At 35.2% G+C, this 71,272-nt stretch overlaps 7 protein-coding genes across 9 annotated transcripts; 4 read left to right on the top strand and 3 right to left on the bottom strand.

The window, feature by feature from the left end:
* Window positions 1–24,998: 24,998 nt before the first annotated feature.
* On the bottom strand, window positions 24,999–27,370 carry LOC136805423 (uncharacterized). Its single transcript, XM_067062009.1, has 3 exons — window positions 26,998–27,370; window positions 26,347–26,649; window positions 24,999–26,061 (listed from the first exon to the last, which is right to left on the bottom strand). Exons 1-3 carry the CDS (start codon window positions 27,233–27,235, stop codon window positions 25,070–25,072), a joined length of 1,533 nt encoding a protein of 510 aa, XP_066918110.1. The 5' UTR covers window positions 27,236–27,370; the 3' UTR covers window positions 24,999–25,069.
* Window positions 27,371–28,191: 821 nt separating this feature from the next.
* LOC136805417 (centrosomal protein of 57 kDa-like) lies at window positions 28,192–37,129 on the bottom strand. The gene is made up of 10 exons (XM_067062001.1): window positions 37,072–37,129; window positions 36,604–36,850; window positions 36,062–36,259; window positions 32,596–32,824; window positions 30,939–31,053; window positions 30,290–30,367; window positions 30,064–30,174; window positions 29,433–29,573; window positions 28,884–29,107; window positions 28,192–28,561 (listed from the first exon to the last, which is right to left on the bottom strand). Exons 1-10 carry the CDS (start codon window positions 37,087–37,089, stop codon window positions 28,192–28,194), a joined length of 1,731 nt encoding a protein of 576 aa, XP_066918102.1. The 5' UTR covers window positions 37,090–37,129.
* A 298-nt stretch (window positions 37,130–37,427) lies between these two features.
* On the bottom strand, window positions 37,428–45,416 carry LOC136805421 (anaphase-promoting complex subunit 10-like). Of its 3 annotated transcripts, none has more exons than XM_067062005.1 (2): window positions 45,309–45,416; window positions 37,428–38,140 (listed from the first exon to the last, which is right to left on the bottom strand). In XM_067062005.1, the coding sequence occupies exon 2, from the start codon at window positions 38,092–38,094 to the stop codon at window positions 37,525–37,527; it is 570 nt and encodes a 189-aa protein (XP_066918106.1). In that variant the 5' UTR covers window positions 38,095–38,140; window positions 45,309–45,416; the 3' UTR covers window positions 37,428–37,524. The 3 variants fall into 3 exon arrangements, with proteins under 3 accessions (XP_066918106.1, XP_066918107.1, XP_066918108.1); XM_067062006.1 differs by having other exon boundaries at window positions 37,428–38,143; window positions 45,309–45,413; XM_067062007.1 differs by having other exon boundaries at window positions 37,428–38,116; window positions 45,309–45,403.
* Window positions 45,417–52,378: 6,962 nt separating this feature from the next.
* LOC136805420 (ELAV-like protein 3) lies at window positions 52,379–54,318 on the top strand. Its single transcript, XM_067062004.1, has 2 exons — window positions 52,379–52,925; window positions 53,393–54,318. Exons 1-2 carry the CDS (start codon window positions 52,422–52,424, stop codon window positions 53,942–53,944), a joined length of 1,056 nt encoding a protein of 351 aa, XP_066918105.1. The 5' UTR covers window positions 52,379–52,421; the 3' UTR covers window positions 53,945–54,318.
* On the top strand, window positions 53,945–56,376 carry LOC136805418 (glycoprotein endo-alpha-1,2-mannosidase-like). The gene is given in 4 exon segments (XM_067062002.1): window positions 53,945–54,033; window positions 54,465–55,061; window positions 55,063–55,706; window positions 55,708–56,376. Coding segments are annotated over 3 exon segments (1,464 nt in total). The 5' UTR covers window positions 53,945–54,033; window positions 54,465–54,485; the 3' UTR covers window positions 55,952–56,376.
* Window positions 56,377–56,941: 565 nt separating this feature from the next.
* LOC136805446 (LYR motif-containing protein 2-like) lies at window positions 56,942–58,409 on the top strand. Its single transcript, XM_067062028.1, has 3 exons — window positions 56,942–57,020; window positions 57,262–57,399; window positions 58,082–58,409. The coding sequence occupies exons 1-3, from the start codon at window positions 56,982–56,984 to the stop codon at window positions 58,157–58,159; spliced, it is 255 nt and encodes an 84-aa protein (XP_066918129.1). The 5' UTR covers window positions 56,942–56,981; the 3' UTR covers window positions 58,160–58,409.
* Window positions 58,410–59,450: 1,041 nt separating this feature from the next.
* Window positions 59,451–60,796, top strand: LOC136805414 (uncharacterized). The gene is made up of 2 exons (XM_067061996.1): window positions 59,451–59,649; window positions 59,912–60,796. The coding sequence occupies exons 1-2, from the start codon at window positions 59,491–59,493 to the stop codon at window positions 60,002–60,004; spliced, it is 252 nt and encodes an 83-aa protein (XP_066918097.1). The 5' UTR covers window positions 59,451–59,490; the 3' UTR covers window positions 60,005–60,796.
* Window positions 60,797–71,272: the final 10,476 nt, after the last annotated feature.

The raw sequence follows: 71,272 nt of genomic DNA, 5'->3' as shown, positions 1-71,272 counted from the left end.
AAAAGGTTGCACTTTTTTTTACAAAAAATCATTATTTAAAGGATAATGGATACTATAACCACAAAAAAGTTGCCACTAGACTGACTAGAGGTGGAGCTGTTTCTGACCCCATGTCACCACGTTACTGTTTGGGAGCTAAAGTGGTATATACATACTGTGTCAAAAGTGATCGTTTTAGAAAACATGGTGTAGTCTCTTTATGAAAAAACAGTTCGGAAAGATTTTAAAGTTATCGAAATACCGAAGTTTTACGAGTAAATACCGCAATACCAAAGTATTTTTAGGCAATTTAACGTCACCGGCAGTATTTCAAATTCTGGAATACCGTACTTTCCGAAATACTGGACAGAAAAAAGCCCGATACCGTGTCACCGTAAACCTTGACCCCCCCCCCCGATAGATTTGTTGAAAATAACAAGTAAGGCGTGGTTTATGTAAACTCTTTCTAAATGAGCCATAACGACTTTGAAACGTGTGAGAGGTTTCTACCGCATTCAAAGACCACTAATTTCTTCCTTATTCCAGACATTGATGTAAGTAGCCAGTGGAAGAGATCAACTCCAAAAAAGAATCTCCCGAAAACTTTTCATTTTTAAGGGTTATATTTCCTAGGTGCTTTTCATGTTTCATTTAACACCCCTCAAAAGCATGTAAAATTAAGATCTAAAGGAAATTCGTAAGAACACATTATTACAGGAAAGGAATATACTCTAAACCTTCAATATCAATAAAAACGTTATTTTTGAATCATTTCTTGTTAATTTAGGGTCTTCCTAAGCTGTTCCCTTTCACAAGGTTCAATCTACTCCTGGGACAAGCAAAGACAAGGGTAAGTGGAGAAACTGACTCCTGGGGCGGGGGTACTAGGTTTACAGAATGACGAGGGGACTGTGCCCGGAAGGCTTTCGATCCTCGGACCCTTTGTGGTACTAAAAAGGAAAAATTGGGAATTCCCTATTTGGAAAAATGTGACCAAATTTCCATCTCTTTCGACTTTAGACGCAAAAAAATTAAAACTTTCTTGATTTTGCAAACCCTTACAGGAACTGCCACGATCCACCCTTAAGGGTGGCACCTACCCTTATTTTCATTTGTACCCACTCACCCCTTCCCCTCCAAGAACTGACTCAACTGCGTTAGCAAACTTACTAATAAAAGAGTAGATGAGAAAATAAAGGCTCAAATAAATTTGAGGCAAAAATATGAAAATAATCTTAATCCGCTTCTAATAATGATTTGCAATATCCTGCTGCAATCATTTTAAGCCCACATTATCGACATTGATGAAGAGCGTATCTCCTACCATCTGCTTACTCAGTGTTTTCAAACAAAAGAAAATATCACGCGAGCACAAATTTGTATTTTTTTTTTATATATTGCTTTGTCAGGATAGGATAGGCGTACCTGATTTGTTTATCATTAAAAAATAATATTTTTGATAACTTTCAATTTCTAATTATCTTTGGAACTGAGATCACACCTCAGAATTTAGGGGTAGTTTAATCATTAATCGCACGATGAGTTATTTTTTCTTATTTGGCGCTCCTTCAAAGAGAGCAATTAATCGTTTTTTGCATCCTGTAGAGAGCAATTAATCGTTACTCACATTTTTCAACGAGGCGCCAATGTATAAAAAATTGACTTTTTTCTTATATTTTTTTCATCGAACGTTTTAATTGCATTCGAGATTCATTTTGAGAGAAAGAAACTCTTTGAGCAAACAATAAAAGAGTAGCAAAGAGAGAAGAGAAAAATACTTTTCAGTGGAATTTACTTTTCCCAACGGGAAAAAAGTAGTGCGATTAGCTCGTAATCACATAATAACTCGTACAATTCGAAAATTACACTTGTGATCGTTTTGTTGCAAATTTCCCTCGTCCTTTCGGACTCGGAAAAATTAATAACAAAAAAATCATCCTGCAATTATTCTCGAATTGCACTCGTTATCATGTGATTCCATATACGCATTTTCATTTGAAAATAAAATCAACATCCGACCGTTGTTAGGCCAATATTTGTGACGAGTGACGAAAAAAAGATTAATACCCATTTCCGTTACAAATGTTCAACCGCAATAAAATAGATTAAAATGGAAATAAACAGAGCGATGTGGGCTACAGTATTGAGTTTTTATGTAACGTTTATGTAATTTTCAGGCGCTAATTTCTTAGATTTCCTTTTATTTTGATAAACAAACATATAATAAACTCCTGCGCACGTATTAACGTTGAAAGTGCAAATCCCACCACCTATCGTTCGGTGGTCTTTATTGATATTCGAAAGCTGTTGAATCATGTTTTAATAGCGGGAAATAGACACTCCCTAAAACATACAATTGTACAATCTAATTGTAAGAATTTCGATTATGACATTGAGGAATTCTGCAAGGTAATGGGCATGGTTAGTAAAAGTTTGAAAATCACGCTTAACCCTTTAAGTGCCACGGTCATTTTTTTCTTAAGTTTATTTAAGGCTTTTAGAAGGAGTTAGAAGCTCCTTTATAGTCCGTTGAATAGCTTAGAGTCTCCTTTCTCTTTTTGGCGCCTTTGGCGCCGCCCGATTAAGGAAGGGCGGGGTGGCTGGCGGCTAAGGGGGGTAGGTAAGGGAAATTAAGGCAGACCTGCCTGAATGATAGAAAGGTGCCCAGTGGTAAAACTTAAAATTAATTCGCTAGAAGATAGAATCAAATAAGGCAGTGCCAAATTTGGAGGTTCTTCGCTCGCACTCGTTGACCAAAAATGGTCAAAAAACTGTCAAAATCTTAAAAAAGTGGATTTTTGTCAAATTTTTGCATTTTTTTTACTTTTTAGCTTAAAATATCGCTGAAAAGACTCACTTTTGATTTTTTTTGCTTGACCAGGAAGCCCAATCCAATCCCTACGAGTTAGACCAAAAATGGCGAGTTCTCACTCAAACTGGGCATTACATGAGGGCTTCACCCTCCTACATAGCCTATGTTTGATATATACGACATTGACACTTAAAGAGTTAAAGAAAAACTTTCATTTTTTAAAATTTCAAATACACCTTTTCACAGACCCGGTGGGATTTCATCGGCCAGTGGGATAAAAATAACGAGGACAAAGGCTCCATGGGGATTGATATTACCATGTTTTTATGGCTGGGAATTTCAATTCTATTGTTTTCAAGCCAGAAAATTCAATGGGGATGGAAAAAATAGCACAATATTTTGCAATGAGAATTTGCTTACATAATTATTTTCAGTGGGGACAAAAATTAGTATATAATTTTCCAATGGGGATATTTTGGCCATTTTTTCAGTGGGAAGGGCTCCCAGTGGGGTCTGGTCTGTTAGAAGGGGATGTTTAATTCAAAGATTCAACAAATATGTATATTTATATCATTTATAAATGATATAGTAACAAATTGCATTTTTTACCGAGCAAAATTTAAAACATGGTAAAATCTTGTATGTACCATTGTGATTTAATGAACCCCTACTTAGAAAATGATAGCTTTTTCAACATGAAGAAATATGGTTCAGATATTTCATAGGTTTGAGCAAAATAGCGTTACTCATAATTCGACCACAAAACTCAGCCTTATCGCTCGATCAGCCAAACCAAATAGTTCTGTTCACGACAGACAGAAACAATGGGCTTTCATAAAACCTTTCCAGTTTTTACATGGAATTTTCATAATCCTTTCAATAATCGCCATAGATACATACTTACAGACTTTTAGCAGAGTGGACAGCAGCCTAATGAGGCCATTAGTGTTTGCGTATTGCAAACGAATAATGGTTAATTACTACCTCTTCGCCCACTCATTTTTGGCTGCTCAATCTGAATGCATAAATCAAGAAGATGGACATTAAAGGGCCGGTTTTGTCAAAAATAAACACATTTCAGACAGAGCTTGAATGTACGGATTGCAAAATTAAAGTATGAAGCTAATCACACTTTTACTCGAGATTTTCATGTGCTTTTTACATAATCTGATTGGTTGAAATTTACTGACACTAAAAATGTTTACCGTGAAAAGCACAGGTCAAAATCATATATTGACGCTGTGCCGACGAATCGAGATTCTATTCATCGCGCAATCAATGAAGACAAAAGTAACCATGACGACCATCCAAGATCTTGGATGAAGTTCAAAGCTGATATTTTTATTCCCGTCGTTGAAAACACAAGTAAAAAATATCATCAATGCTTTTTAAAAAAAGTCAGTGATAGAGAATCATAACATAAAGTCTGTCTATTATTTCGATTCAATTAAAAGTGACATTTCCATAATTTATAGTTTAGTAATTACTGTTATACATTTGGGGATCATGTAAAAGATTTCTTTCGAAAAAAACTCACTTCGATTACACTTGGAGGTTTCTGGGGAATTCGTAAATAGTAAACTGCATACTGATACAGTCTGCTAGACATTAATAAGGTACATAATATTTGCTCTTCATCTTTGATTCTTTCTACAGTGATTAGATTGACACATTCGCGATAAAATTTCTATTATTGGTCTTCAGAGGTTAATATATTCTTTGAAAACTTAATCTCTGATACTCAGGGTAAAAAATGTTAGTAACAGTAACAAGTAACATGGGAATAAAATCAAGTGAGCTTTTTCGAGTAATCGCATGTTTTGACTACACTTCTATAATCTTGCAGCCCGTGTATTTCAATATTTCTGTAGCCTTTGTGAATACGTACAAAAAAGTCCCTGAACAAAAACACACCTACCTGTTTAAAGTCCGTCCACTAACATCTGGAAGATGTTATTTACAAGTACCGTGTGTATTTTCATTGTTTCGGAGAGTGGAATGAAAGGTTCTCGCTTCAAAACCGTTTTCAATCTAGCCTTTTTCATAGGATTCTTGCATCTGTTACATGCTATTTTCTCAGATCTGTTTATTTCCCTTCGAGAAAGACGTTGAAACAATTGATTTTCTGTCATTATTCAATAGACTTGGGAATTCAAGACTTTTCCATTGTTTTTGCTTTTGTAAAACTTGATAATCTCTATTTCGTAAAGAGTGCTCAACCAGAAAAAATTGATTACTGCAATGACGTAGAAAGATACCAAAATATGTACTAAAAACACGAATCCTGTGAGTTTTAGAGCGTAAAACTGTTCTTAAAATGTTCTTATTTTCACCATTTTGTGAGTATTTTCGGTCATTTTCCTAAGAAATCGAGTTTTATAGAGCACGCAAAGCCTTAAAATGTTCTTAACTTGTTCTAAATATTTTGGCCTTCAAAGCCTTTTATGCTCTTATATACTTTGTTCTTATAAAAAAAACATGTAATTATCTAATTATCCGGACGGAATTGAAACGCTGTTTCAATGTGTATTAAAAGTAACTTTTTATTGAAGCTTTAAAGAGCCCCCCCCCCTAATGGTTTGTGTGATGACGTGGGCCCTTTTTGGCGCGGAAATTTGTGATCTTGGATTTCAAAATGCGTGATGCGCGATTGATCAAATCCATCTTGGTGGGATGGCGAGTCGAGAGAATTTTTTCGGCGTGGTGATGTGATCAGGGACTCCAGAAGGGATTTCTGATTAGATTAGGATTAGAAAATAGGACGAGGAAAAACCTGAATTAAGGGAGATAACTGTACAATATACATCAACATAACACAATGTATCATTGTGATAGAAATTAAATTCAATATCCATCAACCACCCATGCCATCTCTAGCAGCATGACACGTTTCAACAATCAATTTCTCAATACAGGACGATAATTCATAATTATCAAAAATTAAATGACCGGAAAAAGGGGGTAAGAAAGTTGACCAATTCGCAATCAATATTTTTTACGATTAATTGCTGATAATTTTAACGACAATTAAATATAATGCGAACAGTAAAACGCATGAGGAAATCTTTTAAAGCATTAATATCACGAATATTTCATGATGAGATTAAATCAGAATTTCCGACAAACCAAACGATGATACCCAAGTTGTTTGCACGTGATGGCATGATACGTGATATAGCCAAAGTTTGAGGCGTAGCCGGTGATTAACCATTTTGGGAATTTTCGTGATCGTGATTGGGCAAAGAACTTAGCGTGATTAAGGCCTTGCTAAGGCCTTGGCTTTAGAAAATCTGTCCAGGTTAGCGCATCGCTTTGAACTTTTTCATCCAGATTTGGGATGAATAATATCAAATGAGCTTTTGAGCGCACTGATTCGCTAAAGAAAAACAACTGCACATAACCAACTGTCAATCATACACATCTAACAATACATAAAAATTAAAACCCAGTCTCTTTCGCTTTCATTTTCAAGCAAAAAGGAATTCTGTTTTGAATACTTTGGTTGAACAACCAGGTCAGATCGTCATTCAGCAGAGCGTGGTAGCGCAGAATGTACGATCTGTGATGAGAATAAGGAGCCGCTGGAAACGCCTTTGAAATCCCTTATGGTGAAGAGAAAGGAGCATTTTTGGAGACAAATTGTTCGTCTGATGTTGAAGAAGAATTCATGAATTCTAGGCCAGACTAGATTTAGACAGGAGATCCGTCCTGTCTTTTTATAATCTGATATATACAGGACGGGTACGGGCTGCGAGGCAGATTTCTGCCTCAAAAATTTACAGTAGGAAATTCGAATTTAGCGCTGTCCTCACTTACTAAAATAAAAACCAAATTTCGGAACTTGCGCTTTCTCTAAGAAAATGTGACCAGTAAAAGAATTAAAAAATTTGATTGGCTATATTTTCAACCGTTATAAGGACCTGGGAAGTTCAAACTCCCAGCCCAAACCATGCTTTATATTTCGCCATCAGTATATAAAATAAGAAATCATAGCATTGATCTCCAGGCTAGACTATATTGAGTCTGAAAGATAGAGCAAGTAAAGACGAAATGAACAGGTCAATAAACACTTAAAAGAAACAGAACAAAACAATGGATGAGATGACATAAAGAATCCAACAGAGGGGCCACATTGAGAAAGGCCATAACATCACAAAATACCATAAATTCAAACCCATTGAAAAATCAAATGTCCAGGTTTTGATTTTGGAATCAGATAGCTTAGCTAAAAAATCTACATTAACGCAAATACACCCCTGTCTCACTCCCCCGGCGGAACTCTTTTCTCAGTGGAGATCAAAATTCCTATTGAAATCCCGATGGGGATAGAAATTATTCCTTTGTTCCACGGTTAAAAAATTCAGTGGCAATAGTTTTGAAGTGCAATTTTTAAACATTGAATTTCGAATGGGGATGAAATAAAAGTTAATTTCCAAGTGGAGCTAAAATTCTAAGGTATTTTCTCACCGGGGAGGAAATTTTTGTCAATCTTTCCTGTAGCCAGTCTGTGACACAGGGGTATGTAAATAGAAAATCTTTTAAATTCTCATCGAAGCACTGGGACAGGGGTGTCCATGAGGCCTTGAAATCTGAATATCAATTTACCCTATACTTATCCATCATACTCTCGTAGGATCTAGTAGGAGAGAAAGCTCAAAACTGAATGAACTATTGATAGCAATCACAATTTTAAGCTATTGATTGCTAAATTGTATGCTGACGTCAATAAAAGTAAAAAAGATTCGCAAAAAAACGTAAAAATCGTTTCATTACTCATTTAAGTGGGTAGGATTAAAATAATCAATTATCTTTTGTTTTCACCAGACAAGTTCAAATTTTGAGATTAGAACCCTTAAAACATACAATATTTTCACAAAGCCAGACAATCCAAGCTATGAATTATATTTATCTATATAGTAGAGTCTCTTTAACTTCTACAACTCGAATACCTCCTTAACTCGAACAAGTTTGCTGATCCTTTCATTAACAATGCCTAATAAACCAATCTCTGTAACTCGAAATTTCCTTAATAACTCGAACAGAATCAGGTTCTCCCCGCGGGTTCGAGTTATGAAAACTCCACTATTACGTTTGGTTTACTACTTTTCACATTTAAGTTTTAGGATATACGAGCTTTTTTTATAAGAATAGTCTGTTTTGGTTGACGGTGAGCATTATTTTTATTTTTCTATTGTTCTAAACAATAGGCCCATTGTTCTAACTCCGAAACCTCACCCTGATATACTTAATTTATTCTCACAAAAAATCATGTAGTGCATGCGTACCTTATCAATTCAATCATGGTGCATCAAGAAATAAAGTTTGTCGACCTAGCATACTTGGCCTATTACCGACCCATATGTTCTAACCTTCTAGATAGTCAGCTGGAAGAATCACTTACTCTTATGTCTAGGTACCAATGACCAAAGCTGAAAATAAAGAATAGGTATTTCAAGCTCGGCTGGTGATAAGTAAAATCTATTTTGGTTGTGAAGCAGTGCAGATATTGGAACACGGCGAGAGCTGAAAGCGGTATTAGGTCTTTAAAGCATTTAAAATTAATGAGAGGTTTAATAGGGTTTAATGACGACGGTTTTAAGAATAATTTCTAGAGTTAAGGAAGTTTTAAAAAAAAAAAAATAGAAAGAAGAAAAGAAACAAAAAAGGTAGAGAAAAACAAATAAAAAAGTCATTAAGAATTATTGTTTTCAAATTTAATGAAAGATGACTGACTGACAACCTCCATTAAACTGTAATTATAGTTAAGTAATAATGACTAAATGGGTTGTGTTGAGTCTATTGTTCTCTAGGTTTTTGTTAATGAGAAATGAAGCAATAAATAGAGGGTTAGTACAACGGATACGATCACATTCGATTGCGACCACTATCTAGAAAAGAACGAACGTGTCAACATACTATTATTTTAGTGATAAATTTTGATCAAAATAAAGCGATATTTTTGCGGAGAATATGACTTCCTTGACATCAGTATTGGTTATTTTGATGATTTTGACTGCTGCTGTTTTAAAGATGACAATGGCTCGATCTTGTCATGACGAGAGAGGAAAACCATTTTGCAATCGATCAAAATGTCCAAAATTATCTTGCAAAGGTAAGCTTCTATAGATTTTTATGCGTTTTATTTGGGTGAGTTGAATTTAATCATTTCTTGCGAATGAGTCTTTCCAAAGTCTGCAAAAAGTATACAATAAACAAAGTAGACAAGACTAATTTTGATTATACAATTGACTATTACTGCTGTGACTAAATACAACATCGATGACTGGAGCTGTTTCTTCCAAAAAAAAGGTTGAGTCGGTGATAAAAAATCGGTGATATCAAATGAAACACTTATTTCAAATGAACCTTAACCTTTCATGTAAACCTTTGGTATCTATGTCATTAGACTTGTCCGGAAATTTCTTTTTCCTCCAAGAACATATCAATCATTTAGTGACAAAAGTCAGTGTGTTTCTGTGTGTTAAAATCGGAATAAGACCATCATCCATCCATCCATCCATCCAATCTCCAAAATCAAATATCCTTCAAAAGGATGTGGTGGTGGACTTCCTTCCTTTCGTAATATTATTGTGGCAGGAAATTTCTTCTTCCAATAAATTATAGAAAAAGAAAATACCAGACATCATTAATTTCAATAAGTCCTGTAGGTTACATTTCAGACGGGAGGATTCCCCAAGAACCTTTATATTGATTCTCAACTTGACAAAATTGGAAACAAAATTCGTAATATTGTTTATTATTGAGATTGAAGCTGATCTAAGTGGCGAGTGGTTTTCATCTGATTTCATATTCCATTACCAAACTTGCGAATAAAATTGATCGCTACAAATAATCACTATTTTTAAAGATTCAATTTTCTGGTGGTCGCAAATAAACTACTTGTGGTTACTTTGAAGTTTTAGTCAATCGAAAATAGAAATCAAAAAACAACAATATGAAATTAAGTAGGTAAAACAACCAAATTAAGTATAATTGGCGGGTCGAACAAATAGACCAGTTTGTTTTCATATAATTGGCAGACAAATTAGAGATGTTCCGTGTTCCATCCACTCTTTTCACTATAAATAATAAAACAAAAGGTCGCACTGTTTCTTCACTTTTTGACATCGCCAATTTCCAAAACGTTTTACTTGTGGTTGTAATAATTTGCTTTTTGCGTCATTCAGTACACAAGGTCACCGCCCTTTTTATGACCAAATCATAAAGAGGTGCATTTATTTTATTAAAAGTATTTTATTACTAAGCTCGTTAAATTACCTCTCATCATTTTCATCAAATCATAATTTTGTCTTTTCTTCACTTGTCTTTATTCGGACAATAGTAATCATTTTGCGAAAAGAGATTGTATCTTTCTTCTATCAGCGCCGCGTGTTAAATGCCGTTTTCCTCTTCACGTTCACAAGAATAAAGCGCGCGACTACAACTTTTTTCCTTTTATGGTAAGAAATATGCGAAGAAAATACAAATTTATCAACTCTCACATTCAACCCGTACTGTACTGTCTTTTGCTCTAGTTCGAAATCATTTGTAATCGGAGCAAATTAGATTTCCCGTGCATGTTTAGATTAGTGAAAGACCCTGCGATTTGCCGAAGATATTCTGAATTACTTCGTGACAAACTATCAACCCCATAAATAGCGGAAGCCATAAGAAAATGAAATGTACAAACCTTTTTGAGTTAATCACCCATTTTTTTCGGAAAATTGAAAATCATTAATGGTAGCGACCTGTTTGTTTTTTCGAATTTTTAATAATTACTTTTCATGAGACATCGTTAAGAAAACAAAATCGAGACTGACAGGGTCATCTCATAACCAAGCATCTCACCGTATATAATTATATAAAACTAAATTATTTTGAAACCTCAAAAGTCGGGCATACTGGAGAAGTGGGACGTGGGACGGTGGGACGCTCAGGTGGGACGCTCGAGTGGGACGCTCAGGTGGGACGCTCAGGTGGGACGGTAGTGGGAACGTAGGGGACGGGTGGGACGCTAAGGTGGGACGGTAGTGGGACGCTAAGGTGGGACGTAGTGGGACGCTAAGGTGGGACGGTAGTGGGACGCTAAGGTGGGACGGTAGTGGGACGGTAGTGGGACGCTAAGGTGGGACGGTAGTGGGACGCTAAGGTGGGACGGTAGTGGGACGCTAAAGTGTGGGACGGTAGTGGGACGCTTTAGGTGGGACGGTAGTGGGACGCTAAGGTGGGACGGTAGTGGGACGCTAAAGTGGGACGGTAGTGGGACGCTAAGGTGGGACGGTAGTGGGACGCTAAGGTGGGACGGTAGTGGGACGCTAAAGTGGGACGGTAGTGGGACGCTAAGGTGGGACGGTAGTGGGACGCTAAGGTGGGACGGTAGTGGGACGTAAGGGGGACGGTAGTGGGACGCTAAGGTGGGACGTAGTGGGACGCTAAGGTGGGACGGTAGTGGGACGCTCAGGTGGGACTGTAGTGGGACGCTAAGGTGGGACGGTAGTGGGACGCTCTCTCGTAAGGCTTTTGTATTTTTGCTTCTCTGATAATTATTTACGAGTAAAAAAGAACTCAATATGAGTAAATGAATACTTTCAGTATTAGTTGTTATTCTGATCGGAATACTCTCAAATGATTACGCCAGTATCGACAAAATAACAATGAAAATCCTGCCTATTGTTTGTATGCGCGAATGAAAATGTTTTACGCAATTACATTACGTCATTTTTTATTACTTTTTATGGTAATATAAAGACATTTGCTCTCACCGAAGAAGCATGACTAGATAGCTCAGTCGGTAGAGCATCAGATTCAAGGTCAGGTGGTCCAGGGTTCGATTCCCTCTCACGTATTTTTTTTTCTTTTCTAAACTAATCTATCCACAGGGATCAAAAATATTTCAGACCTAATCAAAAATATTGATTTTTCAAGCACGGAGGACGAGAAATTTATGTTTTTAAATAGCAGATCTTGTTGTTGTCCTTTAATCTTTTGATACTTTTGATACAATTTTCATCCAAAATCTGTCTTTGAATCATACAAAGTTCCAATACACTTTCCTCGAGATATACATGGGGGGGATATTGGCAAAAAGGGGTACGGATGCTCCGGGGGGGGTACTAGGTTTGCGAGGTGACAGGTATGTCCGAGGCAAAAATCGAAAATCGCCCCTTTGAGAGACAAAATTTTGATGATTTTGGGACCCTTTGAGAGATTTTTTCCCTAAATTTAGTTTAAAAGTCTGTACTAGAAGTGTTAAAAATTGGTTGGCTAGTCAGACAGGCTAATAACGTTTTTTCTGAAACAAATATTCTTTTGACACTTTTTGCCGGACAAAATCGGTTCGGAAAAACTGGAGCAACCTTCGATTGCCTTATCGGACTTTTTAGCTGTTGGACTAGATGATGTCGGATGCATGACTTTTGAAGACTCCTCCCCCAGTTTGTGAAATCATCATTATGAGCAGTTTTCCAAGAGAAAAATAAATAAAATCTGTATTTCCAATTAAATAAGACAGGCTATGAATTTTCGCATAGGAAATTGATTTTCTGTGGTTTCTCAAGGGAATAATAATCTTCTTCTTCAAAAAGAAAAATTCAACTAATGATTGCTCAAGGAATTTCAGTTATTTTGTATTTTTTGCAAGGGAAATACCTTTTCTTTCAAAAGAAAATCAATAAAGTGCTGTGATTTTCCTTGGAAAATACGCAACAACTAATTTTCCTCAGAAAATACGGACCAGTGATTTTCCTTGGAAAATACGCAACAACTAATTTTCCTTGGAAAATACGCAACAACTAATTTTCCTTGGAAAATACGCAACAACTATTTTCCTCAGAAAAGACGGACCAGTAATTTTCCTTGGAAAATACGGTCTAGTGATCTTCCTTGGAAAATACGCAATAACTAAATTTCTTTGGAAAATACGCAACAACTAATTTTCCTTGGAAAATACGCAACAACTATTTTCCTCAGAAAATACGGACCAGTGATTTTCCTTGGAAAAATACGGTCTAGTGATCTTCCTTGGAAAATACGCAATAACTAAATTTCTTTGGAAAATACGCAACAACTAATTTTCCTTGGAAAATACGCAACAACTATTTTCCTCAGAAAATACGGACCAGTGATTTTCCTTGGAAAATACGGTCTAGTGATCTTCCTTGGAAAATACGCAATAACTAAATTTCCTTGGAAAATACGCAACAACTAATTTTCCTTGGAAAATACGCAACAACTAATTTTCCTTGGAAAATACGCAACAACTATTTTCCTCAGAAAATACGGACCAGTGATTTTCCTTGGAAAATATGGTCTAGTGATCTTCCTTGGACAATACGCAATAACTAAATTTCTTTGGAAAATACGCAACAACTAATTTTCCTTGGAAAATACGCAACAACTATTTTCCTCAGAAAATACGGACCAGTGATTTTCCTTGGAAAATACGGTCTAGTGATCTTCCTTGGAAAATACGCAATAACTAAATTTCCTTGGAAAATACGCAATAACTAAATTTCCTTGGAAAATACGCGATAACTAATTTTCCTTGGAAAATAAGGGACAACTAGTTTTCCTTGAATTAATTATTTTAATCTTCTTATCTTCTAATCTTTCTTATCCTTTCGGGCTGACCTTCCAGCACAGCTGGTTTATTTCCTTTAATCCTAGGAAGCGTTTCTCTTTATAAAAATAATTTTACATAAAAATATAGCATAAAAAGATAATAAAGATAAGTTTTCGAGTGTTATATATATTTAGTGCAATCGGCTCTTGCATGTTGGAAATAATCTAAAATCATTTCTTTAAGAAGTCAATACCTTGACAGGGTAAAATTATACAAGTCATGGCAAAATAAAGGTCTCATGATAATCATTGTTCACTTCTCTTGCACATCAGCTGCGTGGCCGAGTGGATAAGTCGATGAAACGGCAACTTAAGGGTAATGATTATAGAGAGTTTGAATCCTATACGGGTGCGACGAAAATTGTGTTATTTTGTCTGTTTTGTCAACATTGATCAAACTTTTTCTGGTTTTATGAGCTCTTATTGATATTTTTGAAAATTTCCGTTAAAATTTTAAGAAACAAAAATTGGGGGGGGGGGCAGTCAGGCAAATTGACCGACGCCGCGACGGGTATCTGCAGCGGTTTAGGCTATCTGATATTCCGATGGCGTATTGGCGGCCGCCCACGCTAAAGCATACTGTCAATTGGTAACCTTAGTAATGCTCTACCATGGGCATGCCCGGTGCAAACCCTTTAGTCTGTGGCTTTCGACCGGTCATGAAAACGCCATATTCTATGTCAAGTGAGGTTAACTCTCAAGCAAAGCTATCCATTTGGTCATTGAAAGATCCTCTATTGAATTTCACAAAAAGAAACGTGTCTGTGTGGTCCTGGAATTTTTGCTGACGTCAGCAATTATGTCATTTTTGGTCATTTTTCAAACAACCTTCCCCAATAACTTTTATTGGCTTCATTTTCAGATATGGGTTGTAATGTTTTTCTGAACGGGTATGAAAAATGCTTTCCAACGGTATGTAACATGACATACTTTGGAGAAAAGAATTTTCATTTTAGTCTGGAAACCTATTCTGGTCTGTAAAATACACAAACAGGTGTCAATTTTTTGGGTCTGAGATTTAAATCCATTTTTGACCCCTAAACTACCATTGTGCAAAGTTTCATGCTTTTACGCCTTTGTGCACAATATTTGCACAACTAGACCGTACTATTAGCGGGTGGAGAGTCAAGAGTCAAGAGTTATGACTTTCCCTTGTCTTGAAAATCTAATGTTCCAAAACTTTCAACTAAAAAAATGCTAAAAAATCGGCTTTCGTCTTTTTTTATTATATCTTATAAACACTTTTTTCAGAACCACAATGAAAAGAAAAGCAAAACTGACTGAATATGCTGCCAAAAAAGTGATTGACAGGTCTAGAAAATGATTGACAGGCCCGGGTTAGATATTTCCGTGAGCAATCTCGTTATATTTATCAAAAAGTAATATACTTGTGGAAAGCCCAATTATTCTACTTTTTCGAATGCTGTGTCATGGAATTTTTTTAACAATTAAATAGAACGGGGTTTCCTCTGATGTAAACAAACCTCGAGTCCTATCCTGAAAATTGACATTGAGCGTAGAAAAAAAGACAAATGAAAGTATTTTCCTTTTTAATTCATATTTCCAATAATTAAAGACTAACTTGAAAACACCAAGAGTGAAATGTAGCTAAATGATTAGAACGCCTTGCGACTTAGAATTTTTTTTCAAAACTGAAAATTTGACCCTGGCTCGAACTACCAAAGTCTCTTGTCAATGATTCTGAGTCCGGCACGTTAGCAATGTACTATCGAACCGATACGATACTACGCAATTCAAAAATCCTTATAAAAAACACTACTGCATATACGGGTGAACTGACCTTGGACCTCATGGGCTAGGTCTTTGTAGCTTCGATCAAATTGATTATGTTATTATTTTATAATCCATTCACTATGAAAAAAGTCAAAAACATTTCGATCGATCTGTGTATTGTTTATAAGTACTTGACCTGTCCCTCTTCACTGTATTATAAAAAGAAAAAGACAAAATACATATAAAAGAGCGTCCCACTTGAGCGTCCCACTACCGTCCCACTTGAGCGTCCCACTACCGTCCCACCTTAGCGTCCCACTACCGTCCCACCTTAGCGTCCCCACTACCGTCCCACCTTAGCGTCCCACTACCGTCCCACCTTAGCGTCCCACGTACCGTCCCACTTAGCGTCCCACTACCGTCCCACCTTAGCGTCCCCACTACCGTCCCACCTTAGCGTCCCACTACCGTCCCACCTTAGCGTCCCACTACCGTCCCACTTTAGCGTCCCACTACCGTCCCACCTTAGCGTCCCACTACCGTCCCACTTGAGCGTCCCACCTGAGCGTCCCACTCGAGCGTCCCACCTGAGCGTCCCACCGTCCCACGTCCCACTTCTCCAGTATGCCAAAAGTCGACAGGTGAATAGGTCACAAGGAGGTTGCTAGACTTCAGTTTCCGTTTTACAAAAGGCGCTGTCGTCTGTGTTAGTTCATTACTTATGTTTTTTTCGGCCACAGTTTGTATTCTTTTTAGCGTCAACCACAAATTTATGAAAACCAAAACACTCATTACTTAACCGCTCGCTTCCGAATGCATCAACCACAGAAATCGGGAAAAAGATTATTGATTATTTTTGAGTCAAATTCGTGTTTCATAAAACAGAGAGCGGGTCAATCATTTTGGCTGCGAGTTGGCAACTAGCCTAATACTAAAATGATTTTGTAAACGGTCTTCCATTACAAGGCTATCTAACTGCGTGCGGTAAAACATTATCAAGAATAGATAAGTATTGTAAATTGCCATAAGGCATATAGTGAGTGAAATTACAGATGATATTGTATGTTTTCAAAAAGAGAAAAGCCGCCCGTTGATCATTTTAATTGTTTTTAATCCGCCACTAATTGGGTGGTTTCCGTAAAACGGGGACCATCAAAACGTCTAACTGGACAAATACAATCATTTGTGATGGACACCAAAGTTGATTCAGCTCTCCTTTCCTTCTTCCATCTTAGAAATTAATACTCCCCCTTTGATCCCTTATAATCGTTTTAATTTCCTCTCTGTGGCATTTGTTGCTAAGAAAGATTAAGAAAGTTTCCACTAAAACGATCCACTACCATATTTTGACGTGTGCACAATATTTCATGACTCATAATTCTGGATATAGAATCTACGCAAGTCATTTATTTTCTCTATATATCTGCATTTTTTTCAACAGAGTGTAGATTGTTACTCTAACCAGACAAATTTCCGGCGAGCAATTGATGAGCTTTTGAGCGGTCTACTAAAAATAACCTTTTTTTTAACGTGCAATCTAAAGCAAGTATTTCGTAATGACATCAGAAAGAACTGTCAAACGATACGATTTTAACACGTTGATCTGAACTTGACACGGATGGTTCCCAAAATAGATGAATCAGTAGTCTGCATGTCAAAAAGTGAAAGACGCATAACTAGGGACGAAGAAAAATATACCTACGCTTTCGATCTTACGATCCCGGGAGGCGGCACTCAAGGTAAACGACGTGCGATCCTTAAGGGTCCTTTTCCAAGCTTCCCAAAATGCACCGAAGGGTCAAAATGAACAAAGATGGGAAAAATTGCCAATTTTGAGCCGCACGTATGGTTCTTTTAGAACGACCTTCAAACGACCCCAAGTCTTAAGAAATTGGACCATGGGTTATATTTCAAACATCTTTTAAAGTTTTCCCATTAAACATGAGAACTGGCAACCAGTTATGTATACAATCAAGAACTCTAGATTCTGTGACATATCAAGCATCTTTTCTAATTAAAATCTTTTTCATTATAGGAAACGTTGGTATAGACATGTGTGGATGTTGTGATGTATGTCTGAAACAAGAAGGGGAAGTTTGCGGTGGCGAGAATTCCCACTTTGGTGCATGTGAACATAAAGTGTCGCATTGTATCCAATTGGAAGGTGAAAAACAAATGCATTGCCGATCATTGAAGACTGGTGAGTAATTTCATTGATTGATTATTTCTCGGTCCATTGTCCAAAGTTCTTGGGTTGGTTATAGTACTGAAAACAGATTTACATAATGTTGGTCCCGATTTACTAACAGTGAGCACATATTTAACTTCGATGACATGCTACATCTTTGCTAAACGTTGAAAAAGCTAACTCTTCGCAAATTAAAAACTTGAACAGCAGTACAAAAATGAATCTTTATTGTCTAATTTCTTTCTGCAGCAGTGGAAAATGGTGTACGAGAAGTTTTGAACCAACTGGAATATTGCAACGCTACGAAGAGTACGAAGAGTACAAATAATGATGATACATCATTATTCATCAAACATATGGAATGCGTGACTCAAAAGAAAGGCCCGGGAATTTACTGCAAACGAGAAGCACATACTGAATGGAATCATTATGAGTAAGTACTTCATTATCAACGACTTTCATGCCGACAAACAATATCTAAGGTCAAGTAGATTCAAGTATAGCTCTATAATTTCACGGTAAATCAAGTTACCGCCGTATTCTGGTGTTTATTATCCCCGAAAGAAATTACATTACAGCCAGTACAATAAAAAATCTTAAATTTATCAAGCATAACCCCAGTATAACACCAGTAATGATAAACAAACTTGTATTTCTTTGTTTTAGCTGTTGTATCCACATCAATGGCTGCAGTAATCCAAACGAAGAAATATATGAACCTGTCCACTCTGAACTCAACCTTGCATCTATGGTGTCTACATATCGTGAACAGAAACGATTCAGCAAGCAACTAGCCAGGAAGTTCATCAAAGCATCTCTGCAAAACAAGAAATTCAGGATGAAGTTGCAACTTTGGAGACAAAAACGACAAAATTATTAGATAGATTCATTTGGATTAGAGTCGCATGAATGTACGTGGATCTGAGTGTGAATACCTTAAAATACGAATGCCATTAAGAATGTTATAAGTGTTCATTCGTTTTATAAACAAGTACTCCGATATGGTGGAGATTGTTTCGAAGGCAATCTTGAAAAGTTGTGATACGAGTCCAGACGTTTTACAAGCACTCCTGTAAGACTCATGGCGAGTCTTTCCAAAATAGTTTACGATTATGTTTTGGGAGCTTTGAATCGAATGTTGGTACTCAACAAAACTTACTGAATAATATATTCTGAAATCTTGGGGAGACTTGAGGGTTAAATCAACATTTTTCTTTCTTTAAGTTACATAAAGGAGAAAATTTCTTTTTGACATAGCATGACTTCGTTGCAGAAGTAAGCTTAGGTTTTATATATTATCAATTCTAGGGTAGATTTTTGACTTGTAAATAATTTTACCAACAAAAGAATATTAAGAGAGGAAATAATTATATTGTAAATAAAAATGAAGAAGGAAAATAAAGAAAATATTGTGCATAAGAAGTAGAAAAAATATTATTCTCGATATCTTTCCTTTGGTAAATATAACCTGTCTTTCCCAAGCTATTAGTAAAGTAATAAGTGCTAGCTGTTTAATAAAGACGAATTTTACTACATTGTGTTTTTTTTTAAGTCACCCCTTAATCACTTCTCACTTGGGACGAACAAATTTTTCCAGTGGGAGGGGGTCCCGCAAATTTTTTTTTCGTGAACGGACGGAAGTATCTTCGACGGTCAGAAGTATCATCTTTTGACGGTCGAAAGTATCATTTTTAATTTTTCCTATCCGTCATTCCGTGGTTCAGGGGGTATTGGGAATATAAACCCAAGCTAATTTGAACTGTTTTTGGAATTTTTCTATAATTCAAACGAATTCTCAGTTGTTATATAGATTTGTAAAGGAGGCACAGCAGACAAAGCAGAATCAACAAAAGAATTTTCCAAAATTTGTACTCGCTAGGAGCAAGGGAGGGAGAAAGTCGTTATATCTTTTGCTAACAAATGGAAAATGGAAAATAGCAGGAGATACTTTAAGTCATGGAATTGTGTAGTTTTTTAAGCGGACTAGTCAAACAGAGCCTGTCAAATTTCTGTGTCGATTTATTGACTAGGGTGTAACCAGGGAACCTGTAAAATGTTCTTTTTTTCTGAAGTCTATTAGATTTTTTTATTGAAGGGTCTAGATGATGTTATCGTCCGTTACAGTTATAGTAAAGGTGGGAAAATATAACCCGCCCGGAATTTACAGCACCGTTTATGGGGGGGGTTTCATGGTTGGCGGAGGAGCGGAATATCGGCCCTTTTTTCGGACGGAGTGGCGGAATTTGACGAAAATTTTGACGGAATTACGGAAATTGGGTTCTCTGACGGAGACGGAAAATTAGACAATTTTAGTGCGGAAAAACGGAATTTAGCAAAAAAATTTGCGGAATTTCGGAATTGGTAAAAGATATTCAAAATTTGCGTAATTTCCGACAAAAATATTGAATTTCAAAGGAATTTTCGGTGACGGAATTTTGGTTCAATTTAAGACGGTTTGACGGAAATTGGAGAAAAAATTGACGGAATTGCAGAATCGGGTACCCCCTGAGTAGAGTGTTGAAAACTGGCAATCTCCATCGGCTGTAAACTTCTTTCGGCAAAAAAACCCGTTTGCGAATTTTCTACGGCTTTGGGCATATTTTTTAGATGGTGATTTGTCTTAGACTATAGCATAGACTATGAAGAGTCCTTAAAAACCGCTCCTAAAACCCCGTCCTAAAATCTTGTAGTTTGTGTCAATTAAACTTGGAACGTCAAAACTTTGGAAAATCTTTATAAAAACTTACAGTGAATAATTTCTATCCACTCATTTCTTTCGTGGCTTTTTTCGGAATTCATACATGAAAAATCAAATTTGATGAAAAATTAGTCAAAACCAGGAAAAATACCTAAAAAATCGGTATCGGAATTGCAAGTATTTTTTTACGGAATTGTGGAAATTTTGGTAAAACTATTTGGTATCTCGGAAATCACAAATCCTATACGCACCCCCCCTATAAGGGTCGATTTTCAGCCAAATTTTTCCTGCACTGTAAGGGTTCGATTTTAGAGACCTGATTTTTGGCTGAACGTACGGTCGTTTCCCCCCCCGGATCTCTCCTCATTTTTGTAAACGATGAAAAAAACAACAATGCTATGTGACCTATAAATGAGAAATAATCTAATAGATAATTTGGAGATGCACTAAACAGAAAATAAAGTAGACTTTAGGCAATTAATCAATCAAATTGCAATTCTTTATTTAGAGTAATAAGGCGCAATTGGCGCAATTTGGTAAATTAATTTGCTACGATTACAACCTGCATTAGTTCTGTTTTCATTTTTCATGATTTTGATAATGAGAGCGTATTTACATCACACCACATTTACAATGTTTCGGAAAAACAACTTTTTGGGTGGTCATATCTAGCTTCTTACATAAGCCCGTTCATCAATACTCTAAAATAATTTTGGATTTCACTCAAAGAAGTCAAGGATTTCCAAATAAGAAATGTAATCTATTTTGAGATAATGTAACGACTAGTAATTATCTAGTATCTAGGTAGAGAAGAAAAACTATTTGTTGTTACCTTTTACATTATTTGATATTTAGCCTAAAAAGGGCTAAAAAAGAGCTCTCTCCATAGGATTTTGTCTGAGACCGTCCACACCGCCAAATTTATCCCTGTCAACTTTGATACATATCTCGTTTAAAAATACGACTTTGAGTAAATCATTTCCTTTGGCACAATCCTCGTTTGTAGATTGCGAGGTTACATTGGGAAGAATTTGAAGTACCAAAGTTTTTCTTTTGTTCGATCAATAACCTTTCACCTCCTACAAAAAATATTGAATTGAAATTAGATTAATCATCGGTCGCTTGATCGTAGGTCAATATTCTTTGTCATGTGAGCAAAATCGTTAATTTTTAGCAAAACCTAAATAAATTTAAAGCTTTTGAAATCGAAGATCAATCAGTTGGGCAAGTTCGGTACAAACTCAGACAATAGATGTACGTAATAAACGTGTATACAAACAGAAAATGATAAATGTGAAACAACCTGAAGAAGAAGTAGAGGAAGATGAAGCATCGGTCAAGTTGTTTTTCTTCATCTGAACTTACATCCCCTTCTCACAGACCCAGTTCGATTTTCTCAGCCAGTGGGGGTAAAAGTAACAGGCTAAAACTCGGTGGGGATTAATATTCTCTTATTTTTCATGGCTGGGGATTTAAACTTCATTCATCCAAGTCAGAAATTTCAGTGGGGATGGAAAGAATAGCATGATATCTTGCAGTGAGGATTGGTTTATTTGATTTTTTTTCAGTGGGGACAAAAATTGGATTGTGAGAAGGGGGTGTGAACTTGTCGCTGTTGTCGTGATCAGCTCATTAGTATGATTTGATATAGCTTTAATATCAGGCTTCCCACGTCAATTTTCAATTTATTTTCCTATGCCGAAAAAAAAGATAAACAAAACAAATCATGAATTTACGAATCAAATCTGCAATATGCACTTTGCTACTTTGTTAAAAAGCAACGAGAACAAGCTAGATGCTGAATGGACCAACGATGACGAAAGCGTTACATAGAAATAAGGAGAAAAATGAAAAACATCAGTCAGAAAATATATGTTTAGCAAAAATGCATAACGTATCAAATTTCATCATTGATTATTGATGGGGGAGGGAGAGAGAGAAGGGGAGTAGGGAAAAAAAGGAAATAGAAAGTTCCGGTTGCAAAAATCAGTTTTACTGAAAATTGAATCACACTTGATAGTGAGCATTGTCATTAATGTATTTGTTTGGAAAAAGCAAAGAAATATTAGGAAGAGGTCTAATGAAAAGCCGTAAAAAAAACGGCGATTTCAGGCATTTCCGTCCAGAAAGTTTTTTTTTCTCAAAATTCGGACTCGGCTAAGTTTTGGGTATTGCTAGTACACACTTAGTGCAAAATATCAGAAAAAAATAATAGTGAAATCCCGAGAAAATACCAAAAAAACCGATTTCTTCTTTCGAATCAAAATTGGGCATCACCATTTTGCATCACTGTGCAAAACATCGAACGAACGAACGATAAATGACACGACCTGAAATCACAAAACATATATAAACTGACTTTTATCCTTATATGGTATCGCTATATTATTTCATTAGCTGATTGCCAACACCTTTCATGCCAAGAAAAATCTACATATTGTTCCCTTGCCGTTTTTTGGGTTGCATTCAAAATCTTGGAATATGCGATTTGCGAAGATTAAATTTCCGTAAAATATAAATGGCTACTACCGGTTTGTCATTTATAAATTCGATAACATTGAATTGTATATATCTTCCCTCCTAGCTTTCCCCTACCTTGTTTAAGTAACGTTCTATAAATAAATACGAAGACGACCATGATTGATCCTTGTCTCTTTCTGACAGTTATCTTATTTCGTGGTGGTTTCTAAAAGAAATAAATTGCATTCAATCAATTTTCTTGGTTAGTATTAAGACATAGACTTCACCCGGAAAAATATGACACCTATAAAATAGAAAATTGAGATATATTGCAATTTTTCTGTCGCCATCATGATGATTTTGTGGACAGTTAGATTTCAAACATGTCCGTCATTAAGTGATTGAAGGTTAGAAAGGCGTCTTGTTTTTCTGAAACATCTAAAAGTTTCGCGTGGTTTGACTAAGAAGAAAAACAAAAAGAAGTTAGCATGCAGGGTTAAGACAGAAATAAATTAACGATTTCCCTAATTTTTCTTATTACATTGCCCATGAGCATGAGATGCCTTGGAGTTTTTATAAGATGCTTAACTGATTGGTTATTTTTAAACAATAGGGATGACGCGTTCTTTAGAAAAAGTAATAAAATCGTTTATCTCAACATTTAACGACCAACAGAGTCATCAAAGAACTTGTAAAAACTCCAGCTTGACCCGAGCTAAAGGCCGATTTTGATGTTTTTGCTCTACGAGCTTATTGGAGATACTATAAAATTTCCAAATTTTATGTAGTATAAAAATTTGCATGTTACCAAGTTCATAAAGTATGCAATTGGCCAATTTTTGGCCCAATCATCCCTAATTACATTGCAAGTCGAATTTTGAAAGTCTGAGAAAGGAATATTTGTTTTCATCAGATTTATCTCGTTCAGTCGAAAAAATATGGGGCCGTTTGTTAGGTTTTGGACCTAAGTTATGGCCCGTTTTGACCCTAAAAATACTCATTCAAGCATTTTTGTGCTAAAATATTTAAATAATTTTAGCGATCTAGAAATAAGTACAAACGTGTAGGTCTGTAACCCTTGATACCTTGAATAATTTAGGATATTTGGGCCCAGGGTTGACCAATGCCATACGATCTGACCTTGCTAACATAGAACGGTGTTCAGATTTCAAGGCTTTCAAGTAAAATTAGTTTTCTTTATAGAGATGAAATAACCAAAAAGAAGGCCTGGACAGCTTTATTGTAAACAAAATAGTTAGGTTGGGAGGTCGTCAGTAGTCCAACACTTTCTAGTCCGACAGTAAAAATGCCCGACGTTGGATTTGACGAGTGCGTCAGTATTCCGACGACAATTTTGTCCGACAACGAGTCAAACAACCACGTGCTTACAAAAATCCAAAGTGGCGACTTTGAGGTTGGGCCCATAAACCCGACTTTTCTTAAACTTTGGGACGCTTATTAGGATTAGGCATTCAAGAGTCAAGAAATAGGATTTAGCTATTTTACGACCCTTTTTTTGTTGGGGGGGGGGGCTGGAATTAAAGTTTGTGGTCCTTTATTTCTAATTATATCAAAAAATGCCGCCAAATTGAACTTTAATTAATATTATCTCAGTGAAAATCTTTCGTTTTCGGACAAAAGTGATGTCGGAAAAAAAGACTTCTAAATTGTGAATTTATTTTATAGATTCGGACTATTTTACTGTGGGACTAGAAAAATGTTGGACTAGTGACATGCACCAGTTAGGTTGTTCCAAATAGTATGGTCAATAATTTAAATAGTCATATAATTTTCTTTACCTTGCCAAAAAGGAAAAATGTATTTTATGAACAGGAAAAAAGTCTGCCAACGTTAGGGTCACGGTGTCATGGTAATTAAGGAGATGTTTTTTCCGCTAAAACAACAAAACTTTTGTTATATATATTGCATGATTATCAATGATCATTGTTGGGTGGTCAAAATGAAAGGGAACGAGCACGAACTATGCTGTTAGACTGAGTGACGTTTATTGAACACGCTCGCAAACTAAACAGTATTTTAAAAAGATAACTTTAGAATCTACCTTATTACACGAATATTACTAGTCATTTTATTCTCACGAATTGAAAAATTTCGTTTTAATGAAAACCCCCTTAATTAAAACCAGCCATGGTGTCCTTGAAAAAGCAAATAAAATTCGTGTTAATTTTGTGCGTGTTAATTTCAAGGCCGTTGAACACTTGCCTAGTAATATTTGTGTAATAAGGTAGTCCGTAAACTGATGGTCAATTTTGGCTCAACAACCTTTTAAAGTTGACGACTCAATTAGGGCTAACAGGGAAAAACACGTGTCGAAACTTCCAGGGGTAGATATTTGAAAAATAACATAACTTCCACTCTCAATGAACGAACTATTTTCTGGAAATAGCCCAATGATCCCCGAATTATTCAATTTGTATGTCTGCAGACCCTGAAAAAAGCATAGCGATCGATGTAGATTGGAAGTTGATTTGTTACAAGGAAAATAGTTAGAATTTAGGTAATCTTTTGAGTCATTTTGCTGAAAGATATTTTACTAAAATGTTGGTTACTGTTGTTTTCAATGTACAAATCCTCCGTTACTACGGTGCAGATCCAAAGCACGTTCGGGACTTCGTTGATGTTTCGATGCAAAATTACCGAATTCGCCATCATTTGAAGGCGAATAACAACGAAAAACGCGTTTGAAATTCGTGTGTAAACGTTCCGAAGAAATCTGTCCCGTTTTTAAACTTTTCCAATATTCTTTTGCAGTGTCTTCTTTTTCTTTAATGAGGTCATCGTGATAAGCTTCACGTGTCTTTTTGACGCGTTGTCGAATCTTATCCAAATCTTTGACGACCAGTTTCTTTTCCTTTTTAGAATACGTAAATTTTGGAAGCTTCACTTTAGTCATTGGAAGTCGATGTCGTGGTGTCCAACCGTCGCGTTTTTCTAATGTCGGTGATAGGGTGCCACCACTTCGGGTGGAGCTTGTCGATCGCACAGAGCACGGACTAGGCGATTTAGATGGACTCCCAGGACACGGAGATACAGAGCGAGGAGAACATTCTATATTGAGTTCTGACTTTTCACTTGCAGCAGCATCTATGGCAGTATTTGTGCAATGTACAGGCTGTGGTGAGGTGGGTTTAGAAGTTTTCTTCAATTTGAAGACGAACTTCTTATGAGAATCATCATTCGCCACAGAAGTTTTCAACTCTGTTTTTTTATCACGCGGCATGGCACGAACGACTGTTTTCTTCATCTTCTTTTTTCCGTTATTGTTATCATCGACTATAAAGTTCAAAGGCTGAGCGTAAGGGGAGTCTTTCCCTTTACTGGCGTGTGAGAATTCTTTCCATGTTTTACGTAATTCTTTATCAGTAAGGCCAAAGACACGAGCACCAGCTATGTAATGTCCGACAACGTGTGGAGAACGTTTAGCTTTGCTCGCGTAGTAATGCTCGATTTCTTTCAAGGAATGTTTCATAGCAAATTTTGTAATGACAGAAAAGAAGATGCTTTGACGACGTTTGCCTTGTTTAACCAATACGTTATCTTCTTGAGCCTCTGAAAATAAAAAGGATATCGATTGAAGTTGATATGAATGAAAAGTTTGTACTGAGTAGTCCAAATAACAAGCCAAAGGTCTAGAAGTGATGATAAACCAAGGGTCTAAAAGTAATGCTAAATACCCATCGATAATGCAATCAACGTCTTAAAGATTCAAATGCTTGTTTGAAGGGATATCATGGATTTGGTAAATATTGCCTCCATACTATGTTAAAATGAGATTTAGGTATAAAGGATGTCATTTGAAGAATACTAGAGGCAAGACTATTTATTACAACTCACCTTTGATTTGTAGGCTCATGCTGGTCATCATGTAAAGAAATTCTTCGAAATCAATTTCACCGTTCCCATCACGATCAAGCTCTTCCAAAATCTCTTTGATCTCATCCAATATTAATCCAGATTCTAAATCTCTCATGCTGTAATACAGTTCGTTGGCATCTATACTTCCACCACCATCTCTGTCAACCATGTCAAAGACTTGACGAAAAGCAGCAATTTGCGTGGCCGTCAACTCTTGGTATGGATCGAATTGATTGATACCCGCAATGAAGGTTGAATAACGGCTTCGGCATCTTTGTCTCCCTGAATTTTGAAAATAAGAATAAAAGATATCGTTGGCGAGAATAAATGTGTTTTTTTATTCCTCTCCCGGCCCATGCTGCATCAACGAAGAAAATCTGTAACACTTTTTGCCGAAAGTTTTAATCATATTATCTACACGATGATTGAAATCTCAGAAAATTAAATTGTTTACTTTCTGGAAGTCATATATCTCAAACTAAAATTTTAGAAAAGATCTGCATGTTTTGAAAATCTCAAACCTTTCAAGTGACGAGAAAAGCCCATTTTGAATAGAATCTTCGATATGCTGAGAAGAAAATAAAGCAAAAAATATACATAAACTTAGATACTTAAGATCGGATTACAAACCTTCGCCGGAATACCCAGGAGGATATTGGGGATGATTGACAGGCATATCAGCAATCGTCACACGTCGCTGCTTCGGAGCCTCATGATCGTTCCCCGATCTTGGTTTAAAATTCGCTGGCTCGTGAAAAATCTCAATATCATAATCCCTTCCAACGAGATTTTCCTCCTGTGTTTCCTCATCTCCGTAGCATTGTAACATTTGCAAATGTTCTGGTGAGCTCAATATATCAAGAACCATGGTGGCTGAAGCTGCTAAACTATGTATCAAGTGTGAAATGAAAACACATGTAAACAAAAACACGAAAACATTTTCTTTTTGGTCATTTTTGACCAGCGACGACCAACAGTCGCAAAACGAAACGAAACTAAAAACAAAAAAGGAGAACGTTAGAATATTTTTCTTGGAAAACTCTTATAGAACTTTGCAACGTCTTCACTTTGAATTGACGTCAAAAACGTCAAAAGATAGAAAAGTACCTCAAACATTTATTTTGTTGCATTGGTTGCATTACAATAATAGTCTACTAGACGTCACTCTCGTTTTTGTTCGCGGCCTAAATAGTAGACAGATTTTCTTTTATTGTTTAAGACCAAGAGAAAGTTTAATTCGGGGTTAAAAAAGCATTGTGACAGTGTTTTAGAGGAAATATGACTTCCAGCTTTTAGCCATAACTTTCAAGTGGGCAACTAACTGGGCATGGGGAGAGTCGAGCTTGCTATTGTGGCCCTTCTGTATTTCAAGACCATAAGCTAAAAGGAAAGAAATTTTGCATAGTCAAGTAGATTTGTAGTTATTTACACATTTATTGGTATTGACTATACAATTAATAAATAATACTTTGTTCCATTTTAAAACAATATTGAAAAATAACAAATTTGAATTTATTAAAAACACGTTGCCTATTGATAAGCAACATTAACATTGCTGCAGCGCCAAAAACGAATTAAATTCAGGAAATTCGATTTTCACAAAAAACGAATAAAGTAAAAGCAAATGAAAGTTAAAAACTTAAAAGCTGGAGACAGTAGATACTGGAAAACAACTAGTGAATGATGTATGTATGAGTGTATTTATTGGTCAAAACAACCAGTAGGTCTAATGAACTTTGAAAACAGCCTTGCTCAAAGACGATCAACTATGAGTAGCATAAGCAAATTTCTCCCTAATGTCTTGATCAACCAACAAAAAAGATTTTAATCCCATTTCAAATCTTCTTTTTGTAAGGTATATTGTAATTTGCGGACTTTTTTCAGCAGGTCCAAGTTCGTGTTACCTTTCGTTTCCGATCTTGCAGTAGATGTTTTCGTTGGCGCTCGTATAGTGGTCACAACTTCAATTTCTTGTGGCCCCAATCTTAATTTACCACCGCTCGTATGTTGTTTGGACGCTCCGGTGGGTGCAACCTTACTTTGGGGTGAAGACTTGAGCACTTCACGAATCATGGATATTTGCTTACCCTTCGATTCTAATTTATCATAAATCAGAGAAAGTTCTTTTTCGTCACTTTGTCGTAAAAGTTCGTTTTCTTCAACTTCGATCCGTTCTGAAAGTTGACGATGTTCCCTAAAATTAACGAATGACTGACTGAGTAAAAAATGCATTAAAAATTGAATGAATTAGTGAGTTAGCGGAATGAAAAGATGAATGAATAAATTTAAGAGGGTGTTAGCGGAAACTAAATTTTCCATCAACTTTTAAAATTCACATTTGGATGCGGAGGTTTAGTTTTCCTTTTTGTGTAGAAATGTCCATCAAAAAATGGAGATCAAAATAAAATCGAATTTTCCTGAAAGCATTTGTAGACCTTCTACATGATTAATGGAAAAAATTAAATTGTCTAGCAGTTAACATGCATTGGATAGAATTTTGGGGAAGTTGTTCTTACTCGACAAGTTTTTCAAACTCTTCGCTGAGAGTACGTAATAAGAATTCCAGTTCAGACGTGCTTTTTGGTGATCTGGGCGTTCGAGGTGTCGGCCTTTTGCTTCTTGCAGACGAAGTGTTCGGTTTCTTGGCGTGATTAGCGCTCTCACAAAGTCTACTGTGTGATTTCATCATCGAAAGAACGTTCTGAACGTTTGCACCGACCGAGTGAGAACGAGACGTAGACTAAAAGAGAAGCATGATAGATAATAACTGGAAAATATGTGATTAAGGTTGTTAGTTTGTACTTTTTTCGTTTTTTTTATTATCTGCGATTGATTAAAAGTAGAGCATTGAATCCTTAATTCTTACATGACGTCTAATGACATGAACCACTAGCGAAAAGTACTTTTTTTAGTTAAATTTGATGTTTTGACTACAATATCATTAGAGGCCAAGCAGCTCTTTATGTTTCTGTCTTCATATTATATAACCAAAGCCAATTAAGAAATAAAAATGCATAACGAAAAGAAGTGAGGGCTCGCTACCGGTGAACAAAAACTTTCGATACCTGGCCAACGACGAAAGGGATATTGTTAAGGTCGAGTAGGTAATGGTTATTAGGACTAGTAGAAGGACCCGTTGATTGGCACCGTGGTGAACGCGGAGTCGTCGAGGACGAAGAACTTGTGGTCGGTGCTTTTGTGATGATCTGAAAGAAAAAGTAACATGTTGGAAAAAGTAGAAACTTTTGCTCAGGTACTAAAAGGAGGATGAAAGGGTTTTTGCTGTTTTTTTCAATGAATATTTTGCACAAAGGGGTCACTTTTGGGACAACTAAAACACGACTTTGACACGCCATCTTACATCGCTATGGCTATGTCGATTGCTCAAAATCATGGTTGCAAGCGTTTTAAGATCTGGATCTGAACCCTGTTTTGTTCGATTAATCCAATAAAAAGTTCAATACACAGGTTGCAAAATTAAAGTCAAATCACGCTTTTACTCGAAATTTTTATGTGCTTGTTACATGACATTTATTTCTTCTTGGTTTGAATTTATTGACATATATAAAGTTATCAGCTGTAAGTTGCAAAGCAAGTAATATGGAAATAAAATCACGTGAACTTTTTCGAGTAATCACATGTTTTCACTGCATTGATATAATTTTGTAACCCGTGTATTGGCAGAAGATTTCACACCTTTTTCTTCCGTTTCTTTTTTACAGTCTTCGTTGGTTTCAAGCCGGTGTTCGTTATCGGCGTTGGATCTTTGTGGTCGATGAGATTTGCCTGCGCCACAACTTGTTCTAGCTAGAAAGTAAATATAATAAACAACTTGGATGACACTTTCAAAAAGGTCCACAGCAATAAGAAATGACACGCTATTCTTTTTAAGAAAAAAAGTATTAACGATTTAAATTTTTACCTCATAAGCCTTATCTTCCAACAATTTTCGACAGTGGCTTTCCTCTCGAATCTTCTCTTCTAATTGACGAATTTTGTTCTGTATGAAAAAAGAAGCCAATGCTCGACAGAATGTGCAGGTTACTGAAAAAACCTTTTCGAAATCGACCAAGTTGGTAAAGAGCTAAAACGTGCTTTCGCAGAGCCGTGACTGATTTAAAATTGTTTCATGCTTTTTACTAATATTTTCGAAAAGCGATGGCAACATCTAAAAAAACCTAAGGGGAACAGAAATTGTCAGAAAGGGGTAGTAAGAAAAAAGAGCCATTCGGGAAGGTATGGGATTGACACGAACCATTCCCTTTCTTGTCAGAGGTAGTCAAAATATTAAAATAATTGTCCGTACTTTTTTCACTTTCAAAGAAGTAATCTGTCCTAATTACGATGTATTTCCTATTGTAAGGAAATTTAAAATATTGTTTGAGTGGAAGGCTGTCAAAAGGCACAGTACTTTTTAGGGTTGAAAAGCTAGAATCCTTGATGAGGTTCCAAGGTTTGGGGATTCCAAGGTTTGGAGAAAGAACCTCCTCCTGCACTATGATCTAGACGAGCAATTTTATCAGAAACCAATTGAATTTCCACAATACATTGAATGAAAAAAATATGTTTACCTCAGCTTGTGACTGGGAAGCTGTCAATTTCAAATGTTCTTTTTCAAGACCGTTCAGTTTCTCAAGTGCTGGTGACTCCTGGACAGCACTCAATTGGATCCTTCTTGTTGGTGACCTGAATAGTAGAAAGATCAATGTCATTTCAGATGAAAATGTTTATATGTATGTTGTGAAATGTGGCAATATGCCGAGCCCCTGGATTCTTGGAGAAACAAGTGATACTTTTACGGACCTACCTGGTTATGCATCTAACACATATTTATAATTGATATCTACGTGAGCGTGACCATTAAACAATCATTCAGAACACAAATAGTGACGATCTATTAAAATTAGTCGTTTCTTTCTTATAAAAAAAAACGTTTAAAAACCAAAATTTCATGCTCTTGAAATATTCTTTCATATTCAAGACTTTGTGAGCAAAAAACATCTTTCTCATCAAAAAATTGAGTAATTTGGTTAAGAACATTGATGTACATGCGTTTTTTGAGTCAACAAAATTTTTTTGAAAAAATCTGCTTGAGCCATCTTTTACCTATAATGGTACCCTACTTTCATGCAAAAAATCAGAAAAAGTTAATGATCCAATTTTTCACAAGGTCTAAAAAACCGGTTTTTTAGCCGTTTTTTGGCCCAAATTTGCCCCCAAATTTTTTTTAAGAAAGTCAGACTCCGTCACATTCGAGGGTTTATAGTTATGCATCTTTGTGCAAAAAATCATAAAGAATCAAAGAGCCAATACCGAGAAAAGCTAATACCTAAGTAATTGATAATGTGCTTATAAATAAATATCGAATTCGGCCAGTTTTTCTATAAAAACACGCCAAACAACCAAAATTTCATGTCTAAACACACACACTCTTCAAAAGTAAGCCCTCATGAGCAAAAGAAACATCTATCTCATAAAAAAATTGAGTAATTTAACTAAGAACATTGATGTATGCTTATTGATAGTGATTCTTATAGATAAACATGCATTTTTTGAGCCGACAAAATTTTTTTGAAAAAATCAGCTTGAGCCATCTTTTACCTATGATGGTACGCTACTTTCATGCAAAAAATCAGAAAAAGTTAATGATCCAATTTTTCACAAAGTCCAAAAAACCCGTTTTTTAGCCGTTTTTTGGCCCGAATTGGCCCAAAAAATTTTTTTTTCGAAAATCGGGCTCCGTCACATTCGAGGGTTTATAGTTACACATATTTGTGCAAAAAATCAGAAAAAACTAATGAGCCAATCACGAGGAGAGCTAATAACGAACGAACGGACAAAGGTTAATTTGTAGGACCTCCACCCCACCGGGGTAGGTCCAAAATATCGTTAACAATATGCACTTTTAGTATACTTAGTTTTCTTTTTACTTGGAGATCTGTCTAATTTTTACGCGAAATTTTATGAGATCGAGGGAGCTTAATTACACAGGCTGGTTGATTGAAATACATTTGTTAACGCTTTCTTGATGTGAATAAAGATTTTGGAGCTTTTTTCAGTTTTTTTTTGGAACTTTGTTCAAAAATATTTCACAGATAACACCTTATAAAGTTTTCATCGGGACTAAATTTCGTGAATAACACTCAATTTTTCAAAATCCACAAAATAAAAGCTAAACGGCGATTTGTCATCAAAAGTAGCCAACCAAAATTCCTAATAAAGTAAAACCTGGCAACAACAGTGGATTGTCGTGGAGATCTTGATAAGATGGCACTATCATTTGTCGCCGGCGGTGAATGAAATGTCCTTCTGTTGTTCGGGGTGGTGGGTGTAGAAAGGGGCGGTTTCGTATTTCCAGCTGTTGTTGTTTGGGTTTGCATCATTTTACGCATGTAGTCGAGTTGTTTTTCCAATGTTTCACAACGGTGCTGCGCATTTTCAAGCTGGTTCCCAAGTTCTATTAAAATAAAGTAATGTAATTATAGTTTCCTCCCCCCAAATAAATTTTTCTGGCGGGAGAACTTTTTAACAGAAAGTCTTCTGTCACATTTGGAGTTTTTTTTGGCAGATGTTCTTCTTCCTGGAAAATCAGTTATCTTTTGTAGAAGTGTTGATACATTTTTGTGTACAATGTAAATGTCAAAGGTGCATAAAAATTAATTGCCCGGAAAAGAAGGGGGGGGGGAGAAAAATTTCAACATTTCTCGGGTGGGAAAATACAAAAGGCGTGGGAAAAGGATTTTGTTCATTTTTAGGGGGTGGGATAAGTATCATACATTTATCAGTCTTAAATTTCTGGGGGACTGACCCAGGAGGAAACTTACATTAAAGGGGAGGCGTATAGAAGATTTGCAAGTAAACACTACAGTGGAGTCTCGCTAATTCGAACTTTTATTATTCGAATGTTTCTTTAATTCGAAATAATTTTCCATCACCGTTAAAAGGTGGAACGCTAGAAATGTGCTTTCTATAATTTGAATTATTCTATAAATTCGAACAAATTAGACTTCTCGTTGTTCGACATCTAGTAAGAGCTCACTGGAGTTCCCATTAACCACTTTCCCCAAAGAGTTCAATGGGCATAGTAAGGTATTTATAAAACTAATATAATAGCTTTAATCAATAACTCAATCACCTAGCCTAGTGTTGTTACTCAGTCGGTCTCTCCTCGTTTCTTTATAAAATAGGTAATGAAGATTTCGCCGTTTGATTGTCCAATTTAAGATTTTTATGCCTGTTTTAGAGCATTGTAGGCCGTGGAAGCAATGAATTCACGATTTTTAAAGAGACTGGTTTCAACTGATTTTGTTATTCAAATGGATTATGATTAATATACATTGAATGGCAATCTGTATGTATTGCATGGAAACAAAGTGATGACTATTTAATATATCTTAAAGAGAGAAAAATGACAAAACTATTCAAGTTATTATTTAAAAAATCGATTTTGCCATTTTATTGTGAATGGTTCATTGAATTATCGATGAATTTCTATGTCTATTTGTTTTATTGAAGGGATATTTTTATACATTACTGAAAAACTTTTCAAGCTTTGTTGGTCAAACAATTTTTTTTCTTCAAATTGACCATTATAAGAACGAATAAAGTAAAACTTAACAAAAACAATTTGGAGTTGAAAAAGAAAGAAACAATTGGGAAAAAACGAGATGCAATTAACAGCATTCGTATTTTTCTTGCTATTCTTTGGAAAAAAGTTTCTTGAAGCCGGTAAACTATTCAACTTGATAGCAGAGGGAAAGAGCATCGATTATACACCTTACAAATCAATCGAGGAGGCACCATCTCAAAGATGCATTAGTATTTGTTCATTGGATCCCAAATGTTTTTCGTTCGACTATAAGCCTGCCACGAGGTACTACAATTGTAATTTCTACGATGTTCTCTTTCGTACTTATCAGAATCAATCGAGAGCATTGAGAACTCAGCCAGGGACAAAGTATTATTCAGTGGATTTTCCCCAGGATTGTGCTCAATGGTACACATTAGGATACAGAAACGATGGAGTGTATCAGGTTATTATCTTGGGGAAATATAAACGAAAGGTTTATTGTTTGATGGAGCAAGCTGGCGGCGGTTGGATGGCCTTTCAGCGTCGATTTGATGGTAGTGTAAAATTCTTAGACCGAACCTGGTCCGAGTTCAAACATGGCTTTGGTGATCCGGAAGGCGAGTATTATCTCGGTAATGAGTTGTTACATTTGTTGACAACGTCAGAACACCACGACTACCTTGTACGAGGCACCGATTTCTTCGGTGTCACAAAAATGAAAATAATCCACAAAGTCAGAATCGAAAGTGAAAGTATGAAGTACCAGATCAATTATGAAGAAGAAGATATTGATTCAACCTTCTCTACCGTAGATTATGGTCGTTTGATGAGAGGAATGAAATTCACTACCATTGATTCTGATAATGATGTAGCAGGTCATAATTGCGCGGCTAGAGGGTACGGTGCTTGGTGGCATGAAAAATGTCACCGTGTAGCAATGAACGGACCCTACAAAAACTACCACGGTTACACGACAAAAGGGATCATATGGAAATCGTTTGATGAGAATAATGTTGGCTATAAAAACTTGAAAGAAAGCCTCTTGTTGGTACGACCTTCATCATTCCAATGGTGACACGTGATGCAGTTGGAAAGCAGACGCTACATGGTCAAACTGACATCGTCAAAAAAAAAAGTCGTTCCATACGCACCCGTACAGTGAGCAAATTTTATCGAAACAGATTTTGTTGTAACAATGTGAAAATATTTTTGAAAGTTTTTATTTCTAATTCGAAGGTTGAAGTAAACATTCCACTTTTAATTTGTTTAATTTATTAATTTATATGTTCAACACCACATTTTACGAGATTGTAATGAAACAGTAGACCTGAAAAATGCACTCCAATAAATGAATTGAATTACTATGTTTGTCTCTTTTGTTACTTTAAAAATCAAAACTGATTTCTCCGGACTTGTAATAGGCAAAAATCCCTTTGGGGAATCTTTGAAAATATTTCTTGCCACGAATTGTTCCCTTAAAGGAGCCGAAACTAGGTTAGAGTTTGAATTCGGTAAATTTAAATAATATTAAGGCGCAAAAAAAAAAGAAAAGCTCTTTCGTCCCAGAATCAAGAATCTCAGTCAAATGCGAAAATATCCTCTATCAAATAAATCAATCCTTCTATACATCTTAAGTGAAAAATTAAATAACAGAAGCTGCTTTTGGTTCATTTTTTGAAATTTATTTTCTAAACGTTTTGGCCTCAACAGAATACACGCTTTTTTTATAAGAATGGTGTAAATCCATTTCATCATGGATATTCTTAACTTTTTTGGGAAAATCATCTTAAGATATTCTTACAGCATTCTTAGGTTAGGATCCGAATTTAGACTAGATTTAGCATTTAGTACATACGTCTCAAGGCCCCCTCTCAAGCATAAAATGACTTTTAAACTTGTAAATTTTACAGCTAGCTAATTTTCATTACAACGAAATTTTTTACTGATGATGGTACTCTGTTGAGGCCGAAACGTTTAGAAAATAAATTTTAAAAAATGAACCAAAAGCAGCTTTTGTTAATTAATTTTCTAGTCATCTAGTTGTTTCAAGTTTGTTTACTGACTGTCATATATCCATTCTAGCTTAAAAGAGGATGGGAAGTAAGATCTGAAAATGGTTTTCACCTTCTGTATGGCTGCCATGCTTTGAACTACAAGGGCTGCCAACTGTTGACGTGGTGGAAAGGTCATGTTTTTGTTTCAATAATTCTTTGTACTCTGTTGTTTCCACTGTCAAACTCTTCAAATTGTTTTCTGCTTTTGCTCGGTCCACCTCCAACGCACCTATCTTGTCTTGCAAATTTTGTAATGCTTGCATGACGGCTGTAACATATAGAATATAAGGATTTGTTTACTACTAAGACTTTTATCAGTGAGAGTCATATTCTTTCTTTTTATTAAAAATAATACAGAAGTTTTCAAAAGGCAATTAATGAATACGCTGGAATACCTAAAAATTAAATTGAAAATACGCAAAGGTTAGCCAAAAACCAGCTGTGCATCTTCAGAATATTTCAAATGACAATTTTACTCATCCAGTTTTCTCTCTTATAACAGTGTAGCATCTAAGTAACCTTTTTAAAATGCTGTCAGGTTTACCAATCAAAACACGAAAAATTTGACACTCAAACTCCAGAAATGAATCTTAACTCTTAATGAAACAATACCTTTTGATTTACTCTCGTGTTGTGCATTAGCCTTCAAAGAACGAGCGCGAAGTGAACTGTAACTGTTAGGTTTAATACTGGCGTAAGAGCTACGACATGAACCCAAAGAAGTGTAAGGTGATTCAATAGAGCGTGCATCATTGGTGTAGACGGGAGGCTTTTGTTGATAAGGTACTCTCATGATGCTCTCAAAAGATTTCTGCTGCGTTGAACTGTATAGTTCCTCGATTTTTGCAGGACTTTGATCCTAATAAAAGTATAAAAAGAAATTGATATATCTTTAAAGGTAAACAAAGGCTTACAGGAAAATTTTTTAAATAATCCTCTAAGTATTATTATATAGCCCATTTTACGCTCAACTTCTAGTGATTGATTCGATTAATAAATTATCTTTTGAAACTATAATTGACAGGTGTTGAAACTAAACTGTTCAGGGATTTGTCTTGTACGAGTGGGTCTGCTACTTACATTTTGAGAACGTTGCATTGTTTAACATTTATTTCTGTTTGTGTGCTTTACTTTTTTTAAGTCTAAAGAAAAGATTTAAGAAAATTAGTTAATATAGAAATCTGAATTTATTAAAGAATTGATCGAAGAACGATATACTTTTATATACCCGCTCAGACCCGCTTCCAATGTTTGAAAAGAAAACCTTATTTTTGATCCCACGATTGGTTCTAAAATCGCTCAATTATGATTGGAATTTTAACTTGGTAAATGCACCCAATAAATTAGGCACCTATCTAAGAGTAAGCACACTCAATAAATTAGGTACCCAAGAGAACTGATTGAAGTGAAAAGGTCGAGAAAGAATAATACGGAGGTTGTTACTTTACAATATTTTACAAAAAAAGAAGACGATGTTAATCTAATGATAAAAACAACATTCAGTACAATAATTGATTTCGGTAAACATTTACGTCACCTAATACATGAGAACTGTGCCATGTCAACAGAAACAAATTGTTCTATGGAAGGAACCTTCACGTCAACAGTATTGTGTTTTGGACCAAATATTTTGATTTGCCGTAAGTGTGTATCGCGTCCATTTTGGTGATTACCTAACACAGCAATTTGTATCATGAAAGTTTTGATATTTTGATTGTCTTTACACAGTTCTGTATTGATCCAGCCACTTGGCTCATCCAGTTCCAATAACTCGAACTGTTGAAGATCATGGGGATCGTTGCCAACCCGGATGGAGATTTTGTTTGGTGTGTAACTTTCATCCTGTTTATACTCAGTATAAATACTTATGTAACTGATAATTGTTCTCTTTGGAAATTGTATATTGATGAGGTGTGGCTGCGGCCCATCTGATTGCCAGTATGTCGTCAAGTCATTATCACGAAGCTGGTTGACGCCTGATCCAACTTTGCAAGATGACAAGGACCAAACTGCATTTTGTCCAATCTCCCGCACTAGGAGAGCTGTTTCCTCTGGAAATACATCTTCAACTTGAATGTACTTTTTTGATTTAGTGTCACTCATTGTTACTTAGGGTACATCATCTCTGTGTCAGATTAAAACCAATATTCTACTAACAAAAAATGTTCAAATATACCAGATCCTGAGTACGGGTAGCACCACTTAGAGCAGCCTAGAGGGTTGGTAGTTTTCTATACAACTTTTTTGTTCCTCAACATCTCTTCTCTAGTTTACGGAATGAAGACAAGTAAAAATAGCGTTTTAAGGGGCTTTTTGATTTCAGAGGGTCTGGAGTAGAGGGTCCTAATGGGTCCAGGTAACATTGATTGTACTGGAAAAGCTGTTTTCATGTCAGTAAGGTCAGATCATATCTTTTGATATAGCCAAGAAAAAGACTTGAAACTCAGCAGCTCAAAAGGTAGGACAACAATTTTAGAAAAAGAAGTTCAAAAATATTTCCAGAGATTAAAAAATAAAAATAAATAAAAATCGATGTTTTTTGCATATTTGTGCCTGTTTCATACTCTCTAATAAATCACACAATTCAAAATATTCACATACAGGGCAGGTCAAAAATGCCTACTGCCTACTGGTTGCTATGCTATAAAATACCTCACAGTGCTGCACAATGTCTTGAAATTAACTTTAAAATATCCAGCATGTCTAAACTGACAAAATCTAAAACTTTTTCGTGTTAAAAAATGGGTAAGTTCAAAACATACTTAATACTTAATATACCGGGTGTGCCACAAATAAGTTACCCTCTTTGATAATGATATTGCAGGCAGTGGCAGAAAGATTTTTCAGAGATTGTTTTGTTTTTTGACAATTTTTAAAATTGGCATTTTAGGTTTTTGAACATAACTTTTGAACCAATGAAGTAAAATTAAAAAGTAATACACCAAATTTTATGTTAGGCTTTCCCCTGAATGATTCTGAGATAATCTTTGAAAAATCTCTTCTCTACTGCCTACAATATTAAATCAAAGAGGGTAACTTAATAGTGTCACACCCGGTACTACTTACTTTTACTGTAAATGCATAAACACTCAATACTCATCTTAAAGACTTATGTAAATTTTGATTTTATAAGAACATCAAATTAAAAGTTAAAAAAACTTAATTGAGTGTATTCAGTTTAAGACCACGTTGGTGCATGTTTCAGAATTTATCTTGCAAACAATTCTGTAGAATTATTATTCTATTGACAAAATGTTCCTTTGAGGCAAAAAATATTATTTTAAATATAGCTATAACTTTTGAATATAGAGCTTTCCTACCATTGTCAAGAATGATTTTGGTTCTTACAAGAGACAGGGATATGTACTTAATCAAAGTATGAGTACATATTTTCAATATCAAGTATCAGACATTCACAAATTCCTATTTGAATTGAGACATTCTTATATAGATTGACATAAAAAAGATGACATATTATAAAAATGTGCACATAGAAAGGTGTCATCGGCGCTTTTTTGAGCACTTTGTTTAAGCTAACGAGACAATGAAAAGGTGCTTGTAAGAATTCCAAAAAAAAAATTTTCCTACTAACTAATTAAATTTAACCTTTTTTCTTTCTAAGACAGTTTCTACCAGGGGGGGAGGTTGGTAGTAAAATCTCAGACATATATGAGTAGTAAAAGGATTTTTACCAATTTTTACATACCACCACCTGGATTCTTGGAAGAGGTGTTTTACTACCCTGGTAGTAAGAGTTTTTGGGACAATTTGTCATGGAGACTGCCTATTTTTTGGTTGCTTTTCGGACTGATTTTACGAAAAAAGCTAAAAAATGATTATTTTTGTGACACATTTTTCACTAAGTGCAAAAATTAATGTTTTGCCCTTATAATTCAAGTCTTTTTTATATTGACAAAAAATTTCGAGAATTTTTTGTTTGCAGCAAACAACTTTCCAACAGAAAACTTTTTCAAATTTTAAAAATTTTCAGATTTTTTCAGAAAAGTCATCCAAAAAATTAAAAGAATTACAAAAATAGCTAAAATTTGCTAAGTTTACCAGTTTTAACTACCCAGGTAGTAACATTTTTTCAACATTTAACACATAGATAGCACCCATTTTAGTATTTAACTACCCTATCCTTCAAAAATACAGGATCAGGAACTGAATTTTCTCTAAATACAAAAGAATATTTTCTGAATGAATAGAAATAATTTGGGAAATCACCTCTGAACAATACAAACTATACAAAATGGGAGAAGAGAAGATATTCTTTATACTTATATGAGGGAGGGGGAAGCAAATATATAATGTAAATACATATATTCTTTCAAATAGCACATCAGAGTTGATTTGTGTAAATATTATATGTTGAAAGGTGACTCACCAAGCAATTTTTAGCACTTGAAAAGGCCAATCAAGACCAATTGTCTAAAAAGCGGTAAAATACCGGCTTTTTAACAGCCAAGATTTCACTTTTAACTGGTCCTGCCTCTTTTTTCTATAGGCCATGGATCAGCCACGGAAATTTTCTCCTTTCATTTATAAAGCAGCTTTTTAAGCAGCCTCTGTTTGTTGTCAGCAACCGTCAAACACCAGGGAAAGCATCATTGGCTCATGGGTCAATGCATTTACATAAAGAGCAAGAAGGAGAAGAAGGTGGATCACTTCTTCGTTGAACGAGTGAAGGAGCGGTTCCTTCTTGACAAGCCCACTGCTATAAACAATTAGGTGGTGGGCTTGCAGATCGATTGTCAGATCGAAAAATTGGGCGTTGGGGATAATACCCTCATTAAGCACAACGTTGGTGTTACTGATATTGATACCTTTGCCAGTCAAAATGTCATACGCAGTACCTGCAAAAGGGGTATTCACGGGAGAAAAGAAATGATCATTCCCGGATTATCCTAAATTGAAAGCATTATATGAGAATGTCAGAACCTGGGTTCCCATGTGCAGCTGAGCAGGTATCAGTCTTTATACATTTTTCTTCCATTGTTATCCATTTATCAATTTTCTTCTTAACGTGATGCGAAAAATTAAATACCCATGCCGAGAATGTGGGAAAGCAGTGACTCAGGATGCTATTGCCTGTGATACATGTGACAAGTGATTCCATAAGAAATGTGTCTACATGTCAGATAACATATTTACACTACACGCAGAAGACTGTGATTTTGAATGGCAATGGCTTTAATTGTGCAACCATACGTTCCAACAATCCGTTAACAGACAGTATACTATCTTCTGCTTCTAGTGGAAAATCAGACACTGATACTCCTAAGACTAAAGCAAGAATGCTGCCTCTGATGGTGGTGAATCTCCAAGGCTTATGGGGTAAAAAAGAACTCTTCAGTAACACGCTTTTAGACGAAGACTCAGACATTGTTATTGCTTCAGAAACCTTCCTAGATCCTTCGATTAAAAATCTTGAACTTGAACTACCAGGATATGCTTCATATTGTAATGATTGCAAAGATGGCTGGGGAGGTGTAGCTATTTTTGCAAAGAAATCTCTCATCACAGATACTGTTTTTAATCCTTCCCAAACAGAATGTATTGCTATTAAAATAGAAACCTTTAAGAAGCTGGTAATTGTTTGTAGCATATATCGTCCACCTGGCACCTGGCACCTGATAAAGACATTACCTACATGAAGAATCTGGTATCAGAACTTAAAACAAGAGAAAGAGAAGAAAGTGAAAGAACATTTTTTGTGATTTTGCAGGATTTTGAGTAACAGATATTAACTTGATGCCTCATATTGGGTATTGAGACCACCATTTAGACCCTTGATACAAAGTTGCAAAAATGTTTTTTTCAATTAGAACAACAACTTAGTACCATGTACTAAGTTGTTTTTTACTTACCTTATCAGACCACCACACGGCACTGGCCCCCACAGCTTAGTACCAACCCCCCCTGACAGAATTATGAAATCAATTTTAGATATGCAGATCTTACAAGAAGACTTGAATCAACTGCAAATTTGGGAGCACAACTGGGACATGGAATTTCACCCTCAAAAATGTAAACAGCTCGCAATAACAAACAAAATCAAACCAGTTGTCACCTCATACACAATCCACATAGAGACACTCGAAAGTGTTAAACAGCAAAATACCGAGGCGTTACAATCCATTAAAGACTCAGAATGGGGTAAACACATCGTAAAAGAATGCTGAGGGGATGTTGAAAGAACATACAAATCAAGGCATTCAAAGTTTATGTTCTACTAATTGTTATGTATGCCTCCATGCAGGTCTATGCTCTGATCTGGAAATGGTACAGCGTAAAGCAGCCTGTTTCATCAACAACAACTGGTCTTGGAATTCAAGTCCTTCAACAATGATTGAAAACCTTGAATGGATTTCAATTGCACTGTAGCATAAAATCTCAAGCCTTGTCATGCTACATAAAATTCTACACAAGAAAATTGCTATTCCTCTCAGTATGCTACCAAATCATTCTAGAGACGGTACTAAACTCCAGCAAAAAAATTGACAGAATTCTTGCATATACAAACTCGTTTGTCCCAACAGCCACAAAATGGTGGAATAATTGACCAACTGATTTGAGAAAGATTGCAAAAGAGGATCTCTTCAGAACTAAACTTATATATTGAACATTTTAGGAAAAATTAACTATTTTCTAGTAATGTCTCTATTCAATATTGTGCTGTAAAAGGTTTTTACTACATTTATTCATTATATTTATTTATTATTTATAATCTTAATTTAACATTTTATTGTTTGTATTTCAAGATATTTAAAATTTCATAAGTTATTATTATAAGGTTCAATCTCAATTTTGTTACTAATCTCAATCTAAGATTTTCAGTTTGAAAACCACAATTTTCGTCAGATTACCTAACTTTACACATACCTTAAATTCTCAACATCCTCTCAGGCTTTCTTTTGTTTGTTTTTATAGTTCAATCATGTAATAAAGGTTTTTATATGACTACAAAATGACCAGATGCCGATTGGTGAGAAAATTTATTCAACGGACATGTCCGGTAGTAATTTGTCAAATGATGACGTCCCCACCAAAAGTGAAAATTAGATTTCAGCATATAATAATGATATATACCGGGTGCACCAAAAAAAAGTATACAACTTTGTCGAGATATTGTGAGCTTCAGAATTTAAATTTTTTGTTCATTCTTTTTTTATTGTATAGAGGATACTTTAACTTGAATTTTGAGCTATCATACATTAAATTTGAAAAAGTAGTTCGAAAGTTATTTCCAAAAAACTGACTTTTTTTCCATGTCGAAATTTCAAAAAATCATTAAAAACTATATAGAAGACAATTAAACGGGTATACAGTATTCGATTTCTCAGCCTAACTCGAGAAAATTGAGATTGTAAATGAGACATTTTTTCAAAAATGACGTCGTCATAGAAGAGCTACGGACCTCAATAACTTTTCATATTCAAATTTTTACTTATTGAGATTGATGTGATTTGAAATCTACATCAAAAAACGCTTCAAATGGTATATAAAACTTTGAAATTTTGCAACATCAATTTTTCACTTTTGCTTGTCAGTTATATACATCAAAATGCCAAAAACATTTTGTTCAACAACCTTCACTTCAAGATAGGCCACCATAGAATGAACTTCCTTTTATAGGATGAACCATGTTCATGTGGCTTTCAGCCTTGCACTCCATCGCAGAGGCTAATCAATTTTAATGACTTTTTTGACTAATGACCAAGTTAAAAATTTTTAATTTTTTTATATTTGAGTATTACAAAGGCATGCATTCAAATAATAAAGGTTAAAAAATTTTCTCTGGGCTAGTTAGTAAAATATCTCAAATAGGCTCTGTGATAGAGTGCAAGGCTGAAAGCCACATGAATATGGTTCATCCTATAAAAGGAAGTTCATTCTATGGTGGCCTTTCTTGAAGTGAAGGTGGTTGAACAAAATGTTTTTGGCATATTGATATTGATGTAACTGCTTGTGACGTCATCAATCAATAAATTATTCTCAGACACGTCCAGTAAAGATTTTTATTAAACACTCCAAGTAAATTTTTCTGACTCTCTAAACTAAACTATAAAGATTTCAAAATAAGTACTCAACATTTGTCTCTCAAATTTTCACTTATTCACTTTTTTTGATGTCATCACAACAGCTGCCTGTCTATTATATTGAGCAACAAAAAATTGAAAAAATCACTTTTAAAAATCTGAAAAACCTTTTCCTCAATGCAATTTCACAATTTTCAAACACCTTTGACATCTTTGCCCTTATAAGGACAATATATTTTGCTGACGCGGCATTTCTTTGCCAAAAAGAGCAATAATTGCAGTTTTTATCTTAAACACCCAACTGAGAGGATTGCACGATTTGTTTGAAAATAAAAAAAAGGTTCCGACCGACTGACCCATTTTTCAAAGCTTCTAGGACACAAACCAAACAATCAATTGGGCCTGGCCTAGTGCCATCCAGCATAGAAAAGGCCCGGGTCTGTACAAAAAGGAAAGGTTGTTTGAAAAAAAACATATCAAAGATAATATTTTTGTTCAAAAGGACGAATAAGTACAATTTTGTCAATAAAAGATCCTAAAAAATATATCTAAAGAATTCTTTACAATCTAAATTTTGACACAAAGTGTACAAAGTGTGGAACAGGGTTCTCAATCAAACAGACAAAATGTCAATATAAAACTATGTACTGCCAGACGATCTCAATCGAACGGAATCGACGATCGAACCAATCGAACCAAATCGAACGCAATCGACCGATTGAAATTCGATTGTCGAACGCAATCGAATCTCAGTCGAATATTACCGCAATTTTCAGATTCGATTGATATTCGATTGCGTTCGATTGATGTTCGATTGAGTTCAATTGCGTTCGATCGTCGATTCATTGACCCCCGGACTGTTCATCGCATAATTTCTACGGGAAATCGAAAGTAATTTCATTTGGCTTGTGATGTTTGAGAGCTTGGATGTTGGGAAGCTGCAAGAATAAAGCTAGACGATCTCAATCGAACGGAATCGACGATCGACGAACCAGTCGAACAACAATCGAACCAATCGAATATTATCCAAAAATTTGACGTTCGATTGAGATTCGATTGCGTTCGACAATCGAATTTCAATCGGTCGATTGCGTTCGATTTGGTTCGACTGGTTCGATCGTCGATTCCGTTCGATTGAGATCGTCTGGGTACTGTAAAAAATGAAAAACTAACTAAATGCACACTTTATCCAGATTGATAATAACTACGCATTAAAATGTGTCAACGTTATTTCGAGCACTGAAATATCAAAATATCATATTATAATGATTATACCTTCAAGATTGCCTGGCTGCCTAGAATAGAACTTCTGCAAAAGTATAATTTCATGTTAAAAAAGTGCGTCCATCTTGAAATTCAAATTTTCGTATCCTTTGGCGCCAAAACGAAGCGCCAAGTCGTCTACAAAGATGTTTATTTTGCTTACTGGAACGAGCGTGGTTAGCCGCTCTCCCAGCTCTGAAAGTTTGTGGATCTCAATCCAATTTTTTAGAGTTCGCTCCTTGGCCGAGTATGAAAAGGTCCATATGACTGTGATTGTAATGGGAATCCATTTTGGTGCCAGCGAGGAGCCAGCGATGATGTACAACATGCTTCAATGATTAAGAATGGTAGGTATATCTTTTTATGGCTGGGGACTTCAATTCCATTGTATTGTATTCAAGCCAGACAATTCAGTGGGGATGGAAGAAATATATTTACAAAGCACAATATTTAGCACGCCGAGTCCATTATCTTTTCTCACATGCCCAATATTTTTCATATTGATTGGTAAGTAAGTAAGTAAGTAAGTATTTATTTACCATTTAACACTACAAAAAAAGATACAAGTGATGTAATGCACAAAAAAATATATGGAGGGAGACCGCCTTATAGTCTAGCTAATCAAAAAGATGCGGCCACCTTGGATGAGACTGTGTCCAAATAAATGGTTTATTATCCGTTCATTGCTAAAGTATTTCTCGTTTTCAAACATAATTCCAATTTATAAGCTCATAAATCTGGTTTCTTGGTAGTTTTTTATTCAAAAGTCTTTTTTATTTTGTGACGTAACGTCAAAAAGAAGATGGTCAATTCCAACAATTGTCATGAACTCGTTGTATGACGTCAATTTTTGCCTCCATGGAAGCTAAATATTCTAAAATATTGGACAGCAAATGCCGCTATTTATGCGCGTCGGATAATAATCTGCAATAATTTGCATTGAGGATTTGCTTTATAAAAAGGGACTAATGTTTTTATGATTATTTTTTTCCATACTGTATATCTGTTTTTTTTTCAGTGGGGACAAAGATTAGGGTGTAATAGTCCGGAGGGGGTACTAGGGTTGCGAGCCCACAGGGGTGGCGCCCAACTTTTGACCCTTCGACCCTTACCGGGACTAAAAAGGAGAAAACAAAGGAAAATTTTGTGGATTTTACAACCCTTATCGAGAAAAATTTGACCAATATCGATCTTTCCAGGGGTAAAAAAAGTTGAAATTTTCCTATTTTTCCAACCCTTAGTGGGACATTCCATTTGCCTATGCCCCCCGGTATTAGAGGGTATAATTTTCCACTGGGTACGATATTTTTGCCAATTTTTCCACTGGAAAGGAGTTCCAGTGGGTCGTCTGTGCGATGGGGCGGGTGCTAGGATATTCTTTAAAATAGTAGGATGAATTTAATGCTATCATGGGGGGGTTTGTACGTTTACGGTGTGACGGGATTGGCCCTTTTTTAGTACGGTATTATTACGGGATTTGACGAAAAAAGAGACGAGAAAACGGTATTTTAAAATCAGGCAGTGACGGTATTCAGGTACACTTTTGCCCTGTACAAGCCGGTGTGACGGTGTTATTATTTTTTCAATTTTCGGGATTACAGGATTCAGCAAAAATTTTGACGGGAAAACGGTATTTCGAATCCCTTCAAACCCCCCCCCTATCATGACAGCGTAACTTAGATATTTTATACTCTACTGTAATCAGTATATATAGACTTAAACTTGTATATCAAGATTACGAGATTTCGAGTATGGGCCGATTTTACTTAGTTTTCAGTGGTTTCATTTTCAATTTCAAGCCAATATCTTAGCAACCGAGAGCTCGTCCATAGTTACAGGGAATTGAGCAAAAAAACAAACATAGGAAGTTTTCCAAATCCCCTACAGTATTTCAATTAAAACCAATAAAAAATGAAACTTTTCCATGTTTCTCTTTTTTCCACCAATTCTTCAAAATGAAAATGTTTAAGATTTAAAGTTCTTCTTTTATTCAATGATTTTTTACGGCACTTTGTTGACAATCTAACTCTCCCATCAAATTCCCGCTTTCTTCAGTAAATTGAAGATGAGAAAAAACCTAAGCCTTAGAATCACAGATTGAAAAAAAATTATGAAGGGTGGGATTTTACAGCCGCCTGTCGTGCAAGGCACTGAGAGGCCACAGGTGCCAAAAAGAAGGGCCATTTGAATGCAGCAATCTCATTGGTGGAAATTTTATAAACGGCTGCACTGCAAAGGAGCGCCAGGAAGCAATCAGTAGAAGAGACCACTTTCGTTTTTGTTGCAGATTTCGATATAAACTTCTCTCAGTCAGGGATTACTTGTCAATGTGTTGTGTCAACTTGTCAACATTGTATTGAAAGATAAAAGAGGTAAGACTAGCCTAGTTTCTAATCCTGATATGGGAGTTTAAGTTTAGACTGCTAATTTGGTTAGCTACAAAGCGAAATCACATTCATTTTTGATTGAGGATGATTTTTTTGTGTCAATCTTTGGTAAAATCATCATTAGTTGTCAAAATTTTGCCTAATAATCATATTAAAAAATATTCCATTTTTTGAAATATGGGAAAGACAAAATTTCCTTATTTTAATTCATATGAAATAATGTGTCTGGTATGAAACGGGAGCACTTATGTAAAAATAAATCTCTTTAAATAGTGATTGGAAAATAGTTTTATTTTATTTTTGGCGTGTGGAAAACAGTGCTTTTTAATGATTTTCGAAACTTTTAAACTTTATTTATTTTTGCCTCACTACACCAGAAAAAATTCTCAGACCAGAAAAATTGTACTCAAGAAAAATGTTACTCAAGAAAAATGTTGACATAATTTTTCTCAAAAATGTTTACAGATCACATGGGTTTTATTTTTGTTCTTGAAATTAGGTAACTTTGTCTACCGTTTTTCTCAACATTTCTCGCAACTCTTGAATAATTGAGGCAAATACAGTATCCCACTTTTTGAGTTTATAACACCTTCTTTTAGGGCCTGTAGAGCCAGATTGAAACAATTTGATCAACATTTGATCTTTGTTAGTAGGTTAACACCTTTCGACAAAAATAAAATTCCTAAAATGCTCAAAAGCTGAGTAATAATGGAGGCTTAAATTTGTCAAAAAATGAGTTTTGTGCCATATCTAACCCTCCATTATGGAAAGTGAGATCAAGGTCACATAGGTTTTTTTGGATTTTTTTACTGTGAGTACTTTCAGAAAATCAAAAAACCCATATCGTCGCATGAGAAATAAAGAGACTTGTCTCCAATTTTTCAAAAAATGAGACAATGATTGATCCATATTCTTCAGAAAATATTCTTGGAGATAAACGGACCTAAATCCATGAGGTTTGACTTTTTGGCCTTAAATTTGGATACTATCTCTATTTTTTTAAATGGATTGCAGATTTGAACAAATTGTATAAAAGACAACCCTAAATCCAAAGTAAAAAAACTTAAATCCATTTTTTATATGTAAAGTAATAGGTAACAAAATTCACAATTTTGAGAAGTAAAAAGATTTGTCTCCATTTTCTGGCGATAACTCTTTTTATTTCTAAATTTTTAAATGCTAATATCTCAACACATGGAAAATGGAGACAAGTCTCTTCATTTCTCATGTAACGATATGACCTTAGTTGCAACTTGAAATATTTTCTCTCAAAGCCAAGACTTTTACACTTGACAAAAATACTTCAACCAGCCCTCAAGCTGCCGTTATGGATTTTTGGGATCGAAAATTTTAGTGTTTTTTATTATTGTCTGCTAAATATCCAAAAGTAAATGCAAACTAAATTTCATACTACCAAAATTGTCCAAAACTGCCTGGTTCTTAGAGCTTAGGATGTTTTGAAAAAGGTATGAATCTAACATTCCTTTTACGAATTAGGCTGGGCTTAAAAAATTGTTGGTTTGCTGTCACCCGACCCTAGATTTTAGAGGTGGGTCGGTCGGTCGGAATTTTTTTTTATTTTGGCGATTTATGAAATTTTTGTCCGTGGAAGGGTTAACAGTTTGTTTACATTTAGGTAATTTTGAATAAAAAACAGAAGTGCTAGCAGGGAATTTACGATTCTTATGCTTGCAAGATACGAGTTTTGATTTTTTATTGTTTGAAGTTTTTGAAGGAAAAAAATCTTTAAAATGGCAATAAAATTTTTTGGGTCGGCAGGTTTCGAGGTAGGGTCGGTCAAGTGACGGCAAACCAACAATTTTTTAAGTCCAGCCTTATGCCTTGAAAATATCTAGATCAGTTTGTTACAAATACAAGCTATGTGAAAACTCTATTTTCATTTCTATTTGGTTGACTTGCAGGAGGCTTTGAGGGCTATTTTCGCAATCATAGACGCTTTCAATGAACGCCCCATTAGCACCTTGGACTGACTACCCAATTCCCCTCACATGGCATGGGTTGACCCGGGCGAAGGTTTAAAGACATAAAGCTACTTACTGTAAATGGCTAAAATTAATCGCAAAAAACCTTATAGAGAGGAATTGTAACTTATGATAAGCTAGGTAAGAAAAATATGAAATAAAAGACAAGGGCTTCCAGAAACTTTCTTTTTTTCGTTAATTAGAGCCTTTAGATACATCTGCATTGAAATTGGTGGGTTGAGTTTCCCTTTAAATGTTTTGTAGGCTCAGAATTGTGATTGACATTTTCATGTTCAGCCCATTTTATGGCAATATTTCTCTTTGTTTCACTGTTATAATTTTGTTCGCATGAATATACTCCCACATAAATTTGGCATGTAACGTGGGGATTCTTTCGAAATTTAACTTTCTCAGGTCTCCAAACAATAAAACAAACTAGCCGGTACCCGGCGTCGCACGCCGGTTAAGCTGTAGCTGAACGCACTAAAAGTCCTTTGGATGTTGAAGCTGGCTTAAAAAAAGCGATCAAAAAAAAAGAAGAAATCTCTACAACGTTTAACTCTAACCTTCCCCGGGTGTCTTATCTTTTAACCATATTTGGATCGTGTACTGTCCCCCGTGACATAATTTTTTGTTTAAGTCAAACGTTATCAGAAAGAGCATCGTTTACTGTACCAGTGTCGTTTGAAACGACTCTGCAGGTAGTTATTTTTCTCGCTTCGCTCGCGTTAAATATGCCGTCCAGTTTAAATGACAATTTTTCAGGAAAAAGTGGGAAGGTCACAAAGAATAGTGCAACCATTTGTTTTTTATCAGATCAAAGAAAAAATAAGACAATTTAAAGTTGCTTTTTTAAAGGGGGGGTTTCACGTTTGACGGAGGAGCGGAATCGGCCCTTTTTTCGGACAGAGTGGCGGAATTTGGCGAAAATTTAGACGGAATTACGGAAATTGGGTTCTCTGACGGAGACGGAAAATCAGACAATTTTAGTGCGGAAAAACGGAATTTAGCAAAAAAAATTGCGGAATTTCGAAATTGTTAAAAGATATTCCAAATTTGTGGAATTTTCAACAAAAATATTGAATTTCAAAGGAATTTTCGCTGACGGAATTTTGGTTCAATTTAAGACGGTTTGACGGAAATTGGAGAAAAAATTGGCGGAATTGCGGAATCAGGTACCCCCTGAAACCCCCCCCCCTTTTAAACCCTTGGCATAATTTTTCGAATTTGAACATATAGTAGAGGGAATTTTGTAAAATCGCTTGACTGTTTTGTTAGAAGCACTTGTTATACATTTTTGGAAAGCTAAGGGGTAGGGGAATCGAAATTACTATGTTTCCAATTTTTTTTCGGACACTTTGGTGTGATTTTCGGACAAATAAGACGGTCTCAGGCAAAAATCATAGGGTTAAAAATTAATGAAAATTTTAGCTCGAGAAAACGGAGACCTGTTGTATATTTTTGGAAAGCTCTCAAAAAATTAGGATTAGAGATATATTGCAAGTGTAGGTGATTTCAGTACCTAACTCGAGATATTGAGCTTTAAAAAGCGCAAAAACTGGGTGAAATAGCTGTTTCTGGCTGAAAACACGGTTTTCAAGGGTTAATATCTCGAGTTAGGTACAGAAATCACCTATACTTGCAATATATCTCTAATCTTAATTTTTTGAGAGCTTTCCAAAAATATACAACAGGTCTGTTTTCTCAAGCTAAAATTTTCATTAATTTTTAACCCTATGATTTTTGCCTGAGACCGTCATATTTGTCCGAAAATCACACCAAAGTGTCCGAAAAAAAATTGGAAACATAGTAATTTCGATTCCCCTACCCCTTAGCTTTCCAAAAATGTATAACAAGTGCTTCTAACAAAACAGTCAAGCGATTCCAAAAAATCGAACAAAATTCCCCCTACTAATAAAAAATGACAGACTAAACGAAGACTTGAATATTTTTATAAGAAGAAAGAGGTAAACTAATTTTTTCTTATGCTTGATATCGCCCTTTGAATGCTGGTTGTTGTCCACAAACTTTTTGATTTTAATGTTTTGATTTACTTTTGAAATGTTCTTTTCTATGAAATGAAATTGTTTTGTTTTGAAAAGAATTCGAATGTCATTTATACGATCGTTAAATACATTCGAAAACATTTAAAACAAAAGAAGAGAGAAAAAGACAACTCTGGGCAGAAATTAAAATTACTAAAAATGTAGATGGGCCTTAAATTTCAAAACAAAGGCTGAATAAAGTCTAAACAAAGCTCTATCCGATCTTTTACAAATGGCGCGAATCCAATGGAACAAATTTGTGGAGCAAGAGACTAAAAGTCATAATTTTAAAACACAAACAAAGCGAAAACGAAAGTGGTGACACACAGACACACAAAGCACCGCTATTAATATATAGATAAAAATTTAATAATAATTATTATTGAGTTGATGGAATCTTTGAGGAACTTTTTTGGGGCATTTTTGTTGTTTTCACAGAATGGAATCCAATTTTGATTGTCTTTCAGGTCAATATCAGATTTTGGATTTCTTGGGTTGTTTTTCTTGTCAGAAAATTGTGTAAAAATAAACAGTCGAAAAGTCGAACAGTCGAAATATTTTTTTTAAACGTGCACCTGTGTTTTTTGCTAGTGTTCATAGAAAAATCCAAGTATTTTGGAATGTTGACATGAATATTTCTTTATTTTTTATTTTTTTAACTTTATTCTTTACTCTACCTTTTGCTTTTCAGAAAAAAAATTATAAAAAACCATGGAAGGCATTGGAGCCAAAGGATTGAGAACAAAGTTAATTGTAAATTATTTACCACAGTCTATGACTGATCTTGAATTCAAGAGCTTGTTTGCAACTATTGGTCCTGTAGAGAGTTATAAAATATTAAGAGATACAGCCACTAATTACAGTTTTGGGTACGGCTTCATTGATTTTCAAAAGCCAGAGAGTGCTGACAGGGCCATTGCTGATTTAAACGGACATAAAATTGCCAACAAAACTCTACGAGTAGCTTTTTCAAAACCTCAAGGAGCCAGTAAAAATATCAATCTTTTTGTTCAAGGTCTTGGCCATCGAACAGATGAAGAAATACTTCAAAATTTGTTCAGTCCTTATGGAGAAATTGTTAATGTTAAAGTTGTTAGGGATGCTGGTAATAATTCAAGAGGGTTTGGTTTTGTTTTATTCAAAGATAAGTCTCAAGCAGACGCAGCTATCAGAGCATTGCAAGGTCACTGTGATGGGTATGGTATGGACCTGCAGGTAACTTTATATCATTTGAGGCATTGTTTAGATTGTACTTTGTTTTTCTTTATCTTTTATTAAAATTGACCATATATATGTAAGTATACATGCAAAAATGATTATGCTAATTTTCCCAATAGGGAATTTTAAAAGTGTTTAAAAAATTAATATTTTTTAGATATTTATCGATTTCGTCCTGCTACTATCTCCTTTTCCTGTTGGCCAACAGCTGTTTTTTCATCAACAGTAAATTTATTTTAAAAAGACATAAAATCAGAAACTTTACTCACTTTTATTCCACATGTTAAGTAGATCATACAACCAACAAACATAGTTAAAAAGAGTGCTAAAATAAGATACATACCACTTTATATTAATTACTATTTTGAACACCTTTTATTTTTGTGCATGTTTTCTGTGCAGAAAATTATTGAGGGATTAAGGTAAAAGTATTTGTTGTTAAAAGTTCTTTGTTTCCTTTATAGATAAAATATGCCAAAGAATCTTCAGAGCAACAGAGAACCCATCAAAGGTACAAAGAGTTTGTAAGATCAAGTTACCAACCAATCCAACCTGTCACAGTGAATTATAATGGGGATTATGCAACAGTTGTCCCTGTCGGTAATGCTCATCAAATCAGTTATCCAACAAACTCTTATGGTGGAGGGTATTCACCAGTTGAATACCAAAAACCTCCAAGAGGTAGAGGTATGGTTGCCACAAGGTTCAATCCTATTGCGAGGCCTGTTTCAAATCCTGGTCATAATGCAGGAATGTCAATGGGAATGGGAGGAGGCCTTAATGAAGGTGCTCCGAATGTTGTTTTCGCATACAACATAGGTCCAAATGCCACTGAGGGAGACATGTATGCACTTTTCTCAAAATATGGTCGGATCAATAAGGTCGATGTTGTCGCAGGGAAAGGTTATGGTTTTGTGCACATGCCTGTTTTTCATGAAGCAAACGAAGCAGTGAGGGCGTTGAATGGTGCATTTTATAACGGAAAAAGTCTCCAAGTGTCAATTAAAAGGCGTTGATCATTAGGATTTTAGTGGCTTCTACAGAGTGTGGCTCATCTCAAGTGCATAAAAATGCTTTCCTTTTTTGAGTCATTTGTTGTACTTTGGTAAGTACTGAGAAAAAACCTTCTGATATTTTTATCATTCATTATTTTTAACGTTATGATCTGTAAATATTTTTTTGTTCATATTTTGATCCTTCACCAATGACTTTTTTTTTTAATCAACAGGATTTTTCTGATTTTAGGGCTATTTTGACCATTGATCACTACTCTGTATGATTTTTTGCTAGTTTTTTTCTATTTTTTTCTTCGATTTTATTGTTTTTTCTTGTAGTTTTTTTGCTTTGATTTCTTGATGGAAGAATTTTGAAATTTTGTCGTTTTATTTTATTTTTTCTTTCCATTTTGATTTTGTTTGTGTTACATTTTGAAACTTCGTTTACTATGGCTTTTAAAATGTTATTTCAATTCTTTTATTGAAAATTGAAATTCCTTGTCATTTTTTTACTACAATGCATTCCGTTCTCTCTTTTCAGGCTTAATTAAGATTATTTAAAATGGCTAGAACTATACATTTTGTGTCATGGCTTACCGGACGTTTATTGAAGAGCTTCAAATTGGTGATTGTTGCATCCGTCATTTTAATGTCGTTAATTCTTCTTATGATGAAGGACGCTGATCCTCCCCCTGGTGAAATCAAAGCTACAAAACTCTCCAAGTTGTCATTTGGTGAGGGAACACAAAAGATGCTAAAAAAACTTCATCCTTTGAAAACAAGAGGTGTTAAAACATCTGAAAGTGTACGGCAGGATGAAAGACCTCCTTTACCAAAACATCCTTTGAAAATTGAAAATGTTCAAATTGAAACTGAGAAAAAAGTTCAGCCAACACAGGTTCTCAAGGAACCTATAGCTGACAAACAAATGGATCTGAAGGAACCTAAGGAGAAGCCTTGTTATCACATACATACTTTCTACTACCCATGGTATGGTAACCCCAAGTTTGATAAAGAATACATACATTGGAACCACCAGCTGTTACCACACTGGAACCCACAGGTGGCAAAGCATTATCCAAAAGGTGTACACCAGCCACCCGATGATATCGGTAGTGATTTCTTCCCTAAGTTAGGAGGCGTACAGTTCACGTGATCCGCATGTTATTCTTAGCCATATGCAACAACTATCTTCTGCAAACATTGGTGTTGTCATTGTGTCTTATTATCCACCCACTCAAGGTGATGACAATGGAAAAGACTGGCAAAATGTTTTCCCAATCTTGTTAAAGACTGCCAATGATTATGGAATCAAGGTCGGCTTCCATATTGAGCCGTATAAGAATCGAAATCAAAACACAGTGAAGGATGATCTTATACATATTATTGATACCTATTCACATTATCCAGCGTTTTTCAGGTATGACTATAACGGTAAATCTCTTCCCATGATTTATATTTACGATTCTTACCACACTAAACCTGACGAATGGAGTCAAGTTCTTTGGCCCAATGGGAAAAACTCTGTCCGAGGTACCAAGTATGATGCTTTTGTCATCGGTTTATGTGTTAAGGAGAGTGACTTGCGAGAATTGAGACGTGGAGGATTCGATGGTTTTTATACATATTTCGCAGCAAACGGTTTCACCTATGGATCATCCAGAAGAAACTGGCAAAATTTGCATGATTTTGCGAAGCGATTTAACATGATTTTTATCCCCAGTGTTGGTCCTGGGTACGTGGACACCAGAATCAGACCGTGGAACGGTGAAAACACAAGGAACCGGTACTTATTACAAAGACTCGTGGAAAACTGCTTTGAAGTTTCAGCCAAGAGTCATTTCGATCACTTCTTTCAACGAATGGCACGAGGGAACACAAATTGAGAGAGCCATACCTCACATGACAGGTGATTACCACTATAAAGACTATGAACCACATTCTTCTGACTATTATCTGGAATTGACCAAAAAATTCGCCAAGGAGTTCAAACAATGTGCAAATCCAGATTCGGGATTGAGATTTTAATTTGTCATTGTTTACTTCATCGGTATAGTTTGAAGTCTGATCTTTGAAGAAAGCTCAAATAAGTCCTTCAAAGTTTTTTGATTTTTTTTCCTACAGAAAGATCCGATACGGATATTGTATAAGATTCAAATTCTAAATTTCTCACCCTAATATAGAAATTTTTGGAAGCCCTACTTTTTTTCAAACTCCCCGTTTATTTGGAACCTAAAATACTAGTATTGTATGTACGAAAACCTCACCAATTCTGCCCTGAATCTTATTTCTCATTTCATATATCTCATAATTAATTCTCGTTCAGTTTTATAGAAAGTTTGTATATTTAATGCATTTTATTTATTCTATATACGCGTTGTGAAGTTTTATTTTGTTTTTAACTAATTAATAGAGCATATTTTTTGAAGAAAGGGTTAAAGTATAACAGACTTTCAGTTTTTCATATTTCAGTGACCTTACGTTTGAGTGAACAAAGTTGTGCCTAAATTGATTTCGTTTTTATAGATTCCATTCGCATTCAAAATACTTTTTAGACCTATCTCGGAGGTCCTTTAAATTAAACTGTGTCCGTCCGTCCGTCCTTCCGCCTGATGCAAGCTTTTTCCATCTCGGATTGACTCATTCGATTTTTCTGATATTTTGCACAATGATGAAAAATGGTAATGCCCAAAATTTGACGGAGCCCGATTTTTTATTTTTGAGAAAACCGTTTTTCTGGCATTTTCTCGAGATTTTATCAATAGTTTTTTTCTGATTTTTGCACAAAGATGCGTATTAGCACTGTCCAAAACATGGCCGAGTCCGATTTTTGAGAAAATTTTCTTATTTTACTTCCTTTTCTATTTCCATTCTATATTTATCATTAAGTAGGTCCACTATGCATTGTGCTTGTTTCATGAACATGAAATGAACCGCCTAGGAATGAATCGAACCTTGTTAGTGAATTTTTCTGATAGATATAACAGTAAATTAATGTCTATTTTACTTTTATTTTTCAGTAAAAAAAAAAAAAAAAAAGATTTAAAAAAGATAGTCGATGGGTCGAATCCCGAAGAAGACTCTGACTTTGGAACAGGTAATTTTTGCCAGTATCGAAGTGAAGTTTCTTTCTCAGTCAGGAGCTTTATAACTATAGAGTGTTTGTACATGATAGATTACAAGGAAGTTTGTTTCACAATTCGTTAAAACCTATGAATCCTAAAAATGAATTATCATGTTTTTACTCCGTTAACATTTCTAAAAAGACCTCTTTCGTTTTTTCTGTTCTGTTGATAAATATAATTGTTTCTTCTCGTCCATTTTTGTTTCTTCTGCAGTTTATTTTGCGTCAACAAGTGATCAGCCTGTATCGTGATTTCATGCGCGTCACGCGTCACTTACCTGAAGCAGATCGTCAGGAAACGAGGAAATGGATACGCGATGACTTCAAACAAAATATGCATCTTCAGGATGAGGTATTCCTCCTTGAAATCTTTCCAAAAAACTTTATTTTTTCTGCTTAGTTTTTAACAACCAATTTAATTTTAAAAATATAATAAAATCAGGCTAGTTGGCACCATTTAAAGTAGGTCAATGAATAAACTGCAAAGCAAAGGGGAAGATTAACAAGTTCTTCTTAAATTGAGACTGCTCTAACAGTCTGTGCCACTAACTCGATCGGGAAGATTCTTCCCCCGAAATGGGAAAATTCTTCCGAAATGGGAAGAACATTCCCGAACGGGAAATTAACTTGACACCCAAATGGGTAAGAGTTAAAAAACGGACTTCCAGATCGGGAAGAAGCGGGAAAATAAGGAAAACTCGATCGGGATGGAACTTCCCGTTTGGGAAGCTTACGCAGTTTTTTTCACAATTTAACAAGATTTCCACGGTAAAGTTTATTTTTCTTTTTGTGAAAATCCTTAAAATTTGATGTTTTTTCACCTCCAAAAAGTTTCAACTTTCGCCGGTCATCGTACATCTTCGCCGAAGATTCAGTCAATTTTCAACTTCCCAAAGAGGAAGAATCTTCCCAAACGGGCAGAAAAAAATAGAGTAAGTTCTTCCCGTTTGGGAAAGTTCTTCCCATTTCGGAAGAATCTTCCCGGTCGAGTTAGTGGCACAGACTGTCTAACGTTCACACTTTCATTGTTTCAGATCGACATCAAAATGCACTTGTCACGTGGTCGGTTATCGTTAAGAGAAGTCAGCACTGCTGTTCATCAAGCTAAATGATTTTCTGAGTGATGGAGAATTCACTATGTTATATTATATTTAGTCTCAGACTTAGCACTAAAGCACGCCTGAAATTTCAACAGTCTCTACTGTGTGCTTCAAGCATGTGTTAATTTCGTTGCTTTTTTCCAAATATACATTTTGGTCTCTACCAAAATGGAAGAATTTGTTTGACATCGCAGTATTCCTGATGGGAGCTTGAATGAAAGAACGAGTGAATTTTCTTTATTATATGGATTATTTTATGATTGTTTTTCAGGGCCGGCGAATCGGTTTTAAAAGTGAGGGGACTAAATGATATAGTGACTAAGGAGGCCCCACCATGGTTGGGGCCGACGGGCCGGAAAATTTTTGAAATTATGGTACTCTACATTGGCCTAGAAGTGGTCTAAATTTAATTTTTGTGAAGTTATTGGAATGAAAAAATCAAAAAAGTTAGGCTTTTTTTATACTGATAATCACCAAAGAATATACTACTATATAATAACAAAATGAAACCTTTAAGTAAATAAAGCGGACTTTTACATGTTCAAAATTCATAAGTAAAAGTAGATTGAGAGTATGCTTTAACAGTAAGTATACAGTAATAAAAATTAAAATTTTCCAAAGTAATAGACGATATCGCGTTTAGATAAATGCAATGCATTCTGGTTTCTCGGGGACCCTCAAGGGAATTATAATCTCTTCCAGATCATTATATAATCGACATTATAATTCCTTTGGGAGTCCCCGAGAAACCAGAATGCATTGCATTTATCTAACCGCGATATCGTCTATTAAAGCAATGCACTCGAGTCGACACAAACTCTCTACCAACTTCATCTAAATCAAGTTTATCCGTTAGATTTTTATATGGATATGGAGCAAAGAAAGATTGTTAAACCGTTTTGGCTTCATTGTTGAACGTAGCCAAGTCTTTTTTCTCACCTCTCTTTCTCTCTCTCACTCTTTTTTTTTTTTTTTGCAAAAAAGTGGGGGGGCTACAGCCGTTTCGCCGGCCCTGTTTTTTGTGAAGAATGTTAAATTTTTGTAAATATGATATTTGCTGACGATTTTATCTCAAAACCTTTATTTTAGATTCGGGCATATATTATGCGGAAAGATTAAACAGGGCTAACGGTGGGGAACTTTAATCAAATTATCCTCAGGAAAATGAGCAATCCAAAAGTTGGAACCTCCCTTTTTTTGAAAACGTATTTGAAAAGAAGTATGATTCATTCATGCAATTTTTTCTACATTTTCGTTTGGAAATCTATCTAGAAACATATGGATATGGAATTTATTCTCCAGTGTCTATTCTATTAACCTTTTCAGTTCGTTTTTTCTTTCAGATGGATAGTATAGATAAGACATGTACACCTTTAAAACAACAATATGACCAATGCTTTAACAAATGGTATTCTGAGAAGTTTTTGACTGGCCAATGGACACAAAAGGATGGGGCAGAACCATGCATTGAACTCTTTACTCAATACAAGGCGTGTGTTACGGTAAGTGTCTAGTTATTTGTATTTTCTTGATACTTTTATTTTTGTTAATCTCTGTCGCAGAGAGTCGCGTTTTCGATAATGCTTCCCGGCAACGAGTAAGATCATTTAAAACGTGTTACTGCGCCGCTTTCGCCTTTTAAATTTTGAAAAACTCTTGTCATCGCTTTGTTAATGAACCACTGAAAATCATGAAGTCTTTTTTTGATTTTCTCGTTGTTACTTTTTACTGAAGTGCTGAATATCATGCTCCATTTTGCCTTAGAAATCATTGAAAGAGAAGAATATCGAATTGGATGAAGTGATGAAAAGGATTCTTGGCACGGAAGAAGAGAAAAAACCACCTGAGAGTAATTAAACAGGAAAATATTGGTGAATATACGGGAGATTTGGTGCCGACGTCGATGATTCTATAAAAAACATTAACATGACATCTTGAATCGAATGACCCTTCATGTTCAAAACTTGACGTTTGATGATTGAAAGTACTTTTATGTGTTGAAATCATTTCGACATTTATTTCGGTGGCAAATAAATGTCTGCCGTAAAAATAAGTTTCAATAAATCTGACGTCCCGTTTAAATGAAGTAGTCGGAAGTAGAAATGGTTTAAATTGTATAAAGATTTTTAAGCAGATCATGCTGAATTTTTCGATACAAAAATCAAAAGTTGTTTGCTCATTCGTATGGCAGTTTGTTAGTAAATAAATGTCTTCCGCCCTTTTAACCTTATTCAATCTTACTGGAATATTTTTCTTCAAAATACCAGTGAAATTATTTTAAAATTTATTGAGAAATCTTTTAAGATCATGACTTGAAGCCATTTTTGAAAGTTCACAAAAAATGGTGTTATCATCATCTTCAAGCTTATAAAAATATTTTCTTGGTAGTTGTTGAGTGCTCTCTCTGAGATAAATGGATTTCAATTTAGCGGATACCAATATTTAGTCTTTGCTTGGGAACTTTTTTATAAGAAAGAAGGGCTCAAAAGTTCTGTCAGTTTTATTTGGCAACGTCATATACGGTATTTTTAACGTATTTTAGGAATTTTATACAAAATATTTTTTTTAAGTTTTCTATGTAAACAAAATGATTATTATGTGTGCAAATTTGTTTTGAATTAGTAAAAACTCAGCGAGGAATCATGACAATTACTATCAATGTCCAATTTGTTCACTCAACCATTTTTAGGTTGAAATTGCTTCTCTTTTCTTTTTGGACCTACCTTGAAGGTCCTTTAATTTAAAAATGGGGGGGGGGCAAATTTGGGCCAAAAGCGCCTAAATAGGGTATTTTGGACTTTGTGCGAAATTGCTTCATTAGTTTTTTTTTGAATGAAGCCCGATTTATGAAAAAATAAAGATTTTCAAAAGAAACATTTTTAAGCAAATTTGGTCCAAATTTCAGATTTGTGGAAGTTGCTTCATTAGATTTTATCTTTAAAGAGATAGAGTTATCTTTACAGAAGAGAAAGGATTGTTTTTTTATGCCTAAAAATTAGCATGGTTTGATTTCCAAAATACCATTTCATAAAACGTCGGAAAGAAACAAGTTTCATCGCGGTCGCAAGCTTACAAATCCTTGGGCTGCTGTTACACGTATCTTTCCTTTTCCGTTAGAACACTTTATATTCATTCAGCATGTTTTCGACTACCTTTATTAAGATCAGATAGGTCCATCCAGCGTGTTGATTCGCGTTCATTCTTTTGCTTATGATGTAAGCATTAGAAACGTTTTTATATTATCCCCTATTATATCAATACACTTTTCTCGAGATGCATAAATTTATTGTTGTCCTCGTTTTCAAACAGATTTCATTGCTATGAAATTATACATTTAAACCAATTTAAATTCCCAAAAGGCAAACATTAACTCTAAAACAAAACTTGAAATTCAAAATGTCTCATGGTGTAAACAACACAATTATCATTGTGAATATGTAATTTTATATCAATGAAATCTGTTTGAAAACGAAGACAACAATAAATTTATGCATCTCGAGATGAGTGTATTAATCATCCTCGTTTTCTTAAAATTTTCTGAACAAGTCGTTTAGTCCGTTCCGTTAAAACATTTAAAATTATAACACCAAGGGGAGTTTGAGGTCTTTTCCCAGCAGATAGAAATCTTTTATTTAAAAATTCAACAAAAAATCTAAAATGTTTTGACAGCTAACCAATAGAATTGGAAATAACCAGCAACTAATTACTAGTAAAAATGAAACATTTTGCATCCCCGCCATTGGTATAACCGATTTGTTGTTGCATGCAACCCGCAGGTCTTATACTAATTATAGTAAGAAAAAGTGAAACCTTGACGATGTGGAGGGGCAGGCGGGGCACTCGATTGAAAAACGACCGTATGTGAGGCCCAAAATTAGGCCTTTGAAATCGGACCCTTATAGTGCAGAGAAAAATTTTCAAAATTTGAGCGAGTTTTGGCGAAAAATCTACCCCTCCTTACTACGGTGCATTTTCTTGAAAAACTTTGGCCATTTTCCGGCAAAATTTTTACACTTTTTCTGGGTGGTGTCGATGTTTCGTTAGTTAGGGAAATTTTATGAATTTCGGGCTCGCAATGCAATTTTTTATAAATTATAATTTCTAATTTTTTTTACTGTTTCAAACATGACGATCTAAAAATTTTGAGTGCTATCCTACAATTAATTATGAACAAAACATTTGAGACAGCGGGGATTTCCCGCGGTGAAAATTTATTATTGGGAGATAGCCTAGAAGCCGCCAAACCCCTCTAAAATCGAAATATTCAATGGATGAAAGAAAGTGGAAGTGCTAAAATAGCAATTCTCGCCCACGAACTTTAAATTCTGAAAAACGTTAACGTTGAAGAAAACGTTAAAATACACTATAATGTCAATATATTTCGATCATACAGTCTGACAGTCTGTTCCTCTAAAGAATCCTGCACTGTGTAACACGCATGCGTAATTTGTCGTTCTTTTGAAATTAAACCATGTAGTTAATTCCCGTGATAAATAAAATTTGTCGTTCTTTTTGCCTATTTTTAGTAATGCAGGATTCTTTACAGGGTGTCCCGCTAATTAAAGTATCGAGTCGAAACACAACTATGAGTAGAAAGTTTTATGTGCGTGTTCACAAAATTGTATTTTAAGCTCTCCCTCTTTTTTCTTTGTCATTACGATTAATTTATACGTTGTAACTACCTTTTGTAATAAGCCTGTGTGATGGAGAACGTTCTTATATTTTAGCGATAACACACACAAACTTTTCTACTCAATCGCATGTTCAAACTCGATACTTTAATTAGAGACACCCTCTGTAGATAAACCCCCCTCGTGTAGGAGGGCATCATAAATGTATGAAGGTCGGTTGGCTAATGTAGCCAAATTCTGGAGCCGCTCGCTGCGCTGCCGTGCGCAGCTTGTAGGGACAAAAATTACTTTCGCTTTCGTTTTTAGGCGGCATTCGCAGATATTTGGTAAGAAAACAGTGAGACTCCCCCTTCTTTTTACCAGCAAAAAATAGGAAAAAGAGATTGGATTTATGTTGGAACTTTCATTGGATTTCAAGAAAAAGCCTCTTCCAAACATGAAACGTTTATAATCACTCATAGTTGGGGGAATTTTCAATTATCCCGGGCTCAGTCTTTGGCCTATAGCCTATGAACTTTTTGTACTGTATATGCCTTATTTGGACTATTACTTTTCGTAGAAAATCTTTTCTGCTCACTTTGGGCCTCAGTTGAGTATGATAGGTAGATTTTGGGTTGGGAAATAGGTAAAAAGTAAAATTATACATAAACATGTTTGAGTGTTTGAGAGTATTTTGACTTGACTTCATGTTATGTTTTTCTTATCTTTACCACCACAAAATTATTCAACAGAATAGAATTTATAAACTATTTTCAAGCATAAAAATATTTGGCTGAAGCAAATTTTTTACAAATTTTATATATTTAAATGATAAAGTAAAAACATCTCAAAAATTTTTTATTATAATCCTTTGTGACAGTACTTTTTCTGTTGGGAAGTTGGAAGCTTTTCCACCGAACAGAATTGAGCACTGATAACTAATAATCCAAATAAAAAAAATAATTTCAGACAGTGCTTTAGGCATCATAACTTTGCCTGAAAATGCAATGACTACAAAGTGGATTTGTACCGTCAAGGGCTCTAACTTAGGACAGTCTGACAAAACATGGGACAGCAATTCGGCAATCATTTTACCGAACCTCTACCTATCAAAAGTCATTTTAAATTAACATAGTCCCAAATCATAGAAAACAAACTTGTTGTCAACAGAGATTTAACAGTGAAAAAACAGTTCAGAAAGTCAACCATCCCATAATATGACACTCGTCCCAAGTTAGAGCCGTTGATGGTATGCCGGATATCCAAAACAATAACAATCCATTATATGATATACACAATCATGTCAATGTCATAAGGTACTTTCAATTTTTTGCGGTACTTTCAAAATTTCAGAATTTTTGGCCACTTTCTTTGGATTCGCTTATCCTTTTCTTGTCCTGGATCCAATCAAAACCTGCACGTAAAACATACCCCAAAATCAGTCACGTTTATAACATTATAACTCGGTCTTTGACGACACTGGGAAGATTCAACGACAAAATTTTGAGAGTTAAAGTAAAGTTTATCCCTCAGCGCAGTCAGTGATGAATCCGATCTGACTGTTAGTGTCTCTTCAGCCATTTTTGAGATGAATAAAATGAATCATGAAATTTTTGTTATCTAAAGGGATGGGTGAAACCATGTTTGAATGAGCCATATCTTGGATATCTCTCTCATATCAAAACTGTTCAATGCAATCGAAAAAAATCTTTCTCAGCTGAATTCCATGATAGGGAATGTTTGTGAAGCTATTATAGTCATTGTTTGCACCAATATAAAGTTACTTCTGCAAGTTAGTAGTCTCCATCAACAGCTTTCGAAAGCAGCGAAATCGACGAAACTACTTGAGTGAAGTTTGTAAACAAAAAAGCAAGTTTCACACATTCATTATGTTCAAAAAGTATTGTCTTTTATTCCAATGTATGATAGAAGTCTATTCCAACACATTTGATATTGGTTTCAAGTAGTATTCTTCTTCTTTCTTCCCAAGAATCACCAAATCTACTCAAAAAGCACTGTTTTGCAGTGCTTCCCCAGCCAAAAATGTAAACAAAATGGCTTCCGCCTCGATTTTGTCCCGACACGCACATCAACTGCAGCGCAGCGAGCGGCTCCAGAATTTGGCTAATAGAAAAAGTCCGTCGTCTGGTTCCGGCTCCATCTCGGCGGTATGTGGTCCGTGTAGTGCTGGGGTCCCTCCTCTTGCTTTTGTTTATTTCGATTTTATCCTTAGTAACCAATCCGCCATTATGGATCGAATGTTCAGATTTGTTCGAGAAGACGTTGTGCTGTCAAAACACATCCATCGTAAAATGGTGAACTCATGCTCTGACATCTAAACTGAAGAGGAACAGGTGACAGGTAGAAACTTTTAGTCAGTACTTACTAGTTTTTGAAGACCAAAAGTTGTGAAACCATAGTTAATAGCGACAGAAAACCCTAGTTGGGAAATTGAGACAAGAAAGAGAAATTTGATGAAAAATTTGTTCACAGTCTATGGCATTTTTGTCTACTGTAAAGTAAAGTCCAGTCTGGAAAGAAGAGAATATTTACGCCAGAGATTTCTTGGCGTAGCCTTTGTGTAAGCCTATGAAATCCAAAGTCTGCGCCGGAGATATCCGGCGTACATGCCTTACTTTCCAGATTGGAGTAAAGTATTGTCTTTTTTTGTCATCAAAAGTTAGGTACAGCCTGTTGGAATAGCCAGACGATCTCAATCGAACGGAATCGACGATCGAACGAGTCGAACCAAATCGAACGCAATCGACCAATTGAAATTTGATTGTCAATCTCAAGATTCGATTGCGTTCGACAATCGAATTTCAATCGGTCGATTGCGTTCGATTTGGTTTGACTGGTTCGATCATCGATTCCGTTCGATTGAGATCGTCTGGCAATAGCTGATATCAACCTTTTTCAGCAGTTTATCAACCATTTGGACCTTTTTTGGAGTTTTATTATATTAAACTTTCAATCCAAAAGAGATATAAAAGATCTGAATCAGAATCAGTGGGGTTAGAAGTATCAGAAAAGGGTTTTTTATTACTGTAACTTTGTGTAACAAGCAAGGAATTCCCTCAAGTGTGGTAATTATTTTTTACTGCAAGTGCAGTGCAGTATAAGGCTGATGGAAATTAATGATATGTTTACCGTAATGACGATTTTCAGAATTCGATGCGGCCAAGTTTTCATTATTCATTATTCATTATTTTCCCATAAACATTTATTTTTACCAGATTTTTCGTCTTTCCTTATAGATACACAATCTCCTCTTGTGTCTCCGGAACTCTCGTGTTGATTCTTTTGGTTCCCGTTTGTACGAGCTTAAAGAGATGAATCTTTTTCTTCCCGCTAGAGAATTATATAATGTTATCTCCACAATATGACAAAATTAAATTCACACGGTAAAGACTACTAGAGGGCCGTTCGGGTTGTTAACAATCTAAAAAAGCCACGGGCCGTTTGTTTTGATATCAACTTCGAAAATTTTTGTTCTCTGCTCAAGTGGGAGGAAAAATAATGACAACTTTTCGAGAAAATGGCAAATAATGACAACTTGATGCGGCAGGTTTTTGAACACGCGGGCAGCTTACGGTAAACATAACATTAAATTCCATCGGCCTAATCATCGCTTTTATATTTTTCATATACCGCAATTATAGGGCGGCAATCACAAATATCTTCATTTCGCGTCCTCATTGGATCTAAAAAGTGAGTCGGTCGGTCGTAAAAATTTTCGGGTTTTCTTAAAATTGGTCTGTGAGGCGGTAATAGGTAAAAGGGCGTTAACTGAGGCGGCAGGAGGCCCAATCGCGTGTATGTTTTGCGTGGTTTCAGATTATGAAGTTTAAACACTGTGACCTTTGACACATAATGGCACGTGTAATGATAAAGTTAAAATGCTGCGAATGCGCTAGAAATCACTCACAAAAATCTGCAATAATTAAATTTTTGAGCAAAGGAAACGTCATCAAAACAAAAAGTCCAAAGAATTTACCGACTCTCCGACTCAATTTTCAGGAGATATTTGTGATTGCCAACTAGTGCAAAACGCCTACTATCTACCTTAAGGGAAGAAATTTTCGCGAGAAGAAATTTTCGCGGAAGAAATTTTCGCGGAATTTAATTTCGCGAATTTGGGTGTAATTCGCAAAATTAAATTCCGCGAAACACACCAGAATTGTTAAATCGCGAAATCAAATTCCGCGAAATTCGATTTTTTTTCTTCTTCTTTTATTTTGTTGTTTTTGACCAGGTATTACCAAAAAATATGGACACAATTGATTTTTAAGCATTATAACGTGTATTTCTTATCAAATATAAACAAATATAAATAACTCTGTGATGGTTAAAAGTTAATTTAAGTTGATAACTTCTTCTTAATCGCGAAATTAAATTCCGTGAAACTTTTGAAATCGGCTCATTCGCGAAATTAAATTCCGCGAAATTTGCCATTTTGAAACTCTGATTCGCAAAATTAAATTCCGCGAAAATTTCTTCTCGCGAAAATTTCTTCCCTTAAGGTACCACAGGTAAAATTATTGATTCTCTAGCCTTGGGGATTGTTCATTTTCAGATGTGGATTTTTATTCGATCACATTAGTCTAGAATAGACCTTTTTTCAAAGAGGACGTCCTGTTGAATAATTATGTAGTCCAGCCACAATGATAGAGCCATGCATAATTACTGTATCATGCATATTGTAATAATTATGCATGGTTTTATCATTGTTTTTCTGCTGGACTACATAATTATTCAACAGGGTGGTCTCTTTGAAAAAAGGTCTATTTTAAGTTCGGGAAAGTAAAGAAACTAGGGAAACCTATTTTTCCATGCTGGAATTGTATTACCAATGTGTTAGTGAAAACGGATTTCCACATGTGGAAAACTAATATTTTTAACTTTCTAGTTGCCCATTCAGAATTGCATCGGGAAATTAAAAATCCCAAGTTTTTCTAAACTGATTATTAATGAGTCGGGAAAAGAGAGATCACGAGTTTTAAAAATGATTACTTTCTGCAAACTAGGGAAAGTAAATATCACGAATTGTGACCTTACTTGCTTTATTCTATTCTTTCTCTTGATCAGGAAATTTGATTGCTTGAATAAGGAAATAAAATTTCCCAAATTAGGAAATTCGATTTCCCGAACTTTTTAATTTGAGTATATCCTTTAAACAATTAATTAAATCAGAACTTATTTTTCAACCCTTAAAATAAGACAATTCAATCGAAAATTTCAAATTGTCACAAATTAGAGCCTAAGTTCGGGAAAATTATTTTCAGGTTAGGGAAAATTGATTTCCTTAACTTGTATTACGCATGCGTGAGAAAAAAACACAAGTAATCTTTCACTCAAAAGTGTTTGAGTCTTATGTAAAGCAAATCATTATAAGGGTGTATTCGATAAGTGTGTAACACAATGCTAAAGGTGAGGCGTCCCGCCAGGGCGTTCGCAATGGACTTGCGTTAGCTCGAGAAAAGCAATAATAGGGAAATTTAACACCCCTAGGTAGTCATAAAATTTGGAAATTTCATTTTCATAACTTGGGAGCTGTTGCACCCTCCCTAGCTAGGGATTGGTTAGGGAAAATCTAAATTTCTAGATCTGGAAATATACATTTCCATTTCCATTTCCAAAATTTTTTTCCTGTGTACTACTATTAATACTTCTTATATATACCTACAGTCAACTGCTCTAACTTGGGACTATCTGACAATTCAGCCACCATTTCACCGAACCTCCAAAGTCATTTGATTTGAGTTAATGAACGACGTATTAAAAAATACACAATTTCTCGTTTGCACTGAGTAGGCTTTTAAAGCAAAAAAAATCCGTAGTGGAATACAAGTGAATGTCTGGAACGAAGAAGACCAAATTAGTGGTAAAACGATGGAGCGTTTGAGGTGAAGGTATGATTGATAAAATTGGTGGAGTTATCAAAACAAATTTGAGATTTAACAGTAAGTGAAAATACAGGTCAGATATCCAACAGTCCCATGTTCTGACCAATCGTCCCAAGTTAGAGCAGTTGACGGTACTATACCGTGAGACCGCGGGAGATCAGGTAACTTGCATCAGTAGAGGCAAACATGCATTGCCCTCAAATGAATGACCTGGCAGGCTACCATAAGGGAACTTATTTTGGTGGGAACCAATTTTGGCGAATTTGGCGAATTTAGACAAAATTCATTAAAATTAGTTCCTGCCAAAATTAAATAATTTGCTCATTCGCCAAAATAAGTTCTCTCCAAAATTAAAAAACTTCTTGGGACCACAAAAAAAAGCTTCAAACAAGGCAAAATAGAACAGATTTACGTTGTCATTCGCCAAAATTAGTTCCCGCCAAAATTTAAAAAAACCATCAATCGCCAAAATAAGTTCTCGCCAAAATTAAAAATTTTCAGGATTTTTGCAGCTCGTCAAAATTAGTTCCCGTCAAAATTAGTTCCCTTAAGGTAGCTCTAAAGCTCTAAAACAGCATTTAATAACAATGGGAATCAAAACTATAAAGTGTACTTACAAACATCAATATGTCAGATCTAACAAAATTAATAACAGCACTGTCATCATTGACAATAAAACAAACAATTTTCTGTCAAGCGCCTTGTAAACATTCTAACAACTTCCATACTTTCATTCCTAGGACTTTTGCAAAAAAAGGAAAAATAGAAAAGTTGTATTTTTTACTGCTCTATTCACAAACTGAATTTGAAAGATCTTCTATGTGGCATTTTTTTGCAAACTTCAAAAAACTGATTTTTGTAGGACTTCAGCTTAAGTGCTTGCCTGCAGCATAGGGTACAAAGTCCAAACATACATTTCCTGTAATTTTTTGTATGAACAGTTAGGTTTATATAACCTGATAACAGCTGTTCATATTATTCTTACGTGCACAGTAAACCTCTGAAGGCACTTGAAAATTATACATCTGAGGAAAATAATAGTCCTCCCGCGCAAAATTTTACAACAAGAATCTTGTTGTGTGTCAGAAAGTAAAAAACTGATACGGCGCCCTATTCATAAACACAATCATCCAACTTTGTTGTCATCCCCAGTCCTTTTAGAAGAACGCGGTCCTTACGGTTTTGAGATTGCATATTCGTCAGATTGTTATGTTTTCACCCATCCCTTTAGAGCTTCACCCAACTTCACGGTACTACTTACTGTAAAATAGATCAAAGCTTTAAAATATTCAGCATATTGAAATTAGTAAAATCTGAAACTTTTGTGGTAAAAAAATGAGAAGTTTTTCTTTTATCATACTTTGAACAGGGGGGGGGTGAAGCAGTTACTACAAGACATCATGCCGGTTAGTACCGTGGTGGTGTGCCATATGAATTGGATAAAATCACTTAGTACTCAGATGTACTAACTGCAAAAAAGGGTGGTCCCCTCCTTAAAATTTGCCAAATTTTGGTACTAACTGTGTAAAAAATAGGATTTTGTGAGAAAATTAAAAAAAAAGACCATATTTTACCAAAAAAGATTTTGGGGAAGTAGATTTTTTTTTCAAATTTTCGAAATTTTTTTTTAAATCTTAAAAACAATTTGCTGGTTGCAATAGAAATTTGATTTTCTAAAATGTTGTTTTTTCCTATTGAAAGCTATGGAAGATTGAATCATTTTTAAGATATTAAATTTTATTTTATTTGATTTTATTGAATTTATGAAGGTCAAAAGCCTTTTTCAAGGCTAATTTCAGTTAGTACTAACTGTACTAAGTGTACCAAGGTGGTGGTGTTACTAACTTCTTCCGAGAAAGCAGTTAGTAGGCATGATGTCTGGTACTAACTGCTTCACCCCCCCTGCTTTGAAGACTTCAAAGTATTTTCTCTCTTGTATTTTGTTTGTAACTTTTCCCCCGCTTTTTCTATAGAATTTACAGGCTACTTTTTTGAGACACACTTCTTTGTAGCAGAAGAGAAAAATATTTTGTTCGCACAATAACTTATTCATTTAAATTTTATTTATAATAATCGATCAATCTGAAGTGTTGAAATACTTTAAGGGATCATCAACAAAAAACTTTTGAATATTTTATTGGCATTGGGCCGATATTCCTATTTGTTTAATGGCTGGGGATTTGAATTCCTAGTTCCGAGCTAGAAAATTCAGTGGGGATAGAAAAAATTGCATAATATTTTGTAGTGAGGATTTGCTTATCTGATTATTTTCGGCAGGACAAAAGTTAGTGTATAATTTTTTACTGGGGACGATATTATGGCCAATTTTTCCAGTTGGAAGGGGTCCCAGTGGGTCTGTGAGAACGTGGTATTTAAAAGTAATTCTGCGGAGTCGTAACATTGACAATATGACATTGATGCAACAGTTGTTTAGGAGAATGCAACGTTATGCGGGAGTAATTAGTTATTCAAAAGACTGTCTATTTTCTCCCAAACGACTTATGTATTTGCTCTTGATAAAGCTCCTTCTATAGATAGAAGATCCAGATGGTATTCCCAAAAATGTATAAGAAAAGGATAGCATTATTCTGCTTGAAAATAGTGCTCAA

This window comes from Clytia hemisphaerica, unplaced genomic scaffold (genome assembly GCF_902728285.1).
Source record: "Clytia hemisphaerica strain Z4C2 unplaced genomic scaffold, Clytia hemisphaerica genome assembly, whole genome shotgun sequence".
Taxonomy (NCBI): Eukaryota; Metazoa; Cnidaria; class Hydrozoa; order Leptothecata; family Clytiidae; genus Clytia; species Clytia hemisphaerica.
Note: the sequence above shows the minus strand (reverse complement) of the source record. Positions and strands in the feature narration are given on the sequence as shown.

Coding starts and splice junctions, on each gene's coding strand:
- LOC136805423 (XM_067062009.1), bottom strand. CDS start 27,235: ATGGTTCTTGATATATTGAGCTCACCAGAACATTTGCAAATGTTACAA. Junction 26,650..26,997: donor TCCTGGGTATTCCGGCGAAG/GTTTGTAATCCG, acceptor TTCAAAATTCAG/GGAGACAAAGATGCCGAAGC. Junction 26,062..26,346: donor CATGAGCCTACAAATCAAAG/GTGAGTTGTAAT, acceptor TTTTATTTTCAG/AGGCTCAAGAAGATAACGTA.
- LOC136805417 (XM_067062001.1), bottom strand. Junction 32,825..36,061: donor GCATGGCAGCCATACAGAAG/GTGAAAACCATT, acceptor TTATTTTAATAG/AACTTGGGAACCAGCTTGAA. Junction 28,562..28,883: donor GAGTTTGAAAAACTTGTCGA/GTAAGAACAACT, acceptor CGTTAATTTTAG/GGAACATCGTCAACTTTCAG.
- LOC136805421 (XM_067062005.1), bottom strand. CDS start 38,094: ATGAGTGACACTAAATCAAAAAAGTACATTCAAGTTGAAGATGTATTT.
- LOC136805420 (XM_067062004.1), top strand. CDS start 52,422: ATGGAAGGCATTGGAGCCAAAGGATTGAGAACAAAGTTAATTGTAAAT. Junction 52,926..53,392: donor GGTATGGTATGGACCTGCAG/GTAACTTTATAT, acceptor TTTCCTTTATAG/ATAAAATATGCCAAAGAATC.
- LOC136805446 (XM_067062028.1), top strand. CDS start 56,982: ATGGGTCGAATCCCGAAGAAGACTCTGACTTTGGAACAG. Junction 57,021..57,261: donor AGACTCTGACTTTGGAACAG/GTAATTTTTGCC, acceptor TTTCTTCTGCAG/TTTATTTTGCGTCAACAAGT. Junction 57,400..58,081: donor ATATGCATCTTCAGGATGAG/GTATTCCTCCTT, acceptor TCATTGTTTCAG/ATCGACATCAAAATGCACTT.
- LOC136805414 (XM_067061996.1), top strand. CDS start 59,491: ATGGATAGTATAGATAAGACATGTACACCTTTAAAACAACAATATGAC. Junction 59,650..59,911: donor AATACAAGGCGTGTGTTACG/GTAAGTGTCTAG, acceptor ATTTTGCCTTAG/AAATCATTGAAAGAGAAGAA.